The sequence below is a fragment of the Podarcis raffonei genome, chromosome 9 (assembly GCF_027172205.1).
Source record: "Podarcis raffonei isolate rPodRaf1 chromosome 9, rPodRaf1.pri, whole genome shotgun sequence".
NCBI classification, from domain to species: Eukaryota; Metazoa; Chordata; class Lepidosauria; order Squamata; family Lacertidae; genus Podarcis; species Podarcis raffonei.
Genome location: NC_070610.1, coordinates 35,483,634 through 35,544,581, shown reverse-complemented (window position 1 = coordinate 35,544,581; position 60,948 = coordinate 35,483,634). Strand labels below are relative to the sequence as shown.

General features: G+C 42.7%; 1 protein-coding gene across 3 annotated transcripts; it reads right to left on the bottom strand.

Moving 5' to 3' along the window:
* Positions 1-823: 823 nt before the first annotated feature.
* On the bottom strand, positions 824-39,432 carry AADAT (aminoadipate aminotransferase). Of its 3 annotated transcripts, XM_053402844.1 has the most exons (15): positions 25,281-25,313; positions 21,773-21,845; positions 21,331-21,436; positions 20,636-20,804; positions 20,050-20,182; positions 17,872-17,946; positions 13,793-14,002; positions 12,082-12,147; positions 10,488-10,570; positions 9,511-9,607; positions 8,411-8,472; positions 6,754-6,818; positions 5,099-5,205; positions 4,864-4,965; positions 824-4,267 (listed from the first exon to the last, which is right to left on the bottom strand). In XM_053402844.1, exons 3-15 carry the CDS (start codon positions 21,395-21,397, stop codon positions 4,226-4,228), a joined length of 1,278 nt encoding a protein of 425 aa, XP_053258819.1. In that variant the 5' UTR covers positions 21,398-21,436; positions 21,773-21,845; positions 25,281-25,313; the 3' UTR covers positions 824-4,225. The 3 variants fall into 3 exon arrangements, with proteins under 3 accessions (XP_053258819.1, XP_053258818.1, XP_053258817.1); XM_053402843.1 differs by lacking the exons at positions 21,331-21,436; positions 25,281-25,313 and adding an exon at positions 39,259-39,432; XM_053402842.1 differs by lacking the exon at positions 21,331-21,436 and having other exon boundaries at positions 25,281-25,764.
* Between the last annotated feature and the right edge of the window lie 21,516 nt (positions 39,433-60,948).

The following is a 60,948-nucleotide window of genomic DNA, read 5'->3' as shown; positions in this document are numbered from 1 at the left end:
GCAAATCTCACCTCCATTTAAGGCACAGCTATAGGTGTTCAGGCATCTGTCTGAATATGCAGACACCAAAGCGTGTGCTTTGGCAGAGCTTTGCATGCTCTGCACTTCCCCTCAATGTGCTCATGAGCGTGTCCCTTCAGTCCCCCACCTTCTGCAGTTTCTACAGCAATTGTGACAATGATAAAAGCAGGGTCTCTGATCACACAGAGAAGTCTACTTCGTAGAAAACCTCTTCAGGCCTTTCCCAAGCAACACGGGGATGACCAGGGATGGAGGGAACCCCCACAATGCACACAAGGAAATTGGGGGGGGAGCCTGCAGGCACACACGCCCAGCTCCCATCTACACTTTCAGCGTTCTCATGTTGAGACAAACATCTGAATATGCTTTACGGAACTCTACTTTGACATATGTTATAAATCACGGTGAAAATGTTTGACTGCATATGTGGTGTGTCACAAGGCATTTTCTTCAGTGCAGATCACATTTAGAATGTGTGGTTTCACTCTTAGCATTAAAAGTAAAGTTTGCAGATCATGCCAAAGAACACTGGGCGAGATCCAACCCTCTGGCACAAGTGGATATTGCATGCCGGAGGAGAGGCAACAACATCTCAGAGTATCCCCTCATGCTTTATGAGTTGCTGTTCTCCTCCCTGGCCTTTTGAGAGAGCTTTCAGCGGCCACCATTTGAAATGGGAAGCTCTTGAGCCACCATCCACCAGCAGAATCACTTGTGCTGGGTGAATTTCTGATCATATTATCTTCCTATCAAGCTGGCATTTTGCAAGCCAAAAATGTCATACAAATACACACAGACAATGTTTATCATTTCGAAGCTTTATTCTCTTTTTATGGGATACAACTGTTGTAACGATTCAGCCCATGAAAGGGAGATTATAAAATGAGATCAGTTTAAAACAGATCCAGTTCTTTAGTCTTAAGTTCAATATTGCTATATGCAGGGTGCATTTTGATAACATAATAATTTATTTAGTATTATTAAAAATGTCTACACCGCCCTTCATTCAAAGATCACAGGGCAGCTTACTATATAAAAACACAAAATTACATAGCACAATACCCTCAAAGAATTGTTATTAATTAAGGGCTACAAATAATAATAACCAAACCCAAATAATTTGATAAAAACATAGCATGCAATCTATGCTATCATCTGTCAATAAAACTATCCACTACAAGCTCAGGAAAAATAATGAGGAGCAAACTTTGTTGCAAAGGCACATTTTCAGTTCAATACATATAGTTTCTAGTAGAAATATTTGCAGATTCCACCCCAAAACAGTGTCAGAAAGTAAATGTTGCAGGTTATCAGCTTGTGCGATTTTAGCTAAATTTTCTGCTCCATCCTTCTCATTAGTTAAAAGGAATGCCCCCATAATGATTATTTCAAATTGCAGAAAGCTTCTTTTGGAACCTGAGAAGGATTAGAGCCTTCCATAAAGGGAAATTTATAATGTCAGTAAAATACTTTTTACGGTCAGTAATACCAGTGGGGTTGATTTGACGTTTGATAACACAGTTTGGTCTGTGCCAAGACCTATTTTATTCACTTTTAAAATATTTTTTTTAACCACCGCTAGTTGACTATGTCCTCTGTCTGCCCCTGCCTAGAAAATAACATTTATGAATCAGCACAAGCTTCCCAGATGTTGTCAGCCAAGACAATTCTTTCAGTAGACTGAGAAGATTCTGCTCTTAGCAACAAAACTGAGTCTCTCTTTGCTTCCTTTGAAAGAATTCTAATCCAATAATTGAAAATGCAAGAATAAATGGATTCCCAAGTCTATAGGAGAAGAATCCAATGAATATTTTAGGGGCACCCATAATTGCTCTAAGGATTCTTTTCTGAGAATTTTGCAGATCAGTTGAGATCAGAGGGGCCCCAAGGTTGCACTTTAAACCATGATCAGTTAATTATTGTTTTTATATTTCTCACTCACCCTTCACCATAAGGTCTCAGGGCTGGTTATAGCAATGAAAAATACAGTATTAAAATCAGTTAAAACAGTCAGAGATTGTTTGAGGACTTCGATATTAGGAAAGAACTTTAGGAGCCCACTGGTTGCCTGTTCCGCCTTCAGTCTAACAAGCTGAACGTTTACTTTCCAATTGCAGATTTCAGGAAAGCAACCTCCCAGATAACAGATATAATCAATCCACTTAATCATGTGATCATAAATGCTTCATAAAGGCCTCAGATATTCTACCAAGAGAAGGCACTTTTCCCTTTTCAGAGTTAATATTAAACTTTTTATTAAAAACAACAGCCATGAGACAACCTCACAGGCGCTTCTGGAACATCAGAAAATTAACAATGTCAATCTGTGTTGAGTAGTAAGGACCATTTGTTCTTGGCAACTGACAAATCATTTTAGTAGTGTGGCCATCATATATATTATCATCAAAAAACTAGTAACATTGAGAAATACTTTTAGCACGGTGGTTATATATCATGTAAAAAAAACTGAACAGAAAGAGGGGCAAATATGATGGCTATCATTACTGTAATCTGCATCATGTGGTCAGCAGAGGTAGCTTTCATCTTCATTTTTGTAGTTCAATGGATCTCAAACATTTTTTGTCTGGGTCAGAATAAAAAATTGCTCATAACACACTGAAATTTTTATTGATAAGAAATACACTGGAAACAAAAAGTAACAACTTCTAGCACTGCTTGATTTTGAAAAAAATATCTATCCATAATCTGCGAATATAAATAATAAACAAATTATTTAAACAAATTATTTTGATAGTACTGTATACTATACCATACTTAAATGTTTAAATGTTTCTTTGATCGTCCTTGAATCTTCCCGCAACACTTGCCATCCTCTCCTGCCACACCAGTGAGAACCACTGATATAATTTATAGTGTAATCCTTTACATGTTTACTCATAAGAAAGTCCTTGGCCCAACTTACTTTTGCCATTCCCATTTGGATTTCAGGGATTCACTGCCAAGTGGAAAGAGTTCAATCTTCTTGCTTTCCTTAGACAGATATCGGGTCTGCCATTCTGTGTGGAGAGCGCAGCTATTTATTTAGAAATGGGTATTTGATCAGTTGAATGTAAATTCTGGGAGGATGCCATGAAATGGTGGCTGCAGCCACGCTTCTTGGCAGCTCCTGCTACTTCTCTCCTTATTACTCTCAGACTCTTTTGTTTGTCAGTGGATGAGAGATAGAGAAGATGCAGGGCACCTCTACTGAAGTTTGTGGGCTATAATGGTTTAAAGATAATTTCTCATTAAAATCTGGGGAAAACATGTTGATACACAAAAGGGGGCGTTTTATAAACTATTTCAATCTAGCAAAAATTAGCAAGGCTCATTGAGGGCAACACTTCCACCACAGCTTAATTTAGATCTTCCTGAATAACAAGAGCTAGTGTGGTGTAGTGGTTAAAAGCGGTAGACTCGTAATCTGGGGAACCGGGTTCACATCTCCGCTCCTCCACATGCAGCTGCTGGGTGACCTTGGGCTAGTCACACTTCTTTGAAGTCGCTCAGCGCCACTCACCTCACAGAGTGTTTGTTGTGGGGGAGGAAGGGAAAGGAGAATGTTAGCCGCTTTGAGACTCCTTCAGGTAGTGATAAAGCAGGATATCAAATCCAAACTCTTCTAACCAACATTCCAAGATGTCAATATACAGCCTCGAGCAGCCGATGTGATACTTTAGGAGTGCTGCTCCCCTGTCCTCTGTCTGACTGAGTCACTGCAGCACACTGGGATGAAGAGAGGGAGGTTTGTGTGACAGTGGCCAGGTTGGTATGGTGAATTGGCTCCACTGGAAAATTTACACTGCACCAACCTTGCCACTGTATCCCTCCCGCTCTCTGCATGCTGCAGAGACTCCGTTGGATGAAGCTCAGGTGAATACTGCAGCCCCACCTTATGATCTGCTATGGACAACCTGAAAACAGCACCACCACCACGAGGGGAAAGGCGTGCATTTTAAATCATAGCATACTCTGCAGACCACAGGTAGCCAATGGGATGCCCGCCAGATGTTGCACTACAACTCCCATCATCCAAGGAGCTATGGTGACTGGAGCTGATGGGAGTTATAGTCAAACAACATCTGGAGGTCCCCCACAATGGCTCTCCCTGCTGTGGACAGTTGGGAAACCCCAGTGTGTTCGAAAAAGCCGGAGTTTCTACTGTAGATTCTTTAGCTTATCAAGGATTTTTCGTTTGGTAAAATCATAAGGCTTCTTTGATGAGCTCAGCCAACCTCTGAAAACCCTGCAATAATAAATAAGAATGATAACTGGTTAGGATTGGAGCCATTCAAGTGTGGGTTCAGGGTCTGCCACACAAGTCTCAACAAAGCCCTATTTATTCTTTCTCTTCTGCCTATTTTGGCTCATGAGCACATGTGAAGGCAGCATTACATGGGCATTCCAAGGAATGGTAAGATGTGCACTTTCCATACCTCCCCATGTCTATCTCTCATGGTCCAGAGCTAGATATAGGAGGTGTATACAGACCTTCTGTGGCATGAGTTTGATTGGATAGGGACCTTACTGCTTTATTTCTAAATTAGCTGATTTGGCAACATTCCTACACCAAACAGGAAAGCTTTGAGCTCCTTCCTTTGAAGGTCAAACCCTTGGCCACTGTTCCCAAATGTCAGCTCCCAACCCTTCCTCTCTCTGAAGGGCCAAGTCTGCACAGACCTCAGGGGAGTGTGCGGACTTCACAGGGCCCGCTGGGTGATGCAGGGCCCCAGACATGCACCTGTGAGTCTGGCCCTAGTGACAATGATGACAGGAGGCTGAATGATAGCAAATCTGACCAAAGAGTTGACAAGCTGGCAGGCACAGCAAGCCTGCACTCACCTGATCAATCTGGCTTGGAGAAGAAAGCGAGAAGGAAGCTCTGACGTAAGAGCTGGGGTCGGAGCTGTTAATGTTAAACGCTCTTCCAGGAACCAGCAGCACCTAGAGACAAATCTTTCATGTTCAGTTCATAAGCTTATTCTGCCTCTTCCAATATTAGACACTGTTAAAACTATGATTACCTCCCTCTCTCCCAACATCATTTTAGGCCTAGGATAGTATAGATTTTTCATACTTGTTTCTCCAAAGCTTTCTTCATTATCAACTCTTGTGTATCAGGAACTCCCTTGATTTTCATCCATAGAAACATTCCAGCTGCAGGTGAATGCCAGTCTGCTAAGCCTTAAGAGACAGAGAAACAGTCAGGGAAAGGAAAGATGTAAGAACATAACTTTCATGCAATAACGTAACTTTTCTTCTTTAACAAGTTTGGGTTTCTTTTACGTTCTGTGATGATTTACTGTAAGCCTTAGGAGCTGCTCTTAAGCCATCTGCTGTGCACATCTTATGTACTTCTCTGAACAAATGAGGGAAATTATGGACTTCCTCCCTGTGTTACCTTCCTTCTGGCAATACACCTCTATCACATATAGAAAGGGTGATGTCAGATGGCAGTGGTAGTTGCTCGTGAGTAACCAGGCAGGACTCAGACCTGTCTTTTACACGTTTTATTTTGGTGCAAACTATTTACAGTGCAGAGCCACAAGTTCATGTCTGCCTCAATTGCTAGCAGAATCCGGGAGTGGTTGTTTCCTGGATCTCCCCCAACATAAAAGTCTCATTACTCCCAGCCTTTTCCTTCCCTCTTTGCACTTTAGACCTCTGCGCAGGGTGGGCGACGGAAGGGGCATGCTTCCCTCCTGGCCAGCTTGGCCAGGAGCAGTGCTAAGGCTCCCCGCAGCATCCTCAGGTCCTTTCACCTCTTCCCCACTGGAGGTGGGGCTTTCCTCATCACCGGAAGAACTGCTTCGCAAGATTTTCGGAGGCTCCCTGTAACATGACTACCCCTCTGTTTCCTGTCCCTGTTCCGATGGCAGTTCCCTGACAGGTGAGGGACTTTTTTTCCTGCCTGAGGGCCACATTCCCTTCTGGGCAATCTTGTAAGGGCCACATGACACTAAGGATGGGACATGAGGCAAAAGTGGGCAGGGCAATGGATATAAATTTTACCGTTGTACAGTAGGCTAGTACAACATTGTACAGTAGGCTAATACACTCACACACTTTTTCCTATCCCACCTCCAGGGAATGAAAGAGGCATTATCAGAGTTGAAGGACACATTCCAGCCAGGTATAAACACCCGATGAAGGTGCAGAAAGGGCTGCGGAGGAGTGTGGCCTGGAACATATCCAGCCCCCAGGTCTGAGGTTCCCCTACCAATGGCATCAGTGCGGGATTTACGTATAAGCTAAACAAGCTATAGCTTAGGGCCCCACTCTCTTGGGGCCCCCAAAAAATTTAAAGGGAAAAAACCTGGATGCACATTTCCAAAATTTAAGATAAAAAACAAATAAAATAAAACCTACATACAGCAACAGTGTTTTGTGTTGTGTAGGCGCCTATGATGTAAGTAATGGGCCCCACCTGCTGGCCTGCTCCCTAAAATATCACTGGTTTGCTCATTTCTATATCAATTACTTTGATAAAATACATATTTTGTTATGTGCAAATGGCTTTAGATACCTATTAGGTCCATAAATTACCATATAGCATATATTCAACACAAAAACCAGTGATAATTTGTTGTTGACAAAGGACAGCTGGGTGTATAAAGGGCCCCATTACCTTCAGTAGCTTAGGGGCTCATCAAACCTAAATCCGGCCCTGAATGGCACATACAGGAACAAAACAATTGGTTTACAGTTCAAATATTACTCTTGTCTTCAAACCTTTTAGCCACTTATCTGCTGCCACAAGCATCACATCCCGCTGCTTCTTGTAAAAGTCCACCACACTGGAATACAAACATCATTGGGGGAAAAGCCATTTCAACAAGAGAACTTTCGCATCATTAAAACTCTGATGGCAAAAACGAAGAGTATGAGTTTATAAATGAAACAGAAATCTGTTACAAACCAAGGGCTGGAGTGTACACAAAATGGCGACTGCAATGTGGAAGCTGGTTTTAGTCCCTCACCATTCATCTGCGTGCAGTGGCTTATCACACAAAATGAAATTTCTTGTCAGTGCTTTTTAGGGGCAGGCAGGTGGGATATAGTGGTGATTTAGAGAAAAATCCCTAAATCCAGTGGTGAGTGACATGTAGAGAGTCCTCATGGGGCACATATGTTAAAACTACATGGCTGGTCTTTGTGTATGCATATCCTCTTTGGTGCCATAGATTTCAATAGATGTAAATAGCGTATAGGTATGCATCTCCGTTTTGAATGTTTAATGTTCATAGCATTAAGTATGCAAATACTGGCGCCATGTAATACTGTGCTCACACTCCGCCCCCCCCCCCGATAGGTCTCTACATATGCTTCTCACTATAGTATGCTATTAACAAGTGTGTGTGTGTGTGTGTCTGTACTGGGGCAAGGTGAGGCTCTTCCAATGGTACTATTAATTGGCCAGTTTTAAAATAATACAGTGGTACCTCGGGTTAAGTACTTAATTCGTTCTGGAGGTCCGTACTTAACCTGAAACTGTTCTTAACCTGAAGCACCACTTTAGCTAATGGGGCCTGCTGCTGCTGCCGCGCTGCCGGAGCCCGATTTCTGTTCTCATTCTGAAGCAAAGTTCTTAACCTGAAGCACTATTTCTGGCTTATTGGAGTGTGTAACCTGAAGCGTATGTAACGTGAAGTGTATGTAACCCGAGGTACCACTGTACATGTTTTATGTTTCCATGGCACTTTTATGTTATTTAAATATTTTTATCTCCCTCTTCAGCAAAAAAAGGCTCCCATGGCAACCTATGTAAGATTAATAAAAACAGTAACAAAAAAGGCAACCTTGCCCGCAAATAAACTTACAATTTAGAAAGACATGACATAAAAGGAAGGGGGGGAAAGAATGCAGAAGTTGGAGGACACCGTCAGTTCCTGGAGTTACAAAGCTCTTGACCTGGCCAGCTCTAATGGAAATTCATGGATAGATAGAAAGGAAGAGCCAAATGAAGCTGGTCTCGTAACACAGCTACTGGAGTATATGCTCTTCGATGCACAAAATACAAAAAGTAGGAGCAATGAAGTAATTATTTGCCTGCGCTAGACACTGCACACAAATTGCTTTGTGAGGCAAACTGGATGACACTAGCTGTCTTAACATCCCTAGCCTTCTTGGCAGTCGCACGGTTCCTTAAGTTTATAATTAGCCACTCATGGAGTGGCTTATTTCTTGCCCTCGTTCCAAAGGTCATGATGTACAGCCCTGCCTGGTATAAAAAATGCAGCAGTTATGTCTGATACTGTCAGAAGTAGAACCCTGATTCTAATCATGTTTCCTTGAAAGTCTTAAGCATGGAGCCTTGGGCTACTGGAAAATAGCCCAACGTGAAAACAAAATGACAACAACATAGTAATGTAAAATATACATGCATTACCCATCTACGTGGTCCAAGAAACCTTTTTGTCCCCATTGTTGAAGAAGCTGGGCTATCATAAGCTATGGAAGTAAAGCTTAGAGTAAATATCTCATCAGGCAGAGACTAATAAACAAGCTAGAATGCCTAGGTATTGTAAAACCTGCATGCCGTGTTTACTCAGAAGTAAGTCCAGTGAGCCTTACTGTCAGGGAAGTTATGTAAGATTACATCCAAAATTCCCTTTAACCCCTTTAATTTATTATTTAGTTATTTATTGCTTCACATTTATGGCTCACCCTTCTTTCCCAAGTGGAGCTCAGGGAGGCTCACACCAATAAAACTACATAACTCCGAACAACATTATATTGCAGAGATTAAAGCCAGCATGGTGAGCCTATAAGCCTGATACAGCTATTCTTATCTCTCCCCAAGGTTTTTGATCTCTATAAATCCGTATGGCCAGTTCTTAAGGTGTTCCACAACTACAGAATAACCCTGTCAAAGTGATTAGGCCCAGTGTTGCTGTGTAAGTTTTAAGCGGTGTTCATTTGCCCAGAAGCAGAGACTGCATGTACCGCTCCCTTGTGTGTTGCCATTTCCCTTTCCACCCTTCTCAATTATGTTGCTAACTCAAAGGAATAGAAATTGAATCGACAAGGGGCTAGTTGCAAAAAGCTCTAGTTCCCATAACATTCTGTGTTGTTAATTAACACCACAGACTCCAAACGCTTAAAAGGTCTTTTTAAATTAAACTCAACCCTCTTAATTCATAATTACTTTTAATAATAAATTAAAAGTAGTGCTAATACGTGACAATTACACTTATTTATCTACACACACGCATGTGCAAACTTTGTGAAAATTATGCTGAAATTACAAAAAAAGGTGGACAATTTTACATAATGGTTTTCTCATTGGTTGGTATCCAATTTGTGCAATGTGAATGTTCTGTCAGCGTAAGGATTTCTGCTTGCACAATTGCACAATGGAATAGTCCCCCCTCTCTCCCAATGCACCCCACAAATCTACACCCCAGGAGCTGCCCCAACCCTCATGTTGTTACAATGAAGCTTTCCACAGTTGTTGCATATACTTTTAGAAACCTTGTTGGCTCTTACCTGCGTGAAAGTACTGGTATGCATTGTGGAAACCTGAATATGCAGAATAACTCTGTCGATGAGAGGCTTGGGACCAGTTAGAAACCCTATCCTTAGTCTATGTAAAAAAACAACAATTAATTCAAATTGTAAATTTTCATCATTTAAATATGTAATTACAATTCAATGCATTTGTGCTGGAATACCTTCCTTTGCTCCTGACATTTATCGTGACTTTCAATACATAGAAGAGAATTATGAGAGAGGAAGTAGAAAGAAAATGAGACAATACCACAGAAACTGGAGAAGAACCTAGGAGTTCAAGCACCTACAGCTAAGGAACTTTTGACAGCTCAGGTGAATGCTTAGCATTTGCTGTACTTGCACTCTCTAGAAAAGAGCAGAATTTAGTTCTCAGTAACTGACAAGAGGGAGGACAGAGTGGCAGATGGGGGGGGAAGTAAGTGAAATAAAATTAATGGGGAAGGCGAGAAGCCGTCTTTCTTTTATGGTTATAAAGGTAAAGGTAAAAGGACCCCTGACCATTAGGTCCAGTCGTGGCCGACTCTGGGGTTGCGGCGCTCATCTCGCTTTATTGGCCGAGGGAGCCGGCGTACAGCTTCCGGGTTATGTGGCCAGCATGACTAAGCCACTTCTGGCGAACCAGAGCAGCGCACGGAAACGCTGTTTACCTTCCTGCTGGAGCGGTACCTATTTATCTACTTACACATTGATGTGCTTTCGAACTGCTAGGTTGGCAGGAGCAGGGACCGAGCAAGGGGAGCTCACCCCATAGCGGGGATTTGAACCGCCAACCTTCTGATCAGCAAGTCCTAGGCTCTGTGGTTTAACCCACAGTGCCACCCGTGTCCCCTGTGGTTATACCAATAGTTTAAGGTTCTTTCTGCAGTGTGTGGCTGGAAAACCCAAGCTCAGAACCCACATCATTGCATTTCCATTTTGGGGCATATGGTCAAGAAAGGAAAAACCGATATTACCCAGATGAGAGGATCTTAGAGAAAGAGTCCGTCCTGATAACTCGACCATCAATATCCATGGAAAGAAATGTTGGTGCCCAAGGCTTGTGGAAAGAACACAAAGGTTAGTTAGTAAAAGTTAACACAAGAATTCCAGTGCTTTATAAGCAGAAGTATAAGAGGGGTGTATAATACATTGTGGAAGGTTAGTTCTACTAAAAGTAGGCCCAGTGAAATGAATAGATCATTACTAGCTTAAGTTTATTCATTTCAATGACTCTACTCCAAGAAGAACTTAGTTGGTTCCAACTCTTAAAACGTACATAGTTTTTAACCTATTTATGCAGCAACACAGACATGCCCCTGATGTCAGAGTCCCACATTCTTTCACATGCCTTCATTGCCAGAAAGCATCTTGTTTGTCTGCATGAGAAATGGCAACGTTTGAGATGACAGCACTTCCCAGCTGCTACTATGGCCATTTTGATTTTCACCACTTGCCAGAGCCATTGAATTCAGTATATGGTTGGAGATTTCTTCTTTCCAGTTGTCAGGAGCCAAAAATAAGGGTTGTGCCAATGGTGAGAAAATCCCAAATGACTGGGCACTGACTGCAAATACCACCAAGCCATGGGCTTTTTGTTGCTAGAAACCACTTTGGAACATGAGGATGGACAGGTTTTACCCATGCAGGAGAGCTAGTTGGAAGACTGAAGCCCTTTCTGTCAGCTGGGTGGAGGATAAAGGCAACAGAGGGATGAGGTAAAAAAAATATTTTTTAAAAGATGTGTGTACGTGCGCGCATGCCTGTCTGTCTGTCTGTCTGTCTGTATATCTATCTGTCATCTATCTATCTATCTATCTAATGTATCTATCATCATCTATCTATCATCTATCTATCGTCATCTATCTATCATCTATCTATCATCTATCTATCTAATAGGATAGATAGGTAAGGAAAAGGCAAAAGACACAAATGACACAAATGAAAAGGCAAAAGACACAAATGATGAAGAGAGAAAGGAAGGGGACTAGAGGCAAAAAAGTGAGGATAAGGAGAAGAGGAAGAGGAACTGAGGAAGAAGAGGTAGAGAGAGATCCCAAACAGGATGTGCTCTAAGCTTAGACAGGAAATGGTCTGAGCCTCAACAGGAAGGAAGGAGCAAAGTATTCTGTCACGAGTTCTGAGTGTTTCTGTCTGTGAGCTGCAGGAATAGCTGTACTGCCCACTTCAAGACCTCTGTCATCCACAGGTGAAAATATGTGTATTTTGTATACAAAATAAAAAAGCTCAATAATGTGAATTTGTGCATTTCAAAAAATGTATATTGATGTGTAAACAGAATGGAACAGGCTCATGAATAAATGTACATTAAGCTGATATGAACCAGACATGGACTGATCTGTCCATCCCTACTGCCAAAAATGAGGCACATGACATCCTTTTATTTTTGCACTTTTGCAAATGCCATGATGAGAACATAACTTTCCGCTTAGTGGGGAAAGAATAGGGAAATATCATTTCGAAATACAATCAGTAATGTGGTATCAGCAGGATGCAAGTTAGAAGAGAGAGCAAAATCTATGCTAGCGCACAGCAGAATTGAAAACTCACCTTCTCAAACTGAAGGAAGTAATATGGGTCATCTTCTATTATAAGGAAATCATATTGTCTTGCAAGCTGAAAGGGGCGAGAAACAACAACCCACTGACACATTCGTGCAATAAAATGTTTAATCAAATCAGAAACATTCTGTTCCCCAAATGGTTCCCCTTTAAGCCATTACACCATCACACAAAGTAGTCTTCAGGTGTGTCAGGTGAATCCAAACTTAGTTTCAAATGGAATTATGAATAAGCAGTGGAGATTTTTGCCCTGATCCTAAGATCTGTGTGCATTCTCACACGCACCCGCATCTCTTGAAAATGCTGGGATTCTAATTAATTCCAATGGAGAGAGGGCATGCAAAAGCATATGGATGCAGGTTAGCACTTTCCATGGAAGCTAATTAAGAAAATTGGTCTGGGTAGCAGCAATCCATATACGCTTTCAGGCTCGAGTGGCTGGAAGTCAGGAGGATCAGAGTGCAGTATGCCAGACTCTAAATGAGTGTGTTTAATGCTTTAATCACAGATTTAAAAGTATATCTGCTAATTGGGCAAGTCATTAGCCACATGCAACAGATGTCTTCTAAAAATTGTATTTGCTTGAGTAGATAAACATGGAACTTAGAAGAGGGAAAGAAAACCCTTTTTACATCCCAACCGCATTGGCACCACAGTACATGCATTTCATATATTTCTGTCCCATCTTTGAGGATGATCCATCACAAGGCAATTTACAACAAACATGTTAAAACCAAAAACAACAGTAAACACACACACACACACACACAACGGATTAAAAGCATATATGGGGGAGGGGTCAGCAATAAGATCAATACAACTATCGGAAAAATAAAGGCAACAAGAGAGGGAACCAAGCACAGCTATTGGGAGATGGAAATCCACAAGTGTGGCGCCACTGCTGAAAGGGCCCTGCCCCTTTTACCTCCCAGGGTGGTTAACATGGCAGGCCAGAGAACAACGGTTCTCAGTTTGATCTTCAGGTCCAGGCAAGTTCTTATGGATATGATGGCGGTGGCGGGGCTTCAAATGACCTAGTCCCAAACCGTTCTAGGCTTCAAACAAATTACGTACCTTGTTGAACTCTCCTAGAATTAAGAAACTGATGTGTTTACAATCACGACCAAACAACACATCTACTGGCAGCACTGCCACTTTTATTACTCTCAGAAATCACATTAAGTCTCGGAGGGTTCATTCAGGGTCTGATTTTCACACAGATGGATCTTAACAGCAGCAGTGGTGGTCAGCAGTGCTTACCTGACATCACATCACGGCTGCTGCTGTGGCTGAGAGGAAGCGGGTAAGACAGCAGGAAGATTGGCTTGGTGCAAATGCCCTGGTGGAACCAATTGGTGAAACCAATTCATATGGCATTCCTACCAGTGCATATTCACTGCACTGATCTCTCTGCTGCCCCCCAATGCCAGGGATGGGAGATCAGTTAAGTGTCCCTCTCCATCCCACCAACCACTACAGATGAGCAGATTTCTGTATCTCTGTGAAGAGGATGTACCAAGATGCACTGACTTCTCCCAAGAGTCCCTGTAATATAGAGGTCTGTTCTCCACTATGTTCTTTATTAGTATTTTGCTAGTACCTGAGACATAATATCCAGCAGGTTTGTGTGATGTGTAACCACCTCCCCCACTTTTTATTTGCCAGAGCAGTGACATTAAATGCGCATTTAATGAATATACCTGATAGATATCTTTTTTGCGGTCTGTCGTCAGTGAGGCTCCAGTAGGATTGCCACCGTTAGGAATTGTGTAGAGAAATTTGGGGAGGCTGCTGTTAGGTTTTTTGGCATCTTCTGGACTCCACCTGGAAAGAACTTCTTTCAGGGCTTTTGGAATAATGCCATGTTGGTCACTGGGAACATTGACAATGTTGCAGCCCAACGGCCTCAGCTGGTTTATAATAGAAGACAACAAGAATGAAGAGCGTTTACTTAGGCAAGACATTTTGCATCACATGCTACAGCATTTTAATGGTACCTATTTACCTATAAATTGAGGATTGGGAACATGTGGCCCTCCATATGCTGTCGGACTCCAACACCCATCAGCCCCAGCCACCATGGTCAATGACCAGCAATTTCTCAAGGGCCACAGGTTCCCCATCCCTGCTGCCAATCAAAAAAATGATCTTTATACTGCCTAATTCCCATATCCCACTAGCTGTCATGTAAGGGAAGCCTATCTTTAAGAAAGCAGATTAATTAAGAATCACTGAAAGCTCATTCTTGAACAGCTGATCACCTTTTGGGTTTACATTTTCCCTCCATCTTTTCACAGCTTGATCACACATGGTATCACACTCTGTTTGCTGCATGTACACTTGGTGTTGGGGAGGGGAACACCATAAAGCAGGCATAGGCAAACTCCGGCCCTCCAAATGTTTGGGACTACAATTCCCATCATAGCTAGCTAACAGGACCAGTAGCCAAGGATGATGGGAACTGTAGTCCCAAACATCTGGAGAGCCGGAGTTTGCCTATGCCTGCCATAAAGTATACCGTATAGTGAAACCGAGGGTTTAAATCACATGGAACAGACCATAAAATATAGGATGGTATCCTGTGAAGTAGTTTCACTAGAGCAAGGAGTTTAAATCTGCTCTGGGGGTTCCTTCAGCCTTCTGGCGCAGATTTGTGGAGGGCACAGAAAGTGAGCAGGGAGAGGAGGAAAAAGGGAAGTTTGCTTGCAGAAGCAGAAATCCTTTGTAGCACTTTGTGGTTTTTGTGGAGCTTGAAAACTTGTTGACCCGTTCATGAGCAGAAGTTGGTCCAAACCTTAATCTTTAGGTTACCTTTTGTAATCATTTGTCCATTAAAAGAAACATCAGTGTATATGGCAATATACTTCCTAAGCAAAAAAGACACAGAGCATTTCGCACCCCCACATCTATTTCCCGTCTAAAATATTACTGTGGAGTGGTGGGAACGGGAAAAGCAGGGGCAACAAGAGACCTTTGTGAGCAAATGCAGCTAACTGAGATTTTGTTGCATACTGCGTGTAAACAATGAAGTAAGGGAATCACAGAAATTGTGTTTTGAGGAAGCAATTGGAGAGACCTAGAGATGGTGCTACATATGTATTCTAAGAGGGCATCCCTGGAATAAGGTGTTGTGAGGGAGAATAGACAGAGATCGTCAAGAAACAGGAGATCTACTTAGAACAGTTGAGGGTGCTATGAGGTGAAAAGTCTGTCTTGCTGTGTTCAGTGGGGCTTACTCCTAATAGATGTGCACAGAACCGCAGCCAAATGTGTTCATGTATCACAGGGAAGTGAATCTGCATGCTTACTGGCCTTTCTGAGCATTTTAGCATATCCTGCTATACAACTGATTTGCGGTCTGGTCGTACTCAGTTTCGAAATGAACCTTGTACCACCAATTTTTTCTATGCCCAAGAATGCAAGCTTTTATAACTAAAAATAACAAGCTCGCCACCACAGTAGTAACGAGAACATCTATGAAACAAATGAGACAGGGGTGAGACATGGAAACAACATAAGGGTTGATTTACAGGCCAGAAAACCATATAAAAATCTCTATATAAACAAATAAAGCACACCAAGCTGTCCATGTGGAGAGGTTCACCTTTCAGGTTTTGAGAGTTTTATCGCATCCCTTCCAAAAATGGCAACGACATGGAGACGCAACTGTCACACGTAACCTGGCTTGCATGGTTGCGCCACGCTTTAAATGTTATAGATTGGCACAGGGAACCTCAGGTCTTCTAGGCATCTCTATCTGGCCCTCAGAACATTCCCTAGGCCACAGTTTGGGCCTGTCTGGAACGTGACCTTGAATTTTAATGCTTCTTGCTTGTCTGGATGGAGGTTAGACAGTGGTGTGTGGCAACTGTGTGTACAAACCTGTGTCCACACTACAAAGGTGAAATTTGCACATGTTACTTCATTCACTTTTGCCTCTGGCCCTGCTCACCTCTGGCACCCATTATAGATGCATTCTTAACACTTTTTAAATGTACAACTTAAGAATGCGATACACAAACGTAAGAGACAGCTGAGACCCAGAACTGGACGCAGTTTCCTCTTACGTGTAAAGTTTGGGAGCAAAGCTGGGTTTTCTATCACATAATGTGAAAAGCAGTTCATAGTCTTATCTCTCATTCCCGATCGGGTGAAACTGCTGGAACCATAAATAACTTGCCTCAACAAAAGAAAGGATAATTGCTCCAAAACGCAAGGTATTCAGAAACAGGTCTGAAATTTCAATAATGCTAATAGAGCAACCAGAGGAAAATACAAAGGTGTGGGCAGTTATAGCTGAGGTTTAAAATAAAGAGTCTGCAATTTCTCTTTCTGCACTAACTAGCCCTTCATTTATTAGGCCATAAATGAAATGCAGCTGCATTTAAGTTTTATACTGGGCCCCCCCTGGAATGGATAATGAAAAAATATTGCCAACAACACACTAAGTCAAACCATAAATCATCCAGACACCACAATGATTTGCAGAATCAGGGAAGGCTGAACTGTTGTATGTAATATTGACAGGAACAAGATTTATCCCAGCGTTTCTCTGCATCTACGGCTATTATACATTACTGTATTTCATCTAAACGCACGAGGCACATGTTTAAAACTACAGAGCCGCAAAGCCAGTTTTTGCACATGAAAGCTCGCCATTTAGTTATCACCACACAGTTCCCTCCCATGAACAGGAATGTGTGGAGAAACCAGATGTGATGCTAACAGCACAGGCCTCCGCACATCTACTCAGAAATAAGTTCTACTGAGTTCAGCGGGAAAGGTCTGTGTCCCAGTGGACACAGGCGGGAGGTCTGTGGTGAAATCCTCAGCATCTCTGACCAGGGCTGGGAAATTGCTCTGCCTGAAATCCCGCAGAACTGCTGCCATTCAGAGTAGACTGGATGGGCCAATGGCCTGACTCAGCATAACACAGCTTCTTATATTCCTATAGACAAGTGTATACAGGATACCAGACCAAATGTGTCTCCAGTAATCATGTCAGGGTTTTTAAAAATAGCAATAGTAGCCAAAGGGGGTGGATTTCATTAGGACTGCAGTGGGTGGCAAGGGGAGGTTTAAACTGTGAATGTGACGAAATTCTGCCGCCACCATCCTGTGGTTGCAATTATACCTGAAAGAAAATCTCCCATTGGGATGAATGGGTGACTCCCTCCAGAGGCCAGTAACAGCTGCTGGAAGGATTTTCAAAAGAAGTACAGCAGCAATGATGGGGTTAAACCTCCTGATCCTATGTGCTGTTGTCTCAATGAAAATTACCCGGAGTGGTTTAATAATAATCAACTCCTCTTTCCACTGTTGGGAATGTAGTTCTGTGAGGGGAAAGGGACAACTCTCAGCACCCTTAACAAAACTACAGTTCCATGCATTTTTGGGGGGAAGCTGTGGCTTTTACAACGTGGTTTTGTTGTGCTTTAAAAGGTTAGTACAGATGTGGCTAGAGTTCAGGAAAGGATTAAAAAAACCTCTCTAGCCCACTGTTAAGCAGCAGTCAGAGTCAAACCAAGGACTCAAGCTTTACAGCTGCTAATATAATGTCTTAATGTGTTTTAAGTGCATTATGCAAATGTGACCCTAGATGGTGCTAGTGAGCTAATGCAAAATTCAATATATTTTAAAAAACTTTTTTTAAAAAAGCATTTTCACAGCGTTTTAAAAAATATATGTGTAGATTCCACCCCACTTGTTTTTAGGTGAAGATCTGAACTATACCAGCACTTGCCACTGTCATAGGTTTCCAGAATGATGGAATACTCACAGCTGCCAGTGTCCCGGGATAGGTGGGCGCATCTAAAAGGACTGTGTCTCCAGGATTAATCAGCATTTCAAATACCTACAGGTTTAAAATATAGAACATATATTATTGAAAGACTTTCTGTGTACCATTAATATTTCTCTCTACTTCTACAGTAAGTGCCTTATGGTAGTAATGAGTTAGCTATTTTGTAGACCAAAGTTGATTCTAAGATAGAAAAAAAGTATTATGGGAAGTAGAGAACTGCTCATTGGGTGAATTATGGCTAAACTTGTGGGGGGTGCCCCCTCAAAAATATACATTCACCCTTTCAATAATGTCCAGGCCAGGAAAAAAACAACAACCTTGCATAACACATTACAAATGAATGCTAATTAAATGGATAGCAAAGTTAGGGCACATAAAATCCTACTCAACTGTACTATCACAGTCCAATTTTGTGCTCCTAAGAATATAAGTGGTAACAAAATGGACCGAAAAACCAGAAAGCAGCCCCTTATTTATATTGCACAAAATGCTCATTTTGTACTTTGCCTGTTTCACGGGTCGTTGGCCAAAACAGTACATATTCAGTACAGTGGTACCTCGGGTTACATACGCTTCAGGTTACAGACTCTGCTAACCCAGAAATAGTGCTTCAAGTTAAGAAGTTTGCTTCAGGATGAGAAGAGAAATCGTGCTCCAGCGGCACGGCAGCAGCAGGAGGCCGCATTAGCTAAAGTGGTGCTTCAGGTTAAGAACGGACCTCCGGAATGAATTAAGTACTTAACCTGAGGTACCACTGTAATTACATGCAACCTATTAATAAAGAACAATTACTTTGTCAGTTTCAAAACTGCATAGATTATGATGTGAAATGCAGCAATTCTACTCTAAAAGCAGCAATGTGGAATGGTAACAGCCTCCTGAGAACAGGGCTTGTGTACTTTTATCTAACTACAGATGTGCCTAGGACATTCTTGGTGCTTTTACATATAAGAAATGATGCTGGTGATGTTCTTAACTTGGGTAGCTGCAGACACCATCACTGTTCTCCTCCTCCTCTGCCTGGGTGTTTGTAAGCCTGGATGGAGTCAAGAGGAGGACAGACAAAGGTGTGGGCAGTTATAGCTGAGGTTTTGCTATAAGACATTTTGCTGCCTGAAAGAAAGGGTGAGAAATTGCCTCCTCCCAGTTCCATTCGAGGTTCAAAAGCTCAGCAGACCACTGAAATTTATTTCAACATCCTCCAGTGCACCCCAAGGCAGTGGCTTAGTTAAGTGGCTGCAGGACAAGTTACACAGCACATGCACACAACACAGGGCTTGCTGCCCTTCTACATTTTCCGCCTGAAGCGCCACCCTCATGCTGCCTCATGGTAGGGCCAGCCCTGAGAACAGAGCAGCTTGGATCAAACAGGCAGGCTAATACTGAGCTGAAGAGAAACTATTGCCAGCAAAAGATGTGGCAGTTTGGCTGCTTTTGGTTCTTCTTCCCTTGCCTTTAGGATTTCTGAAAATGGAGGCTTGCCTAAGTTCAAGATGGCTTACCCCTCCCCCCCAAAAAAAACCCCAATGAGAAAAATAATAAAATCTCTATTAAAATGTTAACAAATCACAAGGACCAAATTAGAGGAGATGAAGGAGACCCATGATCTGGAGGGAGGGAGCAGGCAAAAACTGGAACACGGTCATGGTGCTGGAGAAGGGAACTTAAACTTCCCTCGGTGCTATTTTCCAGAAGCAAGTCACACACACCAAAGCTCCTATTTGTCCTGCTTGTGAAAAAAGGCAGGTTGCCACCGTGTTCTTGTCAGATGTATCTAATCTTCTTCAGCTAGAGCTCTGAAAAAGTGGCATGGCAGACTTCCCACAGTGCGATCCTAAGCCTGCCTACTCAGAATGAAGTCCTGTTGAATTCACCCGGGCTTGCCCCCAGTAAGTTGAGTTAGGACTGCAACCTCAGTTGGCAAAGGAATCCTTAGAAGATGGTAAAGCTGAGTTAACCGCTTAGGAGGTAAGAACTATGCTGACACCATATTAAAAGTACATCTGTATGGATCCTAAGATATTAGGTCAATATTAGTGTATTTTATCTACCAGCCAGTAGTTGAATCTTTGCAATGCAAGGTAACAACGCACCGCATTGAGGAAAACAGGGGATAATTATCATAACCTTCAACATATATTGCTTTTGTCTTACTTTACTCAAACCTTCTTGACTGCCGGTGGTGACACACAACTCCATTTTCCCCTTTTCAGGCTGATACTCAACAGTTGGAGGGTTGTGAAGATTCTTCTGCAAATCCTTCAGCCAGGATAATAGCTCTGGAATGCTAAGCAAACATTTCTCTTTCAAATCGTTGCATCAATAAGCTCCTCATAATAATGCATTACATGTCCCCTTTCAAGATTCTCATCCTTTATTGATCTAACTTTAGATCTTGGTTGAAAATATTTTTGCCTCAAGCAATTGGGAGAGGGAGAACAAGAATGGATGCAGCTGCCTGGCCAGGAATGTTAGCCACCACTGTCTTACAGCCTGATCTTATGGTGCTGTTTCAGATACAAGGGGCACCCTATCCAAGGCCATAGAGTTGCCACTTCCCTGTTCCCTTGCTACTCGTATAAATTTTCACCAGCAACAGGGAAGAGGGTTCCTGTGGTGGTACTCTGTGCACTTGCACAAAGGAGAATGGGAGACTGTGCCTCTCTGGCCAGCATTCATTTGCAACCCTCCTCTTGCTATTTCAAAAACACTACTTGGATCCACGAAATCTGTAAAATACCCCGCAGAGGCTGAATACTGGAGAGCTCTCTTCATCAAGTCTTCCCCAATTTCAACCGTTGTTCCATCTCCAATGGTAATGCTTGCAGTTTTGAAGGGGAAAGTATTGGGGTTTGGTGCCCCTCCAGCCAGAGAAATCAGTGATGGAGGAGACCTCTGCATCAATTCAGCTAAAGTAAAAGAAAAGAAAAAGAGAAGAATGAAACTTAAGATCCTGTATCAGCAGATACTTCCTTTTAACCCCCTCCTTCATTTAACCCCCTCCTCATTTTATTTATTTAGAATTCCTACATACTCTATCCCAAGCTGTCTGGGCAGGTAACAAAAGTAAAATGCAGAAAAATGGAAAAACTGTATAGCCAAGAAGCTCATGAAAATCTAAAAGAAACCTCTACAAACATTAGTAGAAAGCCGGGGCCTTCTGCATATGAAGTGTGTGAATGAGCCATGACCTCTCCCTAGTGGTGGGCGGGGGAACAATTCAGAAAAGAGAGCTGGCCCTTCTGTTATTGCTCTGCATACCTGTGGTGTCAAACCACATAGGCTGATAGTTTAGTGAGCTCATTTATATGCTGCCCACATAAAGTGGCAAGGAGGTCAACTCAGCTGGGCTCTTGCTTTCTACACCTATAAAATCATACGAACAACCTGAGGAAAATCAGAGGTTCTGGTTCGAGTGACAAAATATGTACTTACTGAGGAGCCTTATCGGAGATGCTGTTCTTGCAGCACTGACTGCAGTAATGAATCGTGAGTAATTCATGCCTAAATCGTCAAGCACCGGACTTGGCCTCCAGATAAACTGGACAATGGTTAAAATAAAAAGCAATAAAAAGAAACAGTTCTTTTATTATGCTATTTAAAAACATCACTGTAAACACTCTAAAAGAGCACTGACAAAATCTATGGCACTAGTTTTGCCAGTGGGACATTGAAATGTAATGCATTATTTCTGTATAAGCTGATCTGATTAGCTTTGCTTATTGAGGTTTGGCTGACTACGAAAGAAAAAGGGGGAAGCCATACAACTAATAGATCTTTAGCTTAGTTCTGTTTATTCAAAATTCCTAAATATTCTCATGCCACTATGTGGCTCGTACTGATAAGAGAAAGAGTAGATGTCATAGCATAAACATACCAAAACACTCCAATTGAAGTAGATGTGTCTTAAAGGTGCTTGACGTGAGCTGGATCTTGCCCTTTGTGCTCAGCTGCATTGGAAACACATAAGAGTAAAGCAGTGTTAGATAAAATTAGCAAAAATCAGTTAACAATACTACACAAAGGAAAGGTTGGTTTAAGAGTGGCTACTTTGTACGTTCTTAAAAAGCAAAGGTTTTGCCTTCCTTTCTCATGGTTGTTTAGAATGTCCAAAGTTGAACCTACATGATGCATCTATGACTCTCCCATTTCCTGCCCCCAAACATCTGAAGCTACGCTAAGGCAATAGATCTCTCAAATCCCCTGAATTGCTGGTAAACAGATGGGCCTGTTTTCAATATCAAAGTTTCCTTCCGCATGAGGGGTAAATAAGGTGGCATATTACTTGGTAGTATTGCACTGATTAGTATGATATTTTCTCCTCTTTCTATGGTTAGTTCCTCAAAAGTCTAATCGGTCCTACAAACACTACTACTCGGTCAGTTTCTAAAAGATGAGCCACACCCCCCCAAATTGGTTATCAGCACACAGAAAAATCAAACTACACTTTAATTGGCTGTGCAACAGAGTCATTGTCCAATTGCTTTTCTCTTGCGGTTAGATCAATTTTTCAACACGCGACTGATATTTTTGTCTGTTCGCTTCATCAAACACTGAGAATTGATCCGGCTGTAATTAAATGGAAGCTTTTCCACAAAGTCAGAAGTAATTGGCTTTGAATTTGCTGCATGCTCAGATCTCTTACATGAACCAGGTCTCAGTTAAGTCACAATTCAGCCCCGCTTTAAAGTAAGTAAATCAGAGTTTTATTATAATCAGTGAATTGAGAAGGTAGAGGACAGGTGATAGAAGCTGCATGTTCTGCTTCTTTCTATTTTATCCAACTGAAAGCAGTTGAGGGATAACTGTGACCTTCATTTCCCCCGTTTCTTCTAGGCAGAAACAAAGATAAAACAGACTTAGAGGCATGACAACTGTGCAATCTTTACAAGAACCCGCCTTTGTTTCTTCAGCTGTATATATCCACACTGCAAGCAGTCATGGGATGCCTCAGCACATCAGACTGGAAGAAAAGATCCTGTCTCGAGAAAGAACAACAGAAAACAGTCTTTCAAAATGTTTTCAAACAGTGTTATGCCTGTCTACTCAGAAGTCTGTCCTACAAAGTTCAATGGGAGTAAGTTCCAGGTGTACATAGCACTGCAGCCAAACTGATTTCCCCTCCCAATTTCCTAGCTTTCTACCTTCAACACAACCACATATTCTAGCAAAAAAATACTTAACCTAATGTTTGAAGCTTCCCTTTTGTAAAAATAAACCAGGATCCATTTAGTTAAAATGTAACAATGAATCCGTGTGCATGCATGTGCTGAGAGAATCAAAAGATTCAAAAGTGCTTGGATGCTGAGCGGTCTCTTTTATTGAATTCATAGAAAATAAGTCTGTATCAGCTGAGAAAACACAGTTATGTTCTACTATCTGCTTTACAAATTGCAAACAATTTTATGGAAGTAGTTCTTTATGCTCCATCTCCTTGAACATTTTTCCTTTGTACATAAAAATTATTCTACGTATTTATGTTGAGGGGCGGGAATTAAAATCCTCATTTCATTATTCACTGCTGCAGCAAATGATCTTCCATATAGCAACGATTTCCCTGCTGCAAAGAGAGTATCCCCACCTCCACCCATAATAATCCAAGACTTGTTACCATACAGAAGGACTGTATTATCTAATTTTGCATCCTTCCTATTTAGTGTTGACAAATAGGTTTGTGTAGGAAGCTGGTATGGGGGGGAAAACTGTGTTCTCACATAACAAGCAAGAGAGAAAGGGAATGTATTCACAAGATTGATACTGACACTTGACAAAAACACTGTTCCAAGTAGTTGAGTACTGGAAATCTACTGATCAGTTTGAAGGCATGGAGCTTCTTGTTTCCTAGAGGTTTAAACCTGGTGCATGTATAGTGAGGAAGTCCTTCCAAGTATTCCTTCAGTGCAGCTGTGGAACAGAAATTTTGGTAGTTTAGACCACAGGTGTACCTAGGCTCCTTTGCAACCTTGGCAAAGAGCTAGTAATGCCATCTGACTGGGGAGGGGGCCCCACAGGGCTGCTGTGACGGAGCCAGAGTAGAGAGGTGCAATTTTAACATCCTTGGTGGGGGCCAACCTAACCAACCCCCAGGTACACCCATTTTAGACTGCGATTCCTTGACCCCTGTAGTAGTGGATAGCTTCTTCTTCTTTTTTTAAAGGTAGTGGTCTTTTATAGAAAAGGTAAATCTGGATTAAGTAAAGGAAAAATACAGGCTGCCATTTTTATGTCAATATTATGTGGTGTCTGAAAACGATGCGCCAGAAGGAGGGGCACCACCCCACAATAAACACCTGTCCGGAAGGCTCTAAGAGCAGCATAAATGCAGGTTACTGGCAGGCATACAGGACTCCAATATGCCTATGTAGCCCGGCATTGTGAAGAATGGTACCTGTTCGTCATACTGATGTTTGTGACTTGCTGTAGCATCTGCACCTGTGGTGGGCAAGCAGAGCTGACAGAAAGACTTCAGGAAGCCTCTGTAAATATGACTGTGGGGCACACAGGACTGCTTGGCTATAAGTTTGGATTTTGAGGGCAGAAAACATCCCAGCAGGACTCTGTTCCACCTTGCACTTTCTAGAGCCGTGGTTGCTCCCAGGGGGGCAATTTGATTTTTAAGGGGGGGAATTCGAGAACATTTAGACCAATTTAATGGTCTTCTAGGCTTCCTCCACGTGAATAGTTCACTTTTTTAAAAAATAAAAAGCATTATATGTAACGGGGGGACAGGGCAGCAGGATTTTAGAGATGCTTAGGTGGGGCATGGCCAAAAAACGGTTGGGAACCACTGTTCTAGAGTCTCTCGAAGAGGGCCTTTTGGTATTAGCTGCTATCTGATCCTTTTTAGCTGAAGAAGCATTCTCTGCTATTAAGAAGAGACCTTCTCCAGACACCCACGACCCCTGGCGTCCACCACTTTCCCTTTGAGCGCTTTCCCATTCTAACCATTTCCCCTCCTCTCTGTGCCAACTTAGCGGCAGGCTCCCCTCCCGGAAAGCATGGTCCACGTGATTAAAAAGAGCGTCTCCGAACATGCGCAGAGCGCACGCCATCGCATTCCCACGCGGGGTAAACAGATGATTGAGAGGTGGCGGGGGAGAGGCTGAAACGTCAGCGCTGGCTTGCTTCCCCGCGCTAGTTCAGCAGCAGCAACGCCAACAGCCGCTGCTGCAAAGCGCCCGGGAATCCAGCAAGTCTGGGATCTGCGTGACGCGGAAGGGACGTCCGCTCGCCAACCTCGCTCTCCAATGTGCTGCCGCTGCTGCTGCTCGGCCCGAGAGGGGGCTGCGAGCTCCGCGGTTGTGCAGCCGGCAGGGAGAGCTGGAGCTCCGGCAAAGCGTAGCGGCGGAGCGCGGCCGAGTCGCCCGGCCCGGCGCCATACTAACCTTCGCCGCCAATGCTTGCCGCTGCCAACCGGGGCCCTGGCGCGCGTGACGAAGGAGCCGCCGCGCCGCCGCCGGTCTTTTCGGGGCCCGCCTCTCCGTCGCCAATTGCGGCCTGCAACGCCGAGGAGCCGCTTGTCTGGCCTTGTCCCTGGCTCCCCTTCTGGGCATGCACGCGCGCAAGCTCGCTTCCAGGGAGCCGACCTTGATATGGGCGCGAAGAAGCGTCAACATATCCCCAACTCAAATAATGCGGGTGGGTGGGAAGGAAGCCGCTCCTCCCTTTGACTTCATTAAAAAAAACCACACACACATTCTGTATACCTTCCAATTAAAATTTAACACCACGCTAAAAAACACACCGAGTTGGATTAACAGCAGAGTTGGATCTGGACCAGGAAAAGGAAAGTTTTCCTTTCGGCTGCTTAAAGCTCACTAGCAAGAATCAATGTTCGCCGGCATGCTGTTGAACATGTGCAGAGTGCTGCCTTTCATTGTTGCTGAAGCATACCCGGACCCAAAATAAAAGGTGTTTGCTACTCGTATGCTGTTGACCATGTGCAGAGTGCTACATTTCTCCCACTTGTTGAAGCACACCCAGGCCCAAAATAAAAGGTGTATGCTACTCTGTTGAACATGTGCAGAGTGCTACCTTTCACTATTGTTGAACCACACTCAGTCCCCAAACAACCTAGATAAGCATTATTGGCTTCCCGAGAACAGATGGCACAATTTTTTGTCACAGTATACATTTTATAAGATGCTTGCGATGTGTTTTATTTTATTAAATTCCCTTATACATTTTTAAAAATACCTGTACGCTTTAAAACAGATATCCAGTTAGCTGATCACTCTTAAAACCCAAAGGGATAGCTATTAAATGTTTCAACATTTAGAATGAGTGGAGCATGAAAGGTTAAAAAGCTGGACATTCCTACTATATGTATTTATGTGTGTTCACTTGAATTAAGCATTTTTATCACCTCAGTGTTTGTTCCAAATGGATGGGGGGGGACGACAGAAAAGAAAATTGCCAATTTTCAAAGGGATTATGTGCCAAGACTTTACCCAAGGCGGTTTTTAGGATTTAATTTCAGTGCCGTGCCAGCAGGCTCTCAGTCAAGTCCTGTGATACGAAAATGGTTTTCATTTCTCTTCTTTTAAAGGCATATAGTATGTGACCTAATTCTGCAGGAGATTTCAGGTTGCCTTCCTATGCTCTGTTTTTGCACTCTTGCTTAACCTTAAAATAAGTAATGCAATGTTGCATCGTGTCTGATGGTCCATTTGTGGTCTAATTATTTGTTCCCTTTGACCGCTAGATGTCGCCTGTGCACCTTAGTTTGGAAGTGTGTGTGTGTGTGTGTGTGTGTAAAAAGACAAGTTCCAAGCAGAATTGTGTCAGCTTATTCCATTTGATAGTAATTGCTTCACTGCAGGCAGTTTGTGAAATGGGAAGGAATGAGTCCCACCTGAGCTATTACCAGGCTGAATTTCATTGGAAGGGTTAACTCCAGTCAGGAGCCATTAGCAGTTAGCGAAATAACTAAATACAGAGTATATAGAATGTGATATTGTTAGATTGCCTTCACAAATGTGTGCATATGTAAGGCTTGCTTTGACATCAGCAAGGAAGTGATAGATGGTAAGAGAACAAGTGTTATAGCATTATAAAGTCAAGAGAGTCCTGGAGTCATGTGACTGCTGGTGCTACTAAGCATTTATTCAGTATCGGAGCCGTGTGCTAGGCAACGCTCAGCACCCAGCTGGTGTTCTTTAATAGGAGAAACATGTGTATGGTCATCTTTAGCTGTTCATTGGGTTCTCTTTTAGCGGTTCTGCTGTGCAGCACAGCATATGAGAGCCACCTGCTAAAAAGCTGTTTTCGCCTTTCGAGGTGTGTGCAAGAGCACAGCGAGTGGTCCTGTGACTTGAAGGTCTAATGACGCTGGTTTTTTTTTTAATTTTAAAATTTAGACGTGTTGTGTTAAATTTCTATAGAATTTGTACATCGTGGCCCATTTGCAATAATGAAAATATTTTTCCATGCTGAAATTCAGTAATCTGTGTCCTATTTCTTCAAGGAAACAATAAAGGGCTGCTATTTTATCTCAGTTCTGAGTGCATACAGTACTAAACCTCCTTTAACCATTTTATCCATGATGAGGAAGGTTAATTAAATAAATAATCCCAGTACATTTTAATATTTTCATACACCTGACACATAATATTTTTTGCAGCCCTGAAAGATAGTATGTTAACTTAAAATCTTTTTTCTTGATATTTCCCAGGAAGAGAAAAAATATCTCTGGCATTTCCATTAACTACCTCCAGTTATTTTCTTGATAGATGTCTGCTACTTGTTTTCAAAATGCATAAATGCTTAGCCTTCATACATGCTTCATAGAAATGCCTGCTTGATTTCCGAGCTAGATTTTTTTAAAAAAAATAAAAATAAAATCCCATGAACTATGATACCATCTGAGTGATCATTATATAAATGCTCGATTTTAAATATAAGTGCTCGATTTAATTGTTTTAAGTCAGCTCATTTGGAAGTACAGACCAACACTCAATACAAAATCAAAATAAAGCAGGGTTGCCACTCTTTTTGGATCCGTGGGCTCATTTGCAAACCAGCAGAACTCTTGCTGGGCACCACATGATGCTGCAACTTTCCACTCTCCCTGAAATACGACTAGGACCTGGGAGACCAGGGTTCAAAACCCTACTCAGCCTTGAACCTCACTGGATGACCTTTGGCCAGTCACTGCCTCTCAGCCTAAACACATGTGGTTGCAGTGGGGTTTCAGTGAGGAAGAGAACCATGTACACTACCCTGAGCTTGGAGAGAAAGGTAGGATATAAATGCAGTGAATCATAAATTCATTCAGTTTATATACGGCCCTTCATCTGAAGATCTCAGGGCAGTTCACATGATAAAAATACAGGATAAAAGAAGAAAATAAAGAGTTAGAACAAAAACCAATTGAAACAAAACACACACCCCCCCGCAACCCCCCCACACACATTTAAAATGCTGTAGAATATCAATCAGCCAAAGGCTGGTTAGAGAGGAATGTTTTTGCCTGGCAGTTAAAGATGTATAAAGGGACGTGGGTGGCGCTGTGGGTAAAACCTCAGCGCCTAGGACTTGCCGATCGTCAGGTCGGCGGTTCGAATCCCCGCGGCGGGGTGCGCTCCCGCTGCTCGGTCCCAGCGCCTGCCAACCTAGCAGTTCGAAAGCACCCCCGGGTGCAAGTAGATAAATAGGGACCGCTTACTGGCGGGAAGGTAAACGGCGTTTCCGTGTGCTGCGCTGGCTCGCCAGATGCAGCTTGTCACGCTGGCCACGTGACCCGGAAGTGTCTTCGGACAGCGCTGGCCCCCGGCCTCTTAAGCGAGATGGGCGCACAACCCTAGAGTCTGTCAAGACTGGCCCGTACGGGCAGGGGTACCTTTACCTTTACCTTTAAAGATGTATAATGAAGGCACCAGACGAACCTTCCTGGGAAAGCATCCCACAAATGGGGAGCCACTGTAGAAAACACCTTTTCTCATGTTGCCGCCCTCTGGACCTCTCATGGAGGAGGCCTATGAAGCAGAGCCTCAGATGAGGATTGCGGGGTCTGGGTCAGTTCATATGAGAAGAGACGGTCCCACCCTATGATTAGGCTTGAAAACAAGCCTCCTCTTGACTAAAGATGGCATCTTCCAAACGTAATTTCAACAGGGGGTTGCAACTCTCTGGGCTCTTGGAAAGAGCCTCTGCTAAAATGCAACTTGGTCTATGATTAAGTGTAACACTTAAAATAACTTTTATCAACTTTGAGGATGATTAAGCCCACTGGATACTGTTACCGAAACATACTAGGAAAGTTGCTTAAGTCGGTTGAGCATGAGATGCTTGATCTCTGGGTCATGGGTTTGAGTCCTACATTGGGCAAAAGATTCCTGCATTGTTGGGGTTGGACTAGATGACCCTCGTGGTCCTTTTCAACTCTGTGATTATATTCTATTCTACTAGCCATGATGGCTATGTTTTACCACCACTATTTGAGGTGATAGGGACGCGGGTGGCACTGTGGGTTAAACCACAGAGACTAGGACTTGCCGATCAGAAGGTCTGCGGTTCGAATCCCAGCAACAGGGTGAGCTCCCGTTGCTCGGTCCCTGCTCCTGCCAATCTACCAGTTCGAAAGCACATCAAAGTGCAAGTAGATAAATAGGTACCGCTGTGGCGGGAAGGTAAACAGTGTTTCCGTGCGCTGCTCTGGTTTGCCAGAAGCGGCTTTGTCATGCTGACCACATGACTCAGAAGCTGTATGCCGGCTCCCTCGGCCAATAAAGTGAGATGAGCGCTGCAACCCCAGAGTCGGTCATGACTGGACCTAATGGTCAGGGGTCCTTTTACCTTTACGTATTAGAGGTGATAGGCACCTGAAATACCAATTTCTGGGCATCCCAGGTGGGTAGAGTGCTCTTGTGTTCAGGTTCTGCTTGTGAGTTTCAAATGAGCATCTAGTTGGCTGAGTTGTTCTTATGTTCCAATTAAATGTGCATGGGATCACTTTTGCAACCATGGTAACTAAAATTTAGCACAAATTGGAAGGGTTTTAAAGTGATTTTTGAAGGCCAGCTGAACTTATCACCCATTGAATTTGTCAGGGAAATAAATTTAGTAATTTTCGGGTAACGTGACGCACTAGTTTTTCATATAAATGATTCCACCTACCCAGGAGGAGCCATCAGTTGTACTATACCTCATATGCAATCTAAAGAGCTACAGTCAGGAACATTTCACCACATATTGAGCTATTTGTCTAGAGAGCATTTACACTAAAGTATGTCCTTTTTCATAGTCTCCTTTGAGCACTTAACATTGTCATTGCTCATACTGTAGTTTCTCAGTTTAATTGTTTGTTTTTATATATATATGTGTGTGTGTGTGTGTGTGTGTGTGTGTTGCATTTGTTGTTTTGTTTTAAGCAGTATACAAATATATTAAATAATAATAAAAATAACAAACCACTCAAAAACTTGCAGCAAGCTGAAAAGGCAGCAGCATCTGGTAATGATTGCGTTGTGTCTACCTGCCCTCGATTCTTCCGTTTGCCTATCTCTAATTTGTGTTTTAACTGATCAGTTTGTCATGGCAAAGGCTTTGGAAGGTGATTGCTAGAGAATGGTTAGTGGATAGAACAGAGTTATATTTTTTGGAGTGAAAAGCAAAACACTGTTCTAGCTTGTAGAGCCGATGGGTCACAATCCAGACACTAACTTTTGGCATGCTCAAGGGCTTCTGTGCACCCAGTGGGACTTCCCCCATTATGCAACGTGACAGGCAGTGTGGTATAGTGGTTATAGTTCTGGGCTAGGACTTGGGTTCCTGGGATTCAAATCCCCCTTTGGCCATGAAGCTGACTTGGAGACTTTGCGCCATCATCTTGCAACCTCCCAGGCAACCTCACCATTTGTGAGGTTCAAATGGTGGGGAGAGAGAACTATGTATGTCACTTTGATCTCCCTGGGGGAAAGATGGAATAGAAACATAAATATAAATTACATTTTTTATTATTATAAAGTAAATAAATGCCACAAACTGGTTTCTGAAATTCTCTGTGTTTTTGCGTACAGGATTCTGTTCAGATAAGCAAAGGACACGTTTCTTTGGATTATTGCCATGAGCTGCAAACTTTCAGGAAATGCCAGGGTAATCAATTGTCTCTCTTAGTTTTGAGATTGCAAATGGAATTGCTGCGCTTGTCCTCTTTTCATTTCACCTCCAGTCTTCGTGATGCGGCTGAAACCTGCACAGCATTACTACAGAGGTGATGAGCATTTCCCTTGCGTGACTGGTTCAGTCATATTTGACATTTTATATCAAATGTAGTCAACTTTGACTGTATCAGGAAAAGAAAACATCCAGTTGCAAAGGTTTGTGCCAAAAGTAAGGGCCAGGACCTTTAAGTCATAATATTCAGTTTCACCATTTTCTTCCAAATATATAAGCACTGCTTCCCCCAACCCCCATTCGAGAGATCCATTTTAGGTTCACTATAATTGCTATCTTTTACTTCAGGCTCTGTAAACTCTAGTTATCAGCAGCATTCCTATTAGACAATGAGCCAGAAAAGACTTTTCTTTTTCAGATCAAATTTTTGTCTTTATGGTGAAGCCAAAATTGGATGGAGCAAAGATCAATAATGTATCCAGCTAATACACTAAAATATAAATGAAATGAATCATAAGAAATGAAATTACTTTTCCTGACAACCTAGAGATAAATACTGTCCTACAAACCTACCGGCCTGTCAATTTGGATTTATTTTGTTGGTGATCTAGGAATACTATGCAAACCATAATATGTGAGGCCAATCTTTCAGTACTGGAATAGTTCGAAGCAAAACAGATTGTGGCTTAGGTTGTTGATAATCAGTAAATAGATATAAATAGAATTTCATAATGAAATATGGTTTGGTAAATTTCTTCCATTGGCTCTGCCTGATCCCACGTCTCACAACAGAAACATATATTTTAAAAACAACAAAGATTTTTCTAACAACACTAGCCATTATATACTTATCCTCCATGTGGTTGTATAATCTTCCTAAAGTTGTCCAAGTTGGTGGCCATCACAACAACTTGCAGTAGCAAATTCCATAGTTTATGTACTGTGTGAAGAAATGCTTCCTTTTGTGTGTGCTGAATCTCCCAAAGTTCAATACTCGTATTATGGGAGTCTTATCTGAAGGACTATCCAGTCCACACCAGTTTTAAAGGCTAAAAACCATAGGAAGATGCCTGCAGTTTTTAGTTCACATTTAGCACCTGGATAGCAGATGCTCAAGTCACCTGGTCACAGTATTTCTTAGCCACAATGGGAAGGGTGAGGACCTTTGGCTCTCCAGATGTTGCTGAACTGCATCTCCCATCAGCCCTAGCAAGCATGTCCAATGGCCAAGGATGATGGGAGTTGTAGTTGGAGGGTAACGCCTGGAGGGTCAAAGATTCCAATACCTTCACTATGGTGAAATGCACGTCTATTTAAATTCTTTTAACATGTTAATCTACAGTGGTACCTCTGGTTACGAACTTAATTCGTTCTGGAGGTCCGTTCTTAACCTGAAACCATTCTTAACCTGAGGTACCACTTTAGCTATTGGAGCCTCCCACTGCCGCCGCACCGCCACTGCACGATTTCTGTTCTCATCATGAGGTAAAGTTCTTAACCTGAGGTACTACTTCTGGGTTAGTGGAGCCTGTAACCCGAAGTGTTTGTAACCTGAGGTGTTTGTATTCTGAGATACCACTGTATATGAATAAATCAGCATAGGTTAATTTTATGTAGATCTGTGCCCCCCCTTTAAAGCTATACATTGCCACTTGCACCTTGCCCGAAAAGATAACCCCCTAAGCCACATGGGGCTTTTGTGAGAATTTGAGAAGTTGGGTGGGAACAGGCACCATGGGAGTAGGGATTTGGAAGGAAGGAAGTCTGTAGAGCAGAGCTTTCCAAACCGTGTGTCACGACATGTTAGTGTGTCGGCTGCAGTGTGTAGGTGTGTTGCACGAATGCTGGAAAGGTGTTAGTTTAACCTCCTGTTTGCTAGTGAAACCAGAATTAACTGTGTCGTGAAATGATGCATGTCTAAAAAGTGTGTTGCCAACATGAAAAGTTTGGAAAGCTCTGCTGTAGAGAGAGGAGTTCCAGAGAGTTCAGGAGCAAGCTGGGAAGGCGAGTTAAGGCAACTGGTACCACTAACCTGCTTCTCTCTGATATGAGGCTTCCATAGAACAGATGGAGCTCTGCCCTATGTTAAAACAACAACCCCTCCACGCTCTAATCTCTGGGGGTGTCTCCAGACTGCTACTAGTTTGTAGGAGGGATTTAAAGGCATACAAGAAATGTAGCTTTACACGATTTGTCGCCGCAGTGCAACAAAGCCACTTAAAAATAACAACCAACTTTTTATCATGAGGGAAGTGAACAGGGAAAGGTACAGCAAAGTACGAGATGAACAAATGGTTAATGGGATGACCCTGCAAAGTAGATCAAGATTGCCTCGCCTCCACCTAAGCGTTGTGCAAGCAGACCGGGATTAATGCTCAATACATAGGTCATGTGATGGAGCCCTGGCTCACTTTGAAATAATGGTAGATGGAAATAAAGATTGGAAGAAGAAGAAAAAGAGGGGGAGGAGTTTGGATTTGATATCCCACTTTATCACTACCCGAAGTTGTCTCAAAGCAGCTAACAATCTCCTTTCCCTTCCTCCCCCACAACAAACACTCTGTGAGGTGAGTGGGGCTGAGAGACTTCAGAGAAGTGTGACTAGCCCAAGGCCACCCAGCAGCTGCATGTGGAGGAGCAGAGACGCGAACCCGGTTCCCCAGATTACGAGTCTACCACTCTCAACCACTACACCACACTGGCAGGGGAAATGGCATTTCCTCTGGAATTTTCTTTCTTGGAGGGAATGCTTCACATTGCTCCATTGCAATGCTGACCTTCCTTACTGGAGGGAAAGAAGCACTAGGAGACGACTTCTGCAAATTCAAATAGATTTTGTAATCTAGTTTGAAAGAAAGAAAGAAAGAACAAGAAAAGAAAGAAAGAAAAAACTTTAGGTAGGAACCAGCCTTTCGTCTTTATTTTCTGTTTAGGAATACTACCAGAGCTCTAATACAGTTAATTAGTAACAAATTCATTGTCCCCTCAGGGAACCTGAAGCTGTTATATGTAGAACCTTAAAACATCTGCAGGAAACCAAACACCTCAGAAATTTTCAGAGCTCTGGGGCCAACACTATGGAAAAAGAGATGCATTTTCTATGCCAGCTTTGTGGGTTTTTAATCGTCTAACTGTCAGACTTTAGAGAGAATAGAACACACTTTAGAGGCTCTATCATTACCATTGAAGTCAAGGCAATGGTGACTTAAAGAAATCTACAATGTTGCGAAGCTAAAATGAGAATAAGAATCCAGCTAGTCTGAAAAATGAGAAGGCAAATCCTGAGGTTACTGGTAACTCTGCCTTTTAGATTTACTTGTCTGAACTGTCAGCTGAAAGTGAGAGAAGGGAGATGGCTAGATAAGGCCCAGTTTTAAGGGAAATGCCTCACTGGGTGATAGATGCATATAAAGTAAGAAAGAGAAAAATAGCTTGTGAAGACAACAAATGGAAATGCTGAAATATCATGTGAACAGAATCCCAGAGAGCTTTTCAAGAGCCTATCTGGGTAGCTGAGAGTATCCCTTTGGTAGTGTTGTCTCATTCATGCATCAGTACTAATGATGTGGAACATGTGGAGATGTTGGCAGTGGCGTAGCGTGGGGGGTGCAGGGGGGGCCGGCCACACCGGGCGCAACATCTGGGGGTTAGGGTTAGGGGGCGCAAATCCACGGGTTAGGGGGCACAAATCCACGGGTTAAGGGGCGCAAATTACTTGCCTTGCCCCGGGTGCTGACAACCCACGCCACGCCACTGGATTTTGGCAAGGCTGGCTTCAGGTGTGAGAGGGGCATAGGTGAAGTGCCTTCTAATGGGCCCTCGCCTGGCTGCAGAGGCAGTCCTCTAAGCAGCACTGGGCAACTGGATCCAGCCACCCTTTTAATGTCCCACAATGACCTACAGTGATGTCAGGGGCATTGTAGGAAATTAGAAGATGGCTAGATCCATCTACCTGGCCCTGCCTGCAACGCTAGACTAGGGCACGCATCAGAACTGAACCCTTCCAGTGCCCTAGAGTCCTAGGTGCTGATTCTTGGTGGTTATTTACTAGTTTTGAAAATTCTGTTGTCTGAATTTTAATTTTCTCATTTTCTATTTTACATAGACAAGTGAAATAACACAAACATATAATCCCTTTTGACTCCTCCCTCCCGCATTGTGGATTGTAATATAATGATTTCCCCTTCTGCATCGCTTTCATAACTCTATTCCTATAAATCCTTTATCATTCCATAGTTCAAAATTTTGCTACAAGTTTTCTGTCAATGTGTGTAGTTGTTTACAATAGTTTTTCAAATAGATTATAAACTTTGCCCATTCTTTATTAAAGACCACCTCTTCCTGGTTTCTAATCCTTCCTGTAAGTTTTGCCATCTTGGCATAGTTCATCAGTTTTATCTGCCACTCTTCCTTGGTCAGAGATGTTTACACTGCTGGACCCCTCAAAATAAAAAATCTGTGCTTCCTCCAAAGCTCTTGTGATGAGTGAGCTGTTCACGGAGCTCGCCGTCTGCTGCCATTCCACAGTAACCTGGAAGTCTGGATGAATTTTTAATCTGGCCCTAACACCAGCAGCAAGCCTTGCATATTTCATTTACATGTGAAGTCCTTGGTAGTAGACATTGTCATTTTCAGTGTTTCGACATATCATTAATGTGTACATTAAAACAACAACTGTGTGAAACTGTTCTTTGCATCCAACAATTATTGTGAGCAAAAGCTTTCAGGGAATAAATAATACAAAGTGCATGAGCACTTGTAGTAGTGCTAAGGCACCTGCTTTGAAAGCCAAGGGGTATTGCAAAAAGCAAAACCATCAACACAGCTGTTGCTATTAAGAGGCAACAAAAAGTTGCCTGCAAGCGGAGAGCATCGTCCCACAATCCAAATAAATTTCTTCTGGAACCATCATGTGTACTTGACCAAGCCAGAAACAAAGCCCATTAATGATTTCCATTAACTTAAATGGGCCGGGCCCAAAAGAGCGAAAATGAAAACTGGGAAGGCGTATAAACCCGAGGGAGTTAGAATTACTAATCACCTTGACTATGGTAGTTGATTTGCAATACTATATTCTCTGTAGCATAGCAAATGCATTGCAAAGTGATTTTGATCTTATGTGTTGCTGTTACTCTGGAAAAATGACAGTCTGCAGTGGTCTGCAGTGGAAAAGATGCTCTTCATTTGTCTAACAAATAACCCATTCTGGGTTGAATTTGTTCTTTAATGAACAAAATGTTGTATGCTCTGTGGTTTTCAGTGACAAATTAAAAGCAGGCAGCTTGATCATCAGCGCTTTCTTTAGGTTTTTAAACAAGTTAATGTTTTGTCTACTATAGCTGAACTCAGAGCTGTGCTTTCCCAAAACTTTTGATATGTAGGGCACAGGGTTTAAATTGGGGGCAACCTTCTTTTTACACACACACTTTCTCTCTTGTTGCCCTGAGTCCACAAAGCTGAAGGGAAGCACATTCTGGCCTCAGCTGTAGGCCAGAGGACCACCAAGAGGCTGAACCTGCTCCCTCTCAGGAAGAAGACCCACTGGGCCCCATCCACCAGTCAGAGAAGGGGCAGCTTGCAGGGTGCTTGATTCCTCCCTCCTTGGCTAAAAGAACACTTGGCTCTCTTGCCATTTGCTCCGGCGCTACAGAACTCAGGGGAGGCACTCACTAGCGCCTGCAATTGGCAAAGGGTCTGAAGGCTGCTGACATTTCCATTTCAATCTGCATTTTATTAATTGTTGTGTCTTGATGAAGTGCCACTGCTCATGCTGAAGTGGGTGTGATGTGGATTTTAAATGGATAGTTTTACATGTTATGTCTGGTGCAATTATTGTGTACCATATTTTTCACTCTATAAGATGCACCAGACCACAAGACGCATCTAGTTTTTGGAGGAGGAAAAGAAGAAAAAAAATATTCTGAATCTCAGAAGCCAGAACAGCAAGAGGGATCGCTGCGCAGTGAAAGCAGCAATCCCTCTTGCTGTTCTGGCTTCTGTGATAGCTGTGCAGCCTGCAGTCGCTCCATAAGACGCACACACATTTCCCCTTACTTTTTAAGAGGGAAAAAGTGAGTCTTATAGAGCAAAAAATACGGTATACTGCCTTGTAGGATAGTGCGCCTGAATGAATGAATGAGGGAATGCAGTGCTATTTTTCTACAAAAAGAGGTGCTGGAATTCAGTTCTGGTGATTTTCTGCTGAAAAAAGTCCTCTCAGTGAATGAATGAAAAGAAGACATTTTAGCAAGCTGATTGTCATAAAGGTATTTTGAATGGTTTTCTCTTTGTCCTGCAAAACTGGAAACAGAAAACAGAAAGCCCCTCCTCAGCTTTACATGCATACACCATGTGATACCAGTGGGCAGTTTTCTAGTAAATGATCAACAGTCTGTGCAAGCTTTTGCCCTTTCTACCTCAGTTTTTTGTGTGCAAGCTTTAGTTACAGACTGCACTAAGAGTACAGTGGGCTTATAGACTAAACACATTGATTTTTGAAATGGTTTCTTTCCTTCTCATTTGAAATCTCTTGCTTTGCAATGTAGATTCCAAGCAAACAAGCAAAGGCAAGGAGAGGTTTTGATGTATGCTAAGCCTTCCATTAGGATGTGCCTCATGGCCAAGGGATTCAGTCGGTTTCATCATTTTTTAAGCTGAAGCAATTGCTTCCTTCAGATATGTTGATGGAGTGGTGCAGGACCATCGATTGTTGCAGCCTGAAGACTATTTATCAGGTTTGAAATTTAGTGATGTATATTTAAAACTGCAGAATGCCAGGACGCTTCACAAACAACACTCTATAGATGAACATGGCCACGTCTGGGTACCTGACTGAGTATTTTGAACAGCATCCAGACAAAGAAGCAGTAGAAACAGATGAGCATCCTGACAGGTAAGATACTAAATATAAAATGATGGCAAAACCAGAGTCAGTTGAAAGGGAGTTGAAGCTGTCCTATCAAATGGTAGGAAGCAGAGGAGACAGTGTTAAAGGGGAAGCCTGAGGGGTGCTAAAGGCATAGGTGGAGGTTGCAGAGCTGCATGGGTTAAGGCCTTGACCCCTGCTGCCACTATGCTCACTGGTCATGCTGGCTGCAAATTTGATGAGCATCTAAAGTGGCACAACATGTGTGTATATAGAGCAACTTAAGACAAGGGGAAATAATAGGCAACATAAGGAGCTGCCTTAGGAAGTCAAGTCTTTCGTCTCCTATTATCTACCTAGTGTCATCCTTATCACTTGTCTCTGGTTCATGAAGAAGGGCTTTAAAATGCACATGGAGCTATTTGCCTACAGAGGCTCCCCCATTTCCTTTCCTTGCTTTTGTTGCCATCTAGACCCTCTGGCCAGTAATAATGTGGTAGCATTGCAGAACGACTGAGAAAGCAGGACAAATCCACTACCGATGAACTAATTTTTGTGTCAAAAACATGTTGCAGAGTATACTTCTAATAAAACACCAGTATGGTTAAAGAGGTTCAAATTAAATAGTACAAATTAAATAGTGAGTGAAGTTGGTTCAACTCAGTGTTCATGTTCATTCACAGCAAAGTATTCAATAGGTGTGCATTTTCTGTCCCTCATTCCAGAAATTTATTTTAACTATTTAAAAGTGTGGTATTCAACTTAGATTAGACCTGCTGAAACTAACAAACGTGGCTAAGTTAGGTCCATTCTTTTCAGTAGGTCTACTCTAAGTGAACCTTAGTTGAATACCACCCAGCATTTCAAAAAACTCTAAGCTTTGTACAGCCTAAAAACAGACAATATACCATTAAAATATTAAAACAAAAAACACAGCCTAAAACCGATAAAACAGCAATATAGGAACACATAAAAGAGACCAAAACAGAGATTCAGAGGATTCAGAAACACAAAACAGGCTCCAGGCTTAAGAGTCAGGGAAAGGCTGGCCATATAAGGAAGGTACTAGCTGTGAGATGTCCAACACAAGTAACCGTTTTGAGGGTACGTCTTGTAAAGAGAGCACATTTATTTCTCCAGCTGGAGGAGAAAAAAGAAAACTATGGCAAAGGTGCATTTATATGTTGAACAGTAAACCTGGGGCTCTCATTAGGACTTTGAGATGCAAGTTGAATCAGCAGGTATTGCTTAGCTGCTGGTCATTGTGCATTAAAGCCACAATTGTGATTTTATGACTGGCCAATGAGTGCTATTGATTCGAGGGCTAACAGCATAATTACAGCAATTCATATTTATGACACCCTTTTACTGCACATAATTACCAGGCAATAATGACATGGTAGATGTTGAATGGTGGTGACCCACAGGTGCTTCCAGTGGCCCCATAGCATCACATTGAAGACCTGGAAAGTCTCTCCACTAATGTTTTCAAGGTCCACATATTCAGGATGTATTAGGAAGCAGAAAACCTTTGTGGACTCCTTTTAAAGTGGTATTTCCATTTGAAAGAAATAGAAGATTATACAGTCTTGAAGCTTAATCATAATAACAACATATATATATATATATATATATATATATATATATATATATATATATAGGCATTGCTTAATGCAAAATGCCTCTGAGCAACTTACGGTTAAAGCAAAAACATAGACTATCACACATACATTTTAAAAAAAACACATAAGCATTATAAAACATGCACCGCCAACAAAACTCCACTTTAAGCAAAACTCCGAAGCAGACACAGAGTCTCCATTCAGCAAATAACAAGCCCAATAGTAAGCCACCAGCTGAGAAAAGATGCTAAATGCGTCTTTAAAGATGCACCAGAAAGCAATAATTACACAAAATAGATGAGCTTGCCGCAAGCCTGCCCCGTTCACAGGCCCTCTCCATGGCAACTTAGCAGCAGAACAATAGTTTTCAAATTGTGTCTGGGGAACCATAGGAATCCTTGGAAGCTTACCAGAGGTTGTACAATGAGAAAATCAGCAATGGCAGATGAGTTTGTGACCTGATGGCCGAATAAAGAGACAGACACAGAGGCTGGGTTGAACTAGGGGCACTTAATGAAGATTAAAAACTCATAAAATCCCTACAGAAGAAGAGGAAGAAAAACACCACCACTGGTATTGGAGCGAGCCTTGACCTCAAGTAATGACCACTTCCCACATCAAACACAACTGCCACCCCAGATTCTACATGGCTCCCTAAAATACAACCTGGCTTTGCCCCCTCCCACGCTGGATACCTGGAGGTTCCCGCCTAGCCTCAGACAGTTAACCAATCCCAGCGGGGGGAGGGGCATTGCTAGGGGGGTTGGCCAGGTAGGGTGGGACAGCCCTGCCCACACAATAGAGGGTGGAACTTACCTGGGAGTCCTCAGTCGGCTCCAGAGCTTCTCCCACCCTGCCCTTCCTCATTTATGCCTTCTTTCGCAGGCTAACCTCTTCTCCACAGTTTTGTGGGCGCTGCTATGTAATTGGTTGCTGATAAAGGACCAGGAAGGAATTTCCCTGCATTGGCAGGTTTTGCCTTCCCCGTAGCAAAACGTCGCAACTTTGGCGGATTCAGGCCTTGGGCAGAATCCTTTAGTCTATCTTCCCTAAATGGGTGTGTGTGTGTATGAAGCAGTGACCCCCCCCCCCCGCGGCAGCAATCCCAGGGTTTCCTGTTAAAGGGGTTGTTTTGAGGGGAGGCATTGGCCGTACGCCGATAGGTTGTCAGTGGTCTCCCCTGCGTTGTGGCGAAATGGGGGGCAGGCTCTCTGCTTAAGCATACGTTTTCCAGAGTCAGTCCAATCCCCACACATTTTGGATAGCCCTGATGTTCCCCAGATCCCCGGCTGGGCAATGGGAGGGATAAACGCCCAATGCCTAAGCCAAGGTCTCCCTACATCCGAATCTTTAATAAAGTTGTGGCCAATTTTAATCCCATAACACGTTGTCATGAGTCATTATTCCACTAGGGAGTCGCCCGGGATTGGAGGGGGTGTCTGCCCGTCCATGCAAACTGCAGCCACTAGGGCAACCAAAACCCCTGCCTGCAGGAACCTGAGGCATGACTGTGTCCCACCTGCATCCCATTCCCAGGCCATACCATGAAGTTAAGTAGGAAGGCCTATGTCACTCCACACCCCTTTCCCCAGTCCCAGAGCTGATGCAGCAGTTTGGCCCCCAGGGTGGTCCTTATTGCACCCCAGAGCCCAGAGATGGCAGCCTGTCACCTTTAGAGGAGCCTAAAGGGAGTCACCAGGCTGAAAACACAGCCGTTCATCATCCCACACCTCACCGCCAAAAGTTAAGACTGCTCAAGCTAGTTAACAACACAGTAAACCATCTAGTACCACCACCAGCATGGAGTAGGTGAAAAAAGCCAGCCCACAAAACAAGGTGGATCAGAGAACAATTCCAACTTAGCCCCCAAACATCCATCAAATCAGACTGAGAGGAAAGGTGAAGGAAAGGTAGGTGCTGCTGGAAGGAGAAGAAGAGGGTGGAAGGTGGCTGCTCAGTCCTTCAGTAGGGCAGCCAACCGCACCCCACACTATGCACCAAACATGTTTCTGACTCCAGAGCAGGTCCGGCCTACCCAAAAGGCAAGGTGAGGTACCAGGGCAGCAGATCCTGCCGATCTTGATTTTTCCCCCTTGCTCCATGTTCCTTTTTAAAAAAATATATATCTTCATTGTTTTACAATACATCATACAATAAAGGTAAGTACAACAAAGTTAAGCACAAAAAAAAGAAAAAAAAAGAATTCTCCACATCAAAAAGTACAAAAAGAAGTTTAAAAGTAACAAGAAAATAAAAATAAAATAACAATTAAAAGTACCGGAATTTGTACAACATCATGTCTTATTCAATAATGTCTTCTGTAAAAAGCTTCCAGTCGTTCTCATTATACTTTTTTATTGCCTTGATTTTACCACAAAGTTTATTTTACCGTATTTTTCGCCCTATAGGGCGCACTGGCCCATAGGACGCACCTCAGTTTTTTTGGGGGAAATGAATAAAAAAAATTTATTCCCCCCCCCAGCCACAGGGCTGGGTCGGGGGAAGCCTGAGCTTCCCCCGACCCCAGCCCCCAGAACAGGCTGCTATCCGCAAGCCTTGCGAGCCCGCAGGAACTCCCCCTGGGCGCGCAAGGCTTGAGGACACCTGCGCGAAGCACGGGGCATCTTCCGGAGGGCGCCCCATGCTCTGGGCTGCAGGCTGCCTCCTGCAAGCCTTGTGAGCCCGCGGGAACTCCTCCCGGGCGCGCAAGGCTTGCGGATAGCACCGACGCCTCTCGCTCTCCAGGCTTCAGCGAAAGCCTGCATTCGCCCCATAGGATGCACACACATTTCCCCTTCATTTTTGGAGGGGAAAAAGTGCATCTTATAGGGCGAAAAATATGGTATATCTTTTTCCATATATTCCTCTAAGATTTTTTTCCATTTATGTATTATACACATTTATTATACATGCTCCATGTTCCTGATGTAGATCTTCCTTCACCCCTTCTTCCCTGGCAGGGAGAGGGGGTGCCATTTGGGGGGCTGCTTCAGGTGCCAAGATGTCTTGGGCCAGCCCCACTCTAGAGTGTCATGTGAGTTTTCCCCCTCTCTCTGCTGTCTGGCTGCAACTTTGCCCCCTCCCCCTGCAGCTGATACTGAGGTGGAATGGGCAGCAGACTGGGCCTTCCCAGAAACACAGCTTGTTTCCCACTGTTTATTCCTCCCAATGTAGCTTGAACATAAGAAATGGCCCCATAGCATGTCTGACTGTCCAGCTCACTGTTTTCTACTCTGTCTGTCCGATGGGCAGCTAGAGAGCTCTCATTTCACCCTCTTCCTGAGCATTTTAGCTGGAGATGCTGGAGCTGAACTTGGCACCTCCTGCATGTGGAACATATGTTTTTCTCCTGAACGACAGTCTCTCCTTCATAAAGAGGCATGAGAGTTCAAGGTGTGTTTTGGCATGCACCATCCATTCCAGTGAGGTGGTGGTAGGGATGGGGAAGAAATTTGATTCACATTTAAAGGTGAAGCTGCCTGATTCACACTTGCCAAAACAATATGTGAACCGAAGCACAGCCTTCCTTTGAAATTCACACGTCTTTGAATTTTTCACTGCATTTCTCCAGCCAAGTAGTGTGCAAAAAATGCACATACTAGGGTAAAGTGTACATTATAATGCATATATTAGTGAAAATAATACATAAAAATACACTATAGATTTGCAAAAATGTGTATATTAGGCAAAATTGCACACACAAATAGGTATATTAAGAGATGGTCACACTTAAATGCTTATGAATTTTCACAAGGCCTTTCCCTCCATAAACCAACATGGAAATATTGAGAACTTAACTTAAAACTGGAGAGTTGAGAAATAGAAATTGATGATTTTGTCCATCCCAGGTGATAGCGAGGTCCATTGGGCTCTGGGATCTTCTGTAATATGCAGGAATTCAGGGGTACTTTGGCCGGTCATTCAATCTGGAAAATGTTCCAACCAAGTCAAAAATCTGGGGGGAAAACACTGACAGAAAATGTGAATTGATACAGAGGCTGGTGAACAAAGAGGTCCCCCCCCCAAAGTAAATGTCTACAAGGTATGTTACAAACAGAGACAAGATTTTGGTCTTCAAACAGGCATGAGGAAATATGCTTTGATGGAGGGGAAAAAACTCATTGCTTCCTTGGATATAAATAGTATTGCGTTTGGGATGGAACTCCATATCATATCTTTGTAAAAAGCTTTGTCTTGCAAGATCAACAGTTTGGGAAGAGTGTTTGCTGTTATTCTATTCTTTCTTTCTTTTTCTTTTAAGGACATTTGGGTTGCTAGTCTAAGAAACTAGCATCAGGTGTATTTTAATTAATTGATTGTCTGTTTTTATGTTCTTTGTATACTTTGTTAGTTTTATGATGCTAGCTGCTTTGAGCCTGGCTGCGGCCAGGGATGGAGCAGTACAAATAAATTATTATTATTATTATTATTATTATTATTATTATTAAATGGTTGCCATGTGAGTAGCTTCTTGAATGCTTTAGCTTTTTCCATCACAAGAGCATCTAACCTTTTGTAATCAATTCGTTCAGCAACAGTGCATCTGGGTGTTGCCATTCTGTTGCTATAACTATTCCTGCTGCCAGCATTAAATGCGAGAGTTATTGATGGGATTTCATCTTATTACCCTCATCCGAAGCCTAGAAGGGCATATAAAGGAGATAATACCACCTGCTGGGTTGCCAGGCAAATATGTAACTAGCAACTTGATCCCGGAGAATTTTCATTTTAGCAGATTATCACAAATATCAGAATGCTTTGTCTAAAGAGGTATATACTGCCAAAACCCTGGTTTGAAACAGTTCCTCATTTTTATTTCCCTCCCCATAACTCTGCAGATTGTTTGGACAATGGCGTTCTTTTGTTAAGTGATTTTGGCATTCTGTGTTGTGTTGGGTCTTCAAAGAGAAATTGGCTGCTTCTCTTTCCGTGATCATTAAGGGCAGGCTGTGTGGTTTATACACACAATTGACAGTTGTCGTCAAGGGCTGCTTAACTTGTCAGTGATATCAATCCTGCTTTTGGATGATCTCACAGGTTTTGTTTCAGTTAATTTTGTGATGCATGCACTGGTTAGGAGGCTGGCAAAATTAGAAAATCTCATGCAGGATGCACCTCAGATCCTTAGAATCTGAGCTGTTACTAATTGGAAGCTAATTGGGCATTTTTAGGAGCTAGTCAAAAGAAGACAGAATCAAGCCTGTATCTTTCCATGTGTACAGGATGTTCAGGGTTCCAGTTTCTGTGCCACTAAGAAATTGGCAAAGAAGGGGAAGTGCGCATAGCTCAGTGGTAGAAGACATGCTTTGCATAGAAAAAGTCACAGGGTGAGACTGTGTATACAGCATACATTAAAAGGGAACTGTAGCTCAAGGGTGCTGGGAACTGTAGGTCTGTGAGGGTTATTTTTTTGAGCAGAGGGATTGTGCTTTAAATATATAGTGTGCGTGCTTTCTGACTCCTCCAGTTGAAAAGGTTCAGGTAGCAGATAATATGAAAGCCCTCTGCCTGACTCTGCCAGTCAGAGAAAACAATCCTGAGCTAGATAGACAAGTACCCTGCTCTGCTCTGTGTGTGTTCCTAAGGAATTTGCTTTCGCATGGATGCCAAATTTGAAAATGTGGATGAGGGAGAATTGACCCCCCCCCCCAGTTTGCCATCTACTGCTACTGCTGTTGCAATGATGCCTGCACCAGCTGCTCTCAACCAAGGAGTAGCAGAAGTGGCCACTATTTTTGTGGCAACATTCAAAACTCCCATTGTTTCTGGGCGCATTTTGCGACAGAGAATTTCATTATTGCAAGCAGTTTCTGAGCTCTGGGTGCAGTACTGCACCTAAAATTTCAGATTAAAACTGCAAAAGGACCTTTTTCTGCCTCCCCACTTCCAGCTACTCTCTGAAGACTGGAGAAGAGACCCTCTTAAGAATATTAGGGGGGCAGGCAGGGGAAGGACTAGACCATGTGAAAAATAAACATAATTTAGCTGTAGTTCATTCATTTTCAGCTTTGTATTCTTGTTATAAAAAGCGCACCTAGACATTCTGTTGTTGCACCCATAACCTAGGATTAAGGTGCCATTTAGCTCTTAGCTTTCATGTCTCAGTTTCTAAAACTGTGCTGTGGTGAGTTTCCTATCAAAGTCATATGTTATGGTGTGCGCATGCATGCAGAAGTAAACAAACTAACAATCATAAGAACAGCAGTGGCAACTGTCAGGGATGGATGCTGAATATTAGAAGTGGAAGAAAGATTGTTATGAAAGAAGGTCGCTTTCCTCTCAGTATGTGAGTTGCCTTTGGATCAATATCTTGCTGTAGAGGTTTTCAACCTTTTTCGATCACCCTCCCTTGTGGAGTGTTCCCTCAGCCTCCTTTCCTCTCCCCTCTCCTTGGGAGTGCTCCAAGCAGCTGCTGCTGCCACCCCTGGTCTCTGAGCTGCCCCCCTGCCCCAAAGAGAGGCGCCTCCTAACACTGCCCCACAGGGGCCTAGGACTTGTCTGTCTGTTCCCAACAGCAAGGGCTGGAGGACTGGCTGGCTGCGCCACCTCACCCGCTTGCTTGCTTGCTTGCTTGCTTGCTTACTCTGAGGCCGCATCAGCTCCTGGCAACCAGCACCCCCTGGCCAGCCCCAAAGGCACCATTCGCCTGGGGAGCTTGTAGGCAGGACTGCTTCAAGAAACAGCTGTGCAAGCCTTTGGGAGGCAGAGACGTGAGAAGGCATCAGAGGAGGGAGGGAGGGAAAGAGGGACGGGGGCCAGTGTTGCCCACGGCACCCCTGACCATCATTCAAGGCACCCCAGGGTGCCACGGCACACTGGTTCAAAACCACTGCATTGCTGATTTTACATATATTGTGTATTCATTAATTCTTTAACATTGGATTGCTTTGAGTATCACAGAACCAGGCCTTGCCTAATACAAGGACCAGTGGGAATTATGACAGCAAAAAACATGAAGAACGATACCACCTCATTTCACATCCTACCCTATCTCTCCCTTGTATTGTATTTTAAAGATTGATACCCCATGTATCTTCTTCTTCCCTTGGTTTTCTCATCTATGCTTGAAACCTGGAGTGTATTCCCCTTGGAGCAGGTATAGATTCTTGTTGTTTATATTTGCTCTGTATCAAATCATCAAATTGTAGAGTTGGAAGGGACTATGAGGGCCATCTAGTCCAACTCCCTGCAACGCAGTTATTGCTTTTGATGACACATATTACGTAAGTAATAGATGGTTGAGTTAAACATTTAACCAGCTGCTAGCTTTTCTCTAGTAGGACTAGCCAGAACCTATTAAAGGGTCTCTGACTGGTTTTCAAGTGCCGTTTGTTTCATGATGGCCAAAGTCTACTCTGTGTATGAAACGGATGGTAAAGCTAACAGTGAGCCATATGGGGAAAACAAAACAAAGCAACATGTGCAAGGGATTCAAATGGAGCAAGTTGCACCAGGAATACACATATATGGATGCTGATTGCTGTGATCTAACAGAGTCTCATAACACAATCCAAAGTCTGAGTGCCAGTAATGTGCTGTTTTCCAAGTAGTATAATACAAACACAATCATTCTGTCCCATCATTCTGGGACACTGCTGATAAAATGACGATTTAAGTGTTTGCACTCATGCAAACCGTAGCCATTGCATTTCACCCATTGCTATTCCATTGGTTTCAAAGTGCGTGAATTGTGCCATGATGGCCCGGTTTGCTTGCACAAAAGTCCTGTTGCTGTTGTGCTGCAGGCAAAACAAGCAAGCCTGGCTTGTCATATTGCCCATACCTGGGCCATGATTTGTTGCTCTCAAGCAATCCATGAGTGGTAAGCCAAACGCAAACCTTTGTTACTGTTTGCACTTTGTTTGGAGAAAACAAACCACCAGTTTGGGTTTGGATGAGACAACAAGCAGAGCCTGTTTTTTCTGTGGTGTATCTGTCTGCAGAAGTGGAGCAGTGTGAGAACTTTTGCGCAGCGTGCATTAGCACACTGCTTATGCACAGTTTGTTTTAAACTATGGTTTAATGTGATGTGCTAACCAGACCTGCCTTCTCTATGATCAGAACCTAGCTATGTACATATATCTACTTGGAAGCAAGTCCTATTAAGTTCAGTTGAACTTCCTTCCGGGTAGGTGTGCATACAGGATTGAAGCACTGGAATGTGTAAATGTATGGTTGTATGGGTATGATTTGATACAATTGTGTTGTTTAAAGACTAGTGGGAATACTTTGCAGCTTGTTTTCTTTGACTTTCTAGAAAGCCCAGTTATCACTCCAACCTTGTACACCGTGAACCACTCTGCAGTAATTATGTGGCCCCTGTGACAAGAGAGAAGCCGTTATTTGCAAAACGGTATGCCATTTTGAGATACTATATTTCTGTAACTTGGGGAATACATAATGGGATTCAGCATCCTATGCTTCCTAGTCTTTTATCTTCATTTTGTGCACTTGGTCACTTCAAAGACCTTGCTGAACATCAAAGGATGGCTTTTGAAGTCTCCAAAGGTATGAGCCAAGAGCTAATAGGATTTTCTCTCCCACCTCCAGGGGATTTGAGTAGACTGTCATGGTAGAATCATTCCTTTTAGCATTCTAATAACCAATCCCTCAAGGAAGCTCTCTGCATCAGAAGACTGCAGTCACTACCAAAAAGGCCTCATTAGTTTTCCTTATAACACACAAAAAGAAAAAGATCAAGAGGGCCCTGTCTGGAGAGATTCTGACACATAGGCAGGCCAAAAGAGTGAACTTCTTCTTTTGAAGCAAATGTCTGTGCCTCTACCTGCCTGGAGTTTGACTCTGAGTTAGCAGGAAGTTGTCTTGGTGGATGTGACTGTCTTGAAAACTAAGGACATGCACAGTCTGAATTTAGCTATGTTTCTTCAAAATACAATTCCATTGATTTCCATGACATAAGTGCACATTGAAAGGCAGTTCTTGTATGTTTCAGATTTTTGTCCTCCAGGGACCATTAAGGGAATGCAATCAAACTTTTAAGTACTGCTATACAAGAATACCAAAGAGGCAACAATGCCTTGGTTTATTTCTTTTCATAATTCTTACTTATCATTATCAAGTGCTGCCATTGTGGCTACTGCGAACAGTGCTGGGCCAGCCTGTTCCATAGCTTCCACTAAATAAAGAATTATCCTTGGTTACCCGTCACAGTGAGGGACGTGGGTGGCACTGTGGGTTAAACCACAGAGCTAGGACTTGCCGATCAGAAGGTCAGCGGTTCAAATCCCTGCGACGGGGTGAGCTCCCGTTACTCGGTCCCTGCTCCTGCCAACCTAGCAGTTCGAAAGCACATCAAAGTGCAAGTAGATAAATAGGTACCGCTGTGGCAGGAAGGTAAACAACGTTTCCGTGCGCTGCTCTGGTTCACCAGAAGCAGCTTAGTCATGCTGGCCACATGACCCGGAAGCTGTACGCCAGTTCCCTCAGCCAATAAAGTGAGATGAGCGCCGCAACCCCAGAGTCGGCCACAACTGGACCTAATGGTCAGGGATCCCTTTACCTTTACCTTTTTACCCGTCACAGTGATGTCCCTCTCTCGGATAACACACAGGACAAATTTGTCCCTTCTTTTTCACAATATGGTTTTTCCATCAGTGGTGGAGCATGTAAAAGGCCCCAGCTGCAATACCTAACATTTCCTGGTAGTGCTGGGAATGTCATAGGCAGCTTTCTGTCTTCCTTTGCACAGTAGGATTCATATACAACTGGGCTCCTTGAATGGGTCTCAAATGGGTAAATTCTTGAGAAGTTGCTGAAAGCATGGTGTTACAAAGTCCCACATAGGTTTCTGCACAGCAGAGGAAACGCGGTTTTCTTAATGCATCTGTGGGTGAACTATTGCGTTACAATAGGCATTTCCAGATTTGGCCAGGAGAGCCTTAATCTGCAAACAGTTCATTGGGATATTGCAAAATTGTTGTGGTGAGCAAATTACATAGTGAAAAGATACAAGCTGGTATTTTAATGCCAATGATGTTGTGTGCATGCTGCAAAAAGCTCACAATACACATCTGTATGACTGTTCGCTAGATTTTGTACCATCTCTCAATTTCGTATATTCATGACCAATTAGTTAGGTTCTTGCACTTCTTTCTTCTTTAGGGCTGTGGTCTCCCTGCTATTTAACTGGAAATAAATTCCACTAAAATCAATGGGACTTAGTTCTAATTAAGCACAGTTTAGCATTAGTTAAATATATTTTAGCCCCAGTGTGTTAGATGTTTCTTAAAAAACCTTCTTGCACAAAAAAATGAAGCAATGTGCAAAAGTTTTAATTAAAGATGGACATGCTTTCCAAAGTGATTTGATGTCCCTTTTGGCTCTGTTGTGTCTTGATGTGAGCAGCTGGCATTACTTCACCTTCAGATTATGAAATGTGAATCCTTAACTTCGCAGCCACCTGTACACTCTCATACAGCAGCTTTGGGGAAATTATTTCTTTCTTAAATATTTTTTATTAAATTTTACACAGCAAATTTCAATTTAAACGTATCATTAACCTTCACATTTAGGATCCTCAGAATCCCTTGACTTCCCACCACCCTTCCCTGGTTTACATTGTCAATCCCTTTTTCCTTTAGCTTATCCTATTTTCTCCAATTTGTTAGAAATATTATTAACCATTTTCCATTGTATTTTGTACATTACAAGTATTACTCTAATCCTGCCAAAGTTTTTAGTTGTTCTCTTAAATACATTATAATTTTTTCCCATTCCTTGTTAAATTTCTTCTCTTCCTGGTCCCTGATTTTTCCAGTCAATTTCTCCATTTCAGCATAGTCCACCATCTTCATCAGCCACTCCTCTCTGGTTAGAACTTTGTTGTTTCTTATCCATATCACTATGGATTCATACTGGAAAGCTGCTGCTGCTGCAGCAGCAGCAATCAGTGGCGTAGCGTGGGTTGTCAGCACCCGGGGCAAGGCAAGTAATTTGCGCCCCCAACCCATGGATTTGTGCCCCCTAACCCGTGGATTTGCGCCCCCTAACCCTAACCCCCAGATGTTGCGCCCGGTGCGGCCGGCCCCCCCTGCACCCCCCACGCTACGCCACTGGCAGCAATAACCTCTTAGTGCTGTATTTTCAGTAGACTGATTAACCATTAAAATGATGAAAAAACCCAAACTTTCAGCATTACCAAAATGCTCATCAAGCCACCACTCTGACTCTGGCAGAGAAGACCAACATAGTCACACCTTAATTCATCTTGAGTTGTATCCAGATCGTGGCAGTTGTGTTTAGGTTCCATCGACCATTGACCAAAATAGATTCGATCATTCATTGAAAAGAAATTAACTCTTTCTATTGAGTTGAATATGGCCTAAATGTGAGTAACTTATCTCTATCTAAAAAAGATGTGATTTTTAGGGTGGGGAGGGGGCATGGATCCATGCCATGAATAGCTGCCTTTCTACTGTCTCTCAATTTTCCCCAGCTGTGCATAGATGGATTTTTAACAACAGAACGTCCTGGTGGAGGAAATTATTTAGAGAGCAAGGAAATGAAAACATCATTTTTGGAGAAGCTTTATATCCATCTCTCAAGACACAGCTGTTTCGAATAGTTCATTTATGTCATGCACAATTTAAATATCCTTTGTTTTCCAAATGTTTGTGAAGATTTCATAATTATTTACTTTCGCTGAGTGAAAGGAAATCCAGCATATGTGGGTATCTACCATTAAAAATCTTGTAGATTAATTTCATAATTTTAAACTGTGGCATGTACTCAAAATATGAAAATAATAGCTCATTAAGGTCTAATTATAGCTAGAACTTGCAATGTGGGATAAATAACACAGTATTTTTAAAAGAACTGAACACATAGTTCTAGTCTGTCTTAGGCAGTAATCACACATGTATTTTAAAGCCCCTAAATGCACAATCCATTGAGTTCAGTGGTATTTACTTCTAGGTGTGTATATCAGATTAATGATCTCTTAGGAATCCCCACTTCAATTACTATGCACTATCACTGAGTGGTGTTTTTCCTTGTTTAAAGCACCACATATACTTTGACCCAGGAATGGATGAATCTGACAATTGCAGTTTCTCCCATTTTCTCATTTCTCCCAATCTTAAATCCAGCCCTCCACATTTCCACATCTGTTTTTTTTAAAAAAACAAAACAAAACAAGAAGAGTCCTCATGAAAATTCACCAACATTTTAAGTGGGATCCCCCCCCCCATTATACATGCTGCCTAATACACACATTTTGCAAAATCCACTAAAAGAATGCAACTTTGTACATTATTATTTTCATTTTGTACAGATTTTACCCCAGTACATGCACTTTTGTACACATTACGTGACTGGAGGACTGCATTACCAAATTCGGAGCAAAATTTGAGGGATAGTTGCGCTTCGGTTCAAGTATTGTTTTGGAAAAATGCAGATTAGGTAGGGTCACCTTTGAATGAAAAGTAAATCTATTCTTCCTGCCCCCGAAAAAATCTCTACTTCTGCCTTGGATGCAACTTCATACTAGTGCAACAATGTCTGTTGGTTCACCAATCTTTTGTTAGACTGACTGGTGTTTAGTGGTCAAGTACGCTCCGTCAATGTTTCTTCAGGAGAAACGAATGGCAGCGAAAAGTCTCCTGATAGCTGGGAATCTCCTTCGGGTGTTTAGAACAAGATGGCCATTAGACCTTCGATAAAGAAATTCTCTTCCAGACTACAAAACAGGAGAAGAGAAAACCTAAAAGCTATTTGCAGTTTGAACCGGCATAGTAAGGCGGGGGGGGGGAGAGCTGAGAGTTTTTAGCTGCAAACAGGGAGGCAGGGTGCAGTCTTGAAGAAAGGGTTGCACAAATTGCTCTCAGGGGATGAGACCCCCTCAGATGGAGTAGCTGATTATTCCCAGTGAGCTCTGACAGACACCATAAGTCTCCTGCGTGTGTCATCCAAAGGAAACCAATCTCAGTCTCACTGCCCTTGGAACTTCCCACTTCTCAGAAATAAGAAACGGATAACAATACGATGCGTAACCCTGCCTTTCCTGTTCGCTTACCACTCTGCCCCTAAATGCAAAGCAATTCCCTTGTAGACCAAGCAAGAATTCTTGCCAATTTCTCCTTTGAGTGTCTTGTAAGTTATCTTCCCTTGTTTGAGATAGAACCCCCTTCCCTTAGATCCTTTCCCTAGCTTCAGTTCTGCCTCCATATCTAGTGCAGAAAACACCATCTACTTTCTTTTAAAGCAGTCCACAGCTTGTCCACCCTGTCTTTCACCCTTTAATGTGTACTTATCAGAGACCCACTGCTAGCCCAAAGCATCTTGCTGCCCGAATTGGTACCCTGATGGTGCCCCCACCATCTGAAGCAAACTCAACATTAATAAAAATTAAAAATAAACCTTGTTGTACCATTCATATCCTGATTTATTGTTTTTTCCTATTCATTCCATAGTGCAGTATGAAGCAAGTTACATAGCGGGGCTTACCCTCTTTCCCCACCAATATTTTATTCAAGTTGGCGCCCCAGATATGCATTATGAGTCCCTTCACATTCCAGAAAAACACATGGATGACAAGGCGTGGCTGCTATATATATTGGCAATGGGGTGAGGCTGCCCCACATAGCCCTGTGATGTCCCCACATCTGTTCTTGGAGTGTGTGTGTGAACCCACCTTCACATTCTCCTCCTCTCCTAACATTCCCACCTGATAGATTTACAAAATACTTTTCTGATACTGGTTCATTTATGCCTTGTTGGCAACATCACACCAAATTTCCCTGCTTTTCAAGCAGATGCTTGGTTTACCAGGTTTAATAATTATTTACATGTCACATTTAGATCCATGTGGTCATATTTGCTCTCTCCTCCACCCTGAAGACTCAACCCATTCTCCTGAAGGGTGAGGTTTGTTCTTCGTTCATCAAATGGCACAAACAGTGAAATCCTAAGTACTTAGCAGGTGCCACATAATTTACTTAAGTATATTATGGGTCATTTATCGTTATGGATCCTAACAGTATGCTACATTATTTACGCAAGACTAGAAAGGAGAGTGCAGCCAACAGATAAATGCCTCATTGCCTTCCGCAACCCATCATAGCTTTATTGGGCCAAGAGAAGATCATCCTGAAAGACGCATTGCATTCCTGGCCAGTTTTTCTCCCCCACTTCCATTCGTCTCATGCTCATTTCAGCTGCAATCCTGCATGAGCTGTTCCTGGGAGTAAATGATATCAAACACAGTAAGGCTTACTTCTCAGTAAACATCCATGGGCTTGTGCTACATGGCAATGCTGCAGTAACATCAGTGCGGGCATGTAAAATCCCTATTCCTAAGGTCTCAAGCTTGCACATATTTCTTCCTGAGTAATCATGTGATCAGTATTCCTATATTAAGGATGGAAAATTGAGGCTGGGACAGTGGGACCAATCCACAAATGAGTGGTCCAGATGTTGCAACATACCCCCAATATTCACAAGAAGTCACTGCAGAATTGAGGACAAGTCTTGTCCCATCTAAAAGCCTGGTGATACTTTAATTTTATTAAAATCAGATGCCACCTTTCCTCTGAGGAGATCAAGGTGGCATACATGGTACTTTCCCCTCCCCATTGATCCTCACAGCAACCCAGTGAGGGAGCTTAGACCAGGAGATAGGTCCCTCCAATGAACTTCATGGCTGAGTGGGGCCTTGAAATTTAACTTAATATAGTAAATCCCTCCCCATCCCTTATTCACATGGGGGTGGATATGACTCAGAAGAGGCACCTTATAATAATAATAATTTATTATTTATACCCTGCCCATCTGACTGGGCTTCCCCAGCCACTCTGGGCGGCTTCCAAAAAAATATTAAAATACTGTAATACATCAAACATTAAAAGCTTCCCTAAACAGGGCTGCCTTCAGATGTCTTCTAAAAGTCTGGTAGTTGTTGTTCTCTTTGACATCTGGTGGGAGTGCGTTCCACAGGGCGGGCACCACTACTGAGAAGGCCCTCTGCCTGGTTCCCTGTAACTTGGCTTCTCGCAGTGAGGGAACCGCCAGAAGGCCCTCGGTGCTGGACCTCAGTGTCTGGGTAGAACGATGGGGGTGGAGACGCTCCTTCAGATATTCCCCTTCATTCTGTTTGGTGGAATCTCCACAAGCACCATGCAGATCCCTGGATCAGGGCTCTAATGACTAGCCAGAGGCCAGCCAGTGAGCTTTTAGTGTAGAAGTCAAGTTTTTCCAGGTCCTTTCCCCACTGGCTCAATCTGCTTCATGCTGAGCCCAGAACAGGAGTGGAATGGCAATCCATCAGAAAGAGGGATAGATTTCAAAGGTTTAGGCTCATATCCCAATCAGCTCAGCTCAATACTTTCTGGCATGTCACTACCTCTAGTTTTCCATCTGTTAATGTGCCAGGGTGGGGCCAGGGGGTGGGGAAGGTGGTCAACTTCAAAGGGCTGCTGTGGCAAGGAATGCGAAGAGGACTGTAATGTATTTTGCCTGCAGCTGGCGCCTTGATCCTAAACATTTGTGCCCTGTCTGCGATACTGGAGCAACAGCTCTGCCATATCAATGAAGAGCATCATCATGGCTTGCGAAACTTGCACTGGCACCGTGTTTGCTATTTGTTGACACTAAAACCCTCCATCCTGGGCATTTAATGTTTCTCTTTTAAATTCCCCCCTCTTTTAAAACAAATAAATGTATTTATTGATTTTCCTTTTTAAAAGAAACATGTAAAAGTTAACCCAAGGGGGAAAGAAACCAACAACATTGAACCAAATCAATAGCACTTGTCCAGCGAGTCAGATTCATTTATTTATCTGTATAATTTTCCCTCTATTAATCCTCACCTTCTAGTGCCTATGCACTAGTCAGGTGTCATCCAATAATTTGAAATCGTAATATAATGCACATTAAAATTCCAGCAGTGAAAAATTGGTCCCTAAAAGTGGCAGGTGAGGCTACTAACCCTTTTTGCATATTTTATCATTCAATATTTCCACTAAACTGTTTAAAAAAAGAACCAGTAGTTCTTTAGATGCCTTATTTCAGGGATAGCCAATATGGTGCTCTTCAATCGTTACTCGGACTACAACTCCCATCATCACCCCTATTGACCATGCTTGCTGGGGCTGATGGTAGTTGTAGTCCAGCAATATCTGGAGGGCACCGCACTGGCTATTGCTCCCTTATCTGTTAGATGTGGAAGTGCATGGCACCAGGAACTCAAACAGCACTCTCCTGCAATCTGGAGACAGGGGGAAAAAATCTTATGAGCAGAAAATGCTATATAAACTTGAAAACATTCAAGGCACTGGGGAACAAAATTGCCCCTTTTGGAGAAGAGCTTATCATAAAACATAAAAATAAAGCCATCTGAATTTAGTCACTCCTGTATGGCAATTTCCTCGGGTACCAATTACCTGGACCCCTTTGGTGTAGCATGTCAGCTGAATGATTAAGGAGAGGATGAAGAATATTGCTAAAAATAGACAAGCAAGGCAGAGTGGGACAATTAGCAATTTATTCAGAACTCATCATTGAACAAATTAGGACCCATTAAAATTTGCTACTGTCTTTAATGAAGGTAGCAGCTGCTGTGCCACTTCTTATAGAAGTGATAATATCTTAACACTACACAAAGGAATTTGTTTATTTCTATTCCCCAGACCAAGCATAGACAGGAAATTCAGCAGGTGCTATTTTTGCAAAAATTGAATGCATTATGAACGGGTTCATTATTCCCCTGATTTCTTTGCACGTTTTTTTCTCTATCCCCAGGTCCTCATTAGTAAATAGGGGAAAATAATTTATAAGCTATCAGGAAAACAGTTTCCATGGATAATGAATGTAAAGTAAAGCCAGGGAGAAGTCAATAAAACATTGATCACATGTAATTTACCAATAACTTTACCCCAATGACATTTGTACTACTGATTGTTGCAGTGATAAAATTTAGGGACCTGCCCTATGAAATGTGATGGTAGGGAGACAGGAACTGGAGGATGAGTTATTGCTGGTAAAAGGAGATGAGCCAACTGATTATGATGCCACATGATTGACAGGCATCATGTTAAAATCCCTTGCGCAGGGCTTCCAAGCGCAAAGGGCATTGTCAGTCTTTTGCTTTGCACACCTTCCCACTCAGTTCCTTCCAGCTTCCAGTTTCAGAGATTGAAAGGAGTGGCATGGGTCTGCTTCAAAGAGCAGCACTTGGAAGCAGGGGTGTTTTCCACTTCCCATTCCTCAAGCAAGCTGTATTCCTGCCAAAGGAACAACCAGGACCCCATTTTAAGCTCCCAATTGTCCATTTGAAGCCCTGTCCTCAACAACCCCTCACCTGTCAACAGGTGTAGGGTAAGTGGGCATGCCTCCTCCAAAACAGCCCCATGGACCAAAATTTGGCCCATGGGACCAGAGGTTCCCCACTCTTACCCTATTGTATCAGCCTCTGCTGCTTACAAATAATAATAAAATATACAATACAGTGGTACCTCGGGTTAAGAACTTAATTCGTTCTGGAGGTCTGTTCTTAACCTGAAACTGTTCTTAACCTGAGGTACCACTTTGGTTAATGGGGCCTCCTGCCTCCACCGCGCCGCGATTTCTGTTCTCATCCTGAAGCAAAGTTCTTAACCCGGAGTACTATTTCTGAGTCTGTAACCCGAAGCGTCTGTAACCTGAAGCATCTGTAACCTGAGGTACCACTGTACAGGAGCTGCACAATGGAATGCTCTTCCTTCACTCTTCTTTGTAGATCATACCAGTTAGATGGACACAGTTATATGTGATAATCACATACTTATTGTTCATGGTAGGAAGCTGACAGCTGTGTTTGCCCTGTTGTTTCCAACATAAGTACACAGCATGCATTTGCAAGAAAGGAGATACACATGTGACCATCATGTGACAAAATGTATGATTACATAATTTTTCCATGAAAGAATTCATTAAATGGCCTTTACAGTATAATCCTCCACATGTTAATTCAGAAACAAGTCCCACTGAACTCAGTAGGACTTACTCCCAGGAAAGTGGATATAGGATTGGAGTCTTAGGTTGTAATCCTAAACACACTAACTAAAGAGTAAATGTTCATAGGATTTTGCTGGAACCTGTCAATGAAAGTTTCATTCCTGAAAGTCCTAATTGCTGCCTTGTATAATTGAAAACAAGCTAGTTAGAGGATTAACCCTTTAGACTGTTGGCAGTGAAAAATAGCACCTGTCTTGTAGCACCTTGAAAGCTAACGTGTATTATGGGATAAGCTTTCGTGGACTAGAGTCATGTTTATTAGTTGCATGCAGTCTTGTCATAAGTTGTGTGTGTGTATGCGTATATGTGAAAACTTGTAAGCAATAAGATCATATAACAATGTAAGGCAAATCGAAGCTGTGTCAAATCAATTAAATCTTAAACGTATGCAAAACAAACTGGGTGGATTCCTTTCACATCTTTTTGAACTCTCTAATAGGCACTTGAATATGCTCTCTCTGTGTTTAGTTTTACCTCAGAATGCTTAAGTTGGAATAACAGACTTGAAGCCTCTGAATGCCATTGGAATGAAAATGTAGAATAAGAGCAGCTTTTGATTTGTTCAGCAGTAACTCACTTTCTATTCACGTCGTCTTAGATGCCTGCGGTAAAATCTTAACTTCACAGAAATCAATGGATCCCTTTAACTTCAGTGAAGACTGGATTTCACCCTAGAGCCAAGTCTTGAAGGGTGGGGGTTGGGGAGAAAAACTTCATATTCATATTGAATATGAATATAAACACACAGAAGGTGCCTTTCTGGGCATCAAATTTGCTTAAACAAGACCTGGAAACAGACCTCATCACACAAGAGCTGCAGTTGGAGCTCTGCACCATTTAAAACCATATACTCTTCAGAAGGGATGGGAAGAATTTAAATTGAATTCACATATAAATTAAATAAACTTAATTTACCTTTTCCAAAGCAAGACATGAACCAAAAAACACTTAGAAATTTGCATGTATCTGAATTTTGCAATGTAATTCAGGTAATGTGCGTACAAAACTGCATATACTGAGGGGAAATGTGCAAAAAATGCATATACTAGTGGGAAAACATACAGAAATGCATTTTATAAGGAAGTGATGCTTTGCAAAAATTAGTATATTAGTTAAAATTGCATACAAACATATATATTAGGAGAAGTCTGCACTTAATGAATTTTCATGAGGAGGAGAGGCAAAGTGTTTTCCCCCATCTGCCTTTAGATAAGGAAGTCTGAACAAAATGTGAAATGATTAAAATGGAAGAGATTTGGGACAATTAAGGAGAGGGAGAGAGAGAGAGCGCATAGAATTAAGTTGATGGGAAGTCTGAAAAAATAAGTTGGAGAGAGTTCAAGAGTAGGGCTGTGAGCCTATAACTACCTACTTGGGAGGAAATAAGCATTGGGCTCAGTGGGGTTTAGTACTGAGTAGACATGTGTAGGCTTGGAGTGCAGCTTGTGCAATTTTTTACATGCAGTCAGATTTTTCTTTTTACCCCCATTGGATGCAAACCTCTTGCCCCAGATGCTTCCGTTTGTGATCCAGCATGGAATGTTCTGAGTTATACAGTGCACACAGGTCCAACTCAATGCTTAGTATGTGTCCACCAGAGTATGTGTAGCTGGCAGAAAACCTGTAGCTATCATGTTCTAGTGATTGAGATAATGTAGGTCTGTGATGTTCAGAAGAGTCAATCTCATTGGTTTTCTTTTAAGAGTTTTGCATAGGTCAATGCAATGTTTATGGCCACACTTGTTGTGCCTTACATTACTGATGGTCAAGAGTGAATATCTGGGAGTCAAAGCAACTCTGAGTTACTAAAAGAAGTATCAGAAGGTACAATAAATCTAATCTTCTCAGTTAATGGGACAAGGGCAGTGTGTGTGTGTCTGTCTGGGTGTGTGTGTGTATGTGTTGTGTAAGACTTCAGAGTTTCCTCTCCTTTATTACACTTCACACTGTTCAGTTTACAGTCCTCCCTGCCCAGACTCACCTCCTTCTGAGAAGGATTAAGGGGAAAGAAAATCACTCAAGTTTTTCAATATCATATTATGTCTGAGATAAGCACTGGCTCTTCTCAGGTCACAGTGCGCCGTCTCTCGCCATGTCCTCTTACATTCAATCTGTGAAGGCAAATTGAGCATCACTGCTTATAGACTGAATAGGAGCATTGGTGACCTTGATGAAAAGAAATAAATCTCTTTTTACACCAAGAAGAAGAAGCAAGAGCAGCAAATTTTCCGCTAGAACTGTAATTCCCAGGCACCTGATTGCCCAGTGATGATGGAAACCAAGAATGCCAGATATTCCCACACATTTTATTTATTTGTTTACCAATTATATTTATATGTGAATGCCCAATAACATTGTTCTCGGAAGTGGGGGGGGGGACTCAGAAACACAAAATGATAAAACACACACCTCCACTGAACTCATCAGTAGCAAGCAACATAGGTCAGCCAAACAGGGGGGGAAATATTTTTTATATTTGGACAGATTTCATATAGTATAGGTTGCCTTCTGTTGGTTTGCAACTCGGCCACAGCTTTCATGGATTCTTTCCTGATTTACTTCCATTGACGGCCTCTTTTTTCCTTAAGAACACAAATGCTTTGTCTTGGGGTGTTCAGTAAGGTATCTCAAGAAGCCATGAGACCTTCATGAAGCCCAAAATATAGATATGGAATTGGAGAACTTGTTGATCTTGATCAGGATCCAGCCCTGGTTTCCTGCTCTCTGTGCCACCAGTTCAGAGATGGAGCTGTAGGCAGGTGATGATGGGGTACTTGGAGAATTCTCCTCACCTGTGGAATCAGCTGATACCAGACATCCTATACTTGAACCACTGCCTGTTATAAAACTCCCAAGTCTCATGCACTTCCTTAGTCTTGGCACCTTGTTGTGGGAGTTCATTAGGCTTTCAGCGTGTGTTGCCAGAAGTCTGTTGGTATGGCCACCTGCCTGCCTGCTTTGGGGCATTTGTGCCTGGCAATTCATGCATCTGTTAATAAAGCAATCTGAACATGGAAGCAGGCTTGTGTTGCGAGATTACCCTTTTGATTTGGATCAGTGCATTGTGAAGCATTCTTTTTTGGGAGTGGGGAAAACATGGTGATCTGTGCTGCACTGGATCCGTGTTTTCAGGCTGCACAATCCTGGCAGCAGATTGCACCAAGCTGGAGAAGCACCTGCTCTGGTGGCCGCGCCTGTGGAAGGGCTGGCATTTGCTGCTGGACTGTAGTCAAGAGCTCTGCCTTCTGTGATATTGTTTATTCATCATATGACAATGACAATTCAAAACTTTCTTGAGCTACCTATTATCTCTGGCACACACACACAATTTATGTTGCATCTCTCATTTTTGGCAGGAAAAATATACCTTATTGTTTCCCCCCACTGATGGGACTGAAAAATGTATCCATTTGCAAGGCTATAATTTTTTCCCAGATATTT

Coding starts and splice junctions, on each gene's coding strand:
- AADAT (XM_053402842.1), bottom strand. CDS start 25,511: ATGTTGACGCTTCTTCGCGCCCATATCAAGGTCGGCTCCCTGGAAGCG. Junction 14,003..17,871: donor ATCCCGGGACACTGGCAGCT/GTGAGTATTCCA, acceptor ATTATAAACCAG/CTGAGGCCGTTGGGCTGCAA. Junction 4,268..4,863: donor CTCCAAGCCAGATTGATCAG/GTGAGTGCAGGC, acceptor TTATTATTGCAG/GGTTTTCAGAGGTTGGCTGA.